Consider the following 71,018-nt stretch of genomic DNA (forward strand, 5'->3'; position numbering starts at 1 on the left):
AAAAGAAACAATAACATTATCCAAAATGTGTACTACTATAATTCCGTTTATTAAAAAAGGGATGACCAAGAATATTTATGACACTAAACAACGTAAGATAATAAACTGCAACAACTATCTTACAATAAATTGTTATTTAGCAACAGCCAACACTCAAATGTTTTGCGAAAGATTGAATGGTTATTCCTCTATATTTCAGAAAAATTATGACAAATCAATATGGATAATATTATAATTTGCTACTAAAATTATCTGTTTCTTCCTTTGGAATAGGCCACTGAAAAAGGCTATCAAGAAAAACCTGGAGGATTTGTCACTTGCAGAATTGGACGAGAAACTGCGACTTTTCTACGCCGAGGTCCGCAGGTAAACAAGAAGATTACTCCAAAAATACACTTCTCAGCATCAGACGTGGAATTGAGAGAAACCTTAACCCTCTCACTCCCAAGAGTGCCAAATGGCACTCTCCCGTGACCGTCACTAAATCCCAAGAGTGCCAAACGGCACTCTCTAAGTATACCTGTTTTAACCAATCAGAACGCATGAAAAACAAAGGCAGAGCAGGGCCTTTGTATTCTAGCCAATCAGAGGGCATATCGAGCTTTAATTTGATGCATAATAAACATATGGTGTCCATACAACTTTTGTCCAATCTTCGAGTTCAAATTTGAGTTTTGATTTAGCGATGGCGGACATTTTTAGCGATACTGATAGTGAAGACAGCAATTTTTTAGGGTTTACTACTGAAGATCTAGCAGCACAAACGTTTCTTTAGCTGAAGAATCAGATATTTCTGAGAACGAAGAAACTAGCAGTGAGGAAAGTTCGAGCGAAGTCCATGTTTCAGATTTTGCGCAACCAACGGGCCCCACTTCTATGATTCCTGCGGATGGATTTGCACTAGATTTCTTCCTACTGATGTTTCCTGAAGATCTGTTCAACCTAATAGTTTTAGAAACGAACAGATATGCATCTCAATGCATAAGAGTTAAGCCTGACCAGTCTTGGTACGACACAACGGTCGAAGAGATGCGAGCATTTATTGCTCTCAATATCTTCTTTGGTATCAAGACCCTTCCCAAAACCCGAATGTACTGGTCAAAAGATCCTCTCATCGGCGTGCCTGAAGTTCAGAAGGTGATGAGTCGAAACCACTTTGAAAAAATTCGGCAATATCTCCATGTTAACGATAGAGAGACAATGTATCCCCGTGGACACGAGCAACATGATAAGCTTCACAAGATCCGACCCGTTCTTGACACACTATTGAAAACCTTCGATGAAGAATACCGTCCTTCACAAAATGCCAGCATTGATGAAGGAATGGTAAAGTATAAAAGAAGACCTGGATTCAAGCAATACATGCCAATGAAGCCAGTGAAAAGAGGGATCAAGATCTGGATATGTGCGGACACAGAAAATGGATTTGTTTGCGAGTTCCAAGTTTATACTGGCAAACAAGATGGCACCACAGAACACAAGCTTGGATACAGAGTTGTTCATGATCTGACTAGAAAACTGGTGGGAAAGAACTATCACATATTTGCTGATAATTTTTTCTCATCAGTTACTCTTGCCGAGGACCTTCTAAAGGACTACCTCTACTGCTGTGGAACGGCAAGATCGAATCGTAAAGACTTTCCCGAAGAGCTGAAGGACAAGAACAAGATCAAGCGCCTTCGCCGAGGAGAGTCTTTATTTTTACACAAAGGCAATGTTGTAGCGACAATATGGAAGGACAAAAAGGCGGTAGCATTTATCACTTCACACTGTAATGCTACTGGAAACGAAACAGTGAGAAGGAAACAGAAAGATTGCACTTTCATCGAAGTACCTTCGCTTCCCGTAGTCAAGAGCTACAACAAGTATATGGGAGGAGTGGACATGGCCGATCAACTACGACAGTACTATAACACTACTTGAAGAGCAACAAAGTGGTGGCGATACCTATTCTGGTTTTTTATCGATGTAAGCGTTACCAATGCTTATATTCTTATGAAGTTGGCCCCAAACTATCCCACCCTTACACAGCTTTCATTCCGGATTGAACTGGTCAAATGTTTGATGAATGGCTTCTCCTCTCGCAAGGTTGGTGTAGTGGGAAGGTGCTGTCCAAGAGGGACATTGGCCAGTAAAAATGTCCAAAGGCCGCTGTAAAATCTGCTTGAAGGGCAAGAGAGTTAAGTTCTGCACGCAAGGATATGAGAAGTGTGGACTGCAAATCTGCAAGGACTGTTTCAAGAACCACAACTTGCACCTATGAGCGCCTTCAAACAAAATGGCGGGAGATTCAAATTGTAGTGAACACTGTTCTTGTTTTTGACTGTTCTCAGTGTATATAGAACATGAATTATTGAATACAAGTACACTGAAATATCTCTTACATTTCTAGATTCTTATTTCTCAATTTTAAGGTCTATATTTAAATGATTTATAGCACTATATTAGCAACATCAGTTTGTATGTTAGTAGTTTCAATTGAAAAATCAAAGGAATGATTTTACCTAATGAATTTTGCTATTTAAAATGTTCATATCATTCTTTAATAGGTATCATTGAAAAGATTATTTTTTGGAAAATAAACTTTTTTACTATTGTATTTCTTAAAATCCTCTGGTTTTCTTGATATGAATGATTTAGTAAGGGTATCCAAAAACACCTCATATTTGTCTGGCACCCCTTGGGCAATTAGAGCAGTTACAACCTGGACCCCTTGGGACTGAGAGGGTTAATGGCCCTCCACACAACAAGGGGATCCTTATCTACCAGAATGCAGCCTTCAAGGATTCCAACATGATGCTTAACGCAAAACTGAAAAGCCTGAAGCAAGAAGGAAAGCACAATGTATAACACAAACCTACCATTGAGATGGAAGATCTCCGGAAGCTCAAAACAAGTGCTATCATGAGTCCAAGTACTCCCAACAGTTTACTAATGAATGTATGGTTTCATTGTACTTTATACTGGTGTAGGAGAGGGCTGAAAGGTCAACGAAACCTGTCTAAAAGCAGCTTCAAGTTCCTCAATGACGAAAACAGGCCGTATGCCACTATGACTCATGACGAGGCCAGCAAGAATCACCCGGGTGGTTTTGGCGACCAAGAAAGCTATGAAAAGCTTGCTTTGATGTACAAAACTGACACTCCACATGACGGCTTCTCATCTCTTCAACTTTACCTTAACTGTGACACATTATTTCAGGTTCCCAAGAGAAACTTAGCACGTTCTTCCGAAGTGGTGTGGTGCAAGAATCAAGTGCTTGGTGTAAACAAACTCGGAAACATGATGAAGGAACTGAGTTTGGCACCCAAACTTTCCAAAGTCTACACCAATCATTGTGTAAGGGCAACTATGATCACCCTCTGGCCAAATGCTGGGCTATCAAACAGGCATATAATGGCTATTTCTGGCCACCGCAATGAGCAGTCTCTACAGAGCAACAACTCGCGGCCTTCGTCAAACCAACTTCAGCAGTGTAGCAACATCCTCTCTCTGGCCATCAATCCAGTTCCAAGCCGCCAGATTCAAGTTGTTCCTGAAAAGCCATTCTGTTTCACAGAATGTACTCACACAACAGGAGAAATTCAATTTTGGAGCCCTATTCAGTGGATGTTCCATCAAGTTGGTCCGCATTTCTTTCATCAACACCGACGGAAATCAAGCTCGAGTTCTGGCTCTTAAAATAGTGTTTTCTTTTCGGTCTAAAATGACTAAAGCCATCGGTTAAGCTTTGGAATTATTATTTTATCTAGATCTGCTTGCAAAAGGCTCTTTCTCAAGGGAGAAAGTCGCTAAAGTTTGGCTTCTTCTCGCTTTGAAATAAAAAATTTTCAACTTGAATTTCGTGTTTGAAGGCATGTATGAAACTCGCAATTTGATTGGTTAAGCATCTTCTTTCACGCAATCTGATTGGTTATTGCAAATGCACAAGTATATAAGGAGAATTGGTATTTAAAACTTTGAATTAAATTCTTCTGTTTTATTCAATTGTGTTTCGTTATTTTTGTTGTTGAAGAAAATAATTTTATAAAACAAATAAAATACATTTACTGTGTTTGCACAGGCTAACCACCTGCAAATCGCCTGTGGCTCGTGTTTGCACTGATCTGCTCTCGAATTTTTCCAACAACATCTCAGTTTGCAGTAGCCTGTGCAAACACAGTAAATGTATTTTATTTGTTAAAAATTAATTTTTTACGAGGAAGACATATTAAAGATAAAGTTGAGACTTACAATATTGTACCATCCTGTTTGAAAGAATTTCTGTATGGTGGCAAACTTATGCCCAATGGAACCAATTTCTCTGAAAATTGCAGGCACAGTTCAACATTTTCAATGCTTGGGGGCTCAGATTTCATGAAGAAGTATACCTATTAAAAGAACAAAGTAAATAAACTTAACTGTAAAACTATAGATATTTTTATAATATTATTGAAGATTCACATTTTCTTTTCAAATACATTAGTTTAATAATCACAATTTGTGAATATTTATTACCTAAATATAAGTATATTTAGTTATTTATATTTATATTTATATTTTATCATTTCTACTATTCAATTTCAAATGGCTGTTTAAAATTATTAATAATAATAGCCATTTCAAACTGAATATTTTTAACCAGTATATTGCAAGATTTTTAGTTCCAGAAATTATCCATACCACACCCAAAGATTTTCGAATTTCCAAGGGGTGGGAGGGTCAAAATAATTAAAATATGAAATTTCCAGGGGTGGGGGTTGGGGGATCTAACAAGAAAATTCCTTCCGTTGGGGGGAGGGGGTATGGATAATTCCTGGAATTACGCAATACTAGAAGAAAAGGATGTGCTTTTTTTGATAAAAGTGTACCATATTTCACGCCTGTTTATTTGATGTCTTTGTTTCAGTGCCAATCACAATGAAGAATATTAAATTAGGAAGAATGGTCAACCAGTGTCTACACCATCAAAAAGGCAAATGCAAAAATAATTATTTCAATAATTATAAATGCCCACTTGTCTCTATATACTATGATATAAACACGCTGGGAGCTGTAGAGCACTTGAGAAGCCCACGACTTCTCTCTTGCTCTACAACTCCCAGCGTGTTTTGTAGTTTCCATAAACTAGGTGATGGGCAATTTCAGACCGTATTTCACTGAGTTGACGAATTTATTTCCTTTACATGCGAATTATCCATACATTTCAACTTCTACTGCATGAATTACACTAAATCCACATGAATCCCAATTCAAAGGCAAGAAATAAAGCTTGTTGTTGCTGCGTAACTTCAGTGAGTCTTCTAAAGAACTCAAACTAATGTGGACTCAAACAATGTTCACAACTGTGTGTTGTGTGCCCTTGAGGTCAGTAAAATTACTGGCACGCGCGGGCACGTGGCAATCACGTGCTCTACCGGAAGTAGGCCGCTACACCCCACCCCATGCGCAACACAGTGCAGCATATACAGATACAAAGGCCTAAGAAAATACAATAATTTTAACATGATGAACGTAACATTATAAGTTCGATCCCCTTTGGGATAAAGTTCAAGAGTTCAATGTTCTTGTCCTGGTTATCAGCCAATGTTGGCAGCTTCCTCCAGAAGGCAGGGTTTCTGAATCGGCCGTACCAACGTCGAGTTCTGGGTCTTCACCTCCACTGTCCTTACCAATCCATCTCTTCCATCATCTGTTCCATTGCAGTAGCCTTGTACTTTCTGCATGACAAACACGATCTCACCACCTTTCGCACCGCTGATCTACCTTTGGGTATCCAATACCTTTCTCTCATTTGGGCCAGGATGTGATCTTGTCCTGCATGAGCTAGTCTTTGATGGAAGTACTCGATGAGTAACCTTGTAACGTAATGACTTGGGGGGACAATCATCGGAAATTTAGAGTCGAAGGAAACGGGAGCTTCTGTGATGCGACCTCCGACTCTGATTACGTCGTTGATCAGTACTGGATGAAGCTTGACTATGCTGCTAGATAGTTTGACCGCCTTGTTCCTAGTTAACTCTCGGATTTCTTCAGAGTACACCTGGCGTTGTACAAGTTTCACTATGGCCTTTGAAGCACATTCTAGGTCCTTGGTTGTCAAGTGTTTCTCGATATCACTGCACGAATCACGATCTGTGCAGCGCTGTCTCAGGTACTCCTTAAACTTCAATAGCCATGCAACCTTTCTCAACATCATGGACCAAGAGGAGTAGCGTGTCAGCAATTCATGCAGCTCATCCGGTGCTGTTACCACAAAGACGGGTCTTTCGTTTTTGATCTCTGCTTCATCATCAGGCAGTTCGCCAATCTCGTTAGTTGGCCAATGTTCTTCTGACCTTGACAAGAAATCAGGACCTTGTAGCCATCTTCCATTTGTCAGGAGCTCCTTTGCTGAGAGTCCGCGGGACGCATCATCCGCTGGGTTTAGGTCGCCGGGGCAGTGTCTCCACATTCTAGGTTGAGACACCTCTCTAATTTCTGCTACACGATTTGCTACATAGGTCTTGAATCTCCGAGATTCATTGTTTATATACTGTAAGGTAATCTTGGAATCCGTCCAAAAGTACGCATCAGAAATCTTCAGATCAATTTCTTTCATGATGAGACTGTGAACTCTTACCGCGACCGTAGCCGCCTGTAGCTCTAACCGTGGGATAGACACATACTGAACAGGAGCTGTGCGAGACTTTGCCATCACAAAGGCACATTCTATGTTGCCATCAATTGATTCTTTCCTTAGATATGAGACCGTCCCATAGCCCACCTCAGACGCATCGCTGAAGTGGTGAAGCTGTAGTGACCGCAACCTGTCACTGCCATTCAGGAAGTAGCATCTGGGAATGCTGACCTGGTTGAGGAGTGCTAGATCTTTCTTCCAGTTATTCCAGCCGTATCGTAAGTCTTCTGGAAGCTCGTCGTCCCATCCGAGTTTTAATTGCCAAGTCCGTTGCACGAGCTTCTTTGCTTGTAGAAGGACTGGTCCTACTATTCCAAGAGGATCAAACGTTGAGCTAAGTACTGACAGACAGTCTCTTCTTGAAAGACCATTGCACTTTCCCGGATTGGACATCGCTTTAACTCCAAAGGTATCAGTTTCAGTGTTCCACTGTACTCCCAGAGCCCTCTCAGTGGGAAGACTATCTAGATCCAGGTCTTTGGTAGTTCTCTCTTCAGCAGGAATTGCAGCAAGCACTTCCTTGTCGTTTGACACAAACTTGGTGAGATGAAAGTTCCCTTTGTTTAGCAACTCGGTCAGACCTCGCACTAGTTCAATCGCTTGATCTGGTCTTGATGCTGATACGAGACAGTCATCGACGTAGAAGTTTTTTTTAACAGCTTCAGAAACTTCCTTATTGAATTCATGGCCATGGTCAGTTGCCGTCTTCTTTAACGCCCATGCTGCTATGCAAGGTGAGTCAGCCTTTCCAAAAAGGTGGACTGTCATCTTGTGATCGCTTGGTGGTTCGTCGATATCTTCACTCCACCACAGGAAACGAAGTGCATCGGTGTCTTTCTCTAAACACTTAACCTGATGAAACATACCTTCAATATCAGAGGCTACTGCGACCCTTTCCTTTCTAAATCTCAGCAGCACTCCGATAAGACTGTTGTTAAGTTGCGGTCCTTGCAACAGTTCCTTGTTTAGAGAGACTCCTTTGTATTCAACTGCCGCATCGTAGACAACTCTCACCTTGGGCTTGTTTGGATTTACAACACCGTGGTGTGGAAGGTACCATGTGATGTCGCTTGTCTTGTCAGCTTCATCCTTTGACAGCTTCTTGGCGTAGCCTTTCTTTATGTAGTCCTCCATGACCATCTTGTACTTCTCCGCGAAGTTCCGATCTCTTTTAAAACGTTTCTTGAGTTGCTCCAACCGCTGTTCTGCTTGTCGTCTGTTGTTGGGTAGGCTCACACCTTTATTTTTCCACAAGAGGCCGACTTCGTATCCTCCTTTATTGGTTTGCTTGGTAGTGCTCTCCAGAATGTCTAGAGCTCTTGTATCCTCAACACTGTTTGCGTCATCATTACTTAAAAGACCTTGATTATCAAGAGTCCAAAACCTTTCAACTTGTTTATGCAGCATCACGTCAGTGTCTCTCGTGTTCGGATCACAATGTTTGAAGATGGACAAAGCAATAGGTTGATTATCTTCATCTGTACACCTTGTTGGCCCTGCCACACACCACGCAAATGGTGTTTTCATACCATATGGCTGATTTGGAGGGTCGTCTCCCCAGCAATATTCATAGACGACATGCGCTTGTGGTACATCTTGACCCAACAGAACTGATACTTTCTCCAAGCCAACACCTACATTCGACAGCTTCAACGTTTCAAGGTGTGGCCAAGTTGACAGATCTATCTGACTTGGGCAGTATCGTTCTGGTACATTCAAGTCGTCGACTACTAGCGCGCGGCGTACTTGAAGGCTTGGGCCCTCTTGGGTGGTTGAAGTAACAGCAAAACTGACATTGGGTAGAACACATTCATGATTGCTTTGGACGACAGTGTTGATGTTCACCCTCTCGGGAGTTCCTTGCAATTGTAGCTCTTGCGCCAGGTGTGAGGTAATCATCGAGCTCACAGCAGCAGTGTCCAGAAGACCATAGGTTGTAACTTCCTTGCCCGTTTCAGCAACTACTCTCAGTGGTACTACCTTCAACATAACAAAGTTCCTTCCTGTAACACTTGAGGTAGCATTCTGACTAATGCCACTTGCCCCTTCCCTTTCCTTGTCATTACTGAGGTCATCAGGCCTTATGTCAACATGAAGGAGAGTGTGATGGGTCAAGGGAAAATTACAGTTCTTTACTCTACAGCCATCTTTCGATGGACATTCACTTTGCTTGTGCAGTCCAGCTAGACATCTATAACACAGTTTGCCGTATCTTGCAAATCGTCTGCGCCATTTTACATTCTTGGACGCAAATACGGGGCAATCTGCTAGTTCATGTTTATCCTTCTTACATACCTTACAGGAATCAGGAGTCTTGCTTGTTCTAGCATGGTTTGCCTTGTTATTCTCTGTCTCTACCTGGGTTGTGAAGGTAGGAATTCTCGATTTCAGATGCGTTTCTGATTTGTTCCACGGGATCTTGGTGTTCCTAATGTGGTGCGATTTCTCCCGGTTAATCACTGTGCCTTCATTACTTCCGTACACGGGGTGATTTTCAATTTGTGACTCTGCTGATATGAATGCACAAAGTTCCTTCAGGGATGGTTCTCTACCCTCCGATCTTTGACGGTAAATGCTTGCCTCCTTACGCCACTTCCTTTGTAATGAATCAGGTAGTCGATCATAGATTAGCTTCAGATTTGTAGTACAGTTTAGTTCGTTCGAGTTCAATTCGAGCATAGACCAATAACAATTTTCTATCTTATCAGAAAAGGCTAGAAGGCTTGCGCTATCATTTGCTCTAAACCTTGGCCCTGCAACTACCGATGACTTTAATGCCTGTATGATCATAGCGTTTTGTCCAAATCTCTGTTGTAGGACATTAAGAGCTAGTTGGTATCCATTAGGCAACCCTTCATAGGTTTCAATTGCTTCTCTAGCCCTCCCGGTTGTGTAGACCATTAAGTAATTCATCTTCTCACTATCAGATAACGTCGATTTACTCTCTACTTGATCTCTGAAATTCGATCTAAATCGCAGATAACGGGCGGGATCACCGTCAAAGGGGGTTGGTTTTGGTGGAGGCTGCGACATTCTTAGCTCCATTTTCTCCCAAAGAGCTGAGGGTGGCTCATTTACTGAGGACGTAGCAAAACGAGTTTGACCTTTAAAATCCTGGGTGCATACATGATTGTTCTTTAAATTAGTTCCCGGACTAGAACGAGTAGAGACAAACTTCTGATCCCACTCTCTATTACTCTGGTAAGTGGTAGACTGCAATGGCGCATTTGCTAACTTAAAATCATCTGCATCTGGATTTAACTTGCTCTCTCTCCCTTTACCCTCACCCAGTCCCTGCTGTTTACTTGACACGACTATTACAGTCTCTTTTTCATGGGGTTTAATCGGGGAAGTGTTTCGTGGTTGTGGCAATTCTGCGTATTTTGGCGCATCGTCTGGGTCGTCTGAACCTAAGTCTTGTTCCTCGTCCTCTTTATTCGCATCCTCATATACCTTGCTAACAGCTGCTGCAACCTCACATTCAGCAATCAGCTTCACTCTCTCGGCTTCCCTACTGGCTCTGCGCGCTGCTTCATTGGCGGCAGTTTCTGCGGCTTCAATTTTATCGAACACAGCCAATTTTGCTTGCAGCTCAACTTGCTTCGCCTTTGCTTCGAGAAACTTAACTCTAGAGGATGTGCTGGATGCTTTAGAGCGTTTAGAATGTTCGGACTTAGCTCTCGACCTTGAAGAACCCTTTTCTGATTTATCGTCTCTCATACGACGATTGACTTCTAGAGTCCAGTTCTTGGTGGACGTTTGAATATTTAATATTTCATTACGTAAACCCTTATGCATTTCTGAGTCTGAAGCGGCTTCGTCTTCATCAAGAAGTTCTAATATTTCTTCATGAATGTCGCCAAAATTCTTAAAGAGACCATTTAAATTTATAACTTCTTTACTCACCAACTTCAAGTTCTCGTCTAGACTCATGAGGGCTTCAATGTTATTGATTTGCATTTCAATTTCTCTCTTAGACTTCTGTCGCTGACGTCTCAATTCAGTCAAACGATAAGTCTTACCTTTCTCGGTCAATTTCCTTTGTCTCCGTTCATTATCTGGCCTTTCTGAGGGATTTTCATGAACTGTCATTCCGATTTCCAAGTCATCCTGTCCATTCCAAAATTTCCCTTCGGGCCTCGTGGTCGACGGCGGAATTTCGTTCAAAACTCCACCTTCTCGCTTCTCAACTTCGGTAGAACTCGCCGAAGGATCTCCAAAATGATCCTCAACATGTCCAACATCGGCTTGAACCACCAGAGTTTCTTGGTCTTGAACATTTCCTTGGATAGACATCATTCAAAGACGATTGAAGTTACTGTAGTTTCCATAAACTAGGTGATGGGCAATTTCAGACCGTATTTCACTGAGTTGACGAATTTATTTCCTTTACATGCGAATTATCCATACATTTCAACTTCTACTGCATGAATTACACTAAATCCACATGAATCCCAATTCAAAGGCAAGAAATAAAGCTTGTTGTTGCTGCGTAACTTCAGTGAGTCTTCTAAAGAACTCAAACTAATGTGGACTCAAACAATGTTCACAACTGTGTGTTGTGTGCCCTTGAGGTCAGTAAAATTACTGGCACGCGCGGGCACGTGGCAATCACGTGCTCTACCGGAAGTAGGCCGCTACATGTTTATATCATAGTATATAGACACACGCGCTGTTTTATATTCCTTAATTAGTTCGCCCTATCATGAGGCTTGAGGAATACCGGTTGTTTCACTACCACGCACTTTCGCTACCGTCCTTTTGCTACCACCCAGAGTCCTTTCACTACCATTATGAAGTCCTTTCGCTACCATTGGAAATTGGTAATTTCCAATGGTAGCGAAAGGACTCTGGGTAGTAGCAAAAGGACTGGTAGCGAAAGTGCGTCGTAGCGAAACAACCGGTTACCAGCTTGAGTTCTTCTACTTTTATATCCTCTTATAAACCTACTACTTTCATCTTTATAACCGAAATGTTTCCTCACTTAATTTTTTATGAAATTAGTTCTCTAGCTTGTAGCACATGAAAACCAGCACAACTTCGTACAAATTCACCAAAACGTAAAAATTTAACGTTACCTTGCGCAATAACTAAGAAAATGTCACCATAAAAACGTCATTGTCAAACAAATATCTTTGTTTTGGTTCCCAATGTTGATAATCTACGTAATAATCTTTCAAAGAAAATTGGACTTTTTCGACACATCAGTCCCTATTTAAAAACCACAGAAAGAAACATATTACAACACGGTCATCAAACCTGCTATCATGTATTGCTCTACACTTTGGTCATCATGTAACAGTAGCTCTATTAATAGGGTTATGCAACAAAAAAGAGCGGCAAGAATTATTTTGAATGTAGATAAATCTTCCCGTTCTATTGACTTGTTCAACGAGCTAAGATGGCTGCCTTTTTGCCAAGAATCTTACATCAACAGATGCACCATTGTGTACGATAAGATTAACGGGACCTGTACTCCTTACATCAGTGATCTCTTTGGAATGAACTCTGAAGTCCATAAAAGATGAACATGCTACTGTAAAATAAATGCCCGATGTCCAACATACAAGAAAGAAACAGAGGGAGGGCACACCATAAGTGTCCGCTGCGCAAGAGTGGAACAAATTAAATAAAAGTATCAAGGAATCTTCATCAAGAAAAGTCTTAAAAAGAACTCTATTTAAAATCTAGCTTGATAATCAGATTACGAATTTATGTTTTAATTCAATTAATTAAGTTTTATTACATTATTGAATAATGAATTTTTTCATTCTTCTTCACTCGCTCCACTCGTTCCTGTTGCATAACCCTTCTTTAAAATTTTTTTTTCAACTTAGAATTTTCTAAGTCTCTATATGATGGCTCCCCTCCACTTCAGCAAGTGCAATGGGTCATTCCACTTGTTCCGGCTGCATAACCCCCCTTTAAAAATTTTTTTCCACTTCAAATTTTCTAGGTTCGTCTATATATACCTGTTCATGTTAGCACTATGAATTAAAAATGTGGGTATCCTGTGGCCATTACTGCCACCGAATAGCGAAATGAAGTGTCCTGTCAGGCCGATCCAGTGGATCCACTGGAATATCAACCCTCGTCCGATTTTTAGAATAAGGGACCGCTCATTATTTATCTAGAGGGAGGGTACAAAATGATCAGAATTTCTGCATATCGTTGAATATATATATATATATATATAATGATTTTGTGCTTTATTAGGCAAGTTTATCTACTATTTATCTTTATAATACATAATGTTATACTCCAGTCCAATGAACCTGAATATTTTTGATACAGTGTATAAAGTTTTCACCTTCCTTGGTATTGTGCATGGAATACTATTATGAATTTAATAATGGGTGTAATATAAATATAGAAGCCTACAGGTGTTGCTAAAGAAGAAAATCAGTAATTAAAGATAGAGACTTTCATTGCCAGCGGCTTACAATTACAATATGATAATCTACTCAAAAATGGAGTCTAAAGCTAAAGCAGTCAAAGAATTAGAACTTCAAGTTAAAGAAAAGAAATTCAGAAAAAAGAAGCAGAGCTTCAAAAGTATGTTTTATTGACATGCACCTAATTTTAAAAACGTTGTCGGGTTCAAAAAAAGGCTATATCATCAAAGCTAAGACCGAAGGGGAGCATGGGAAGACAAACAATTATGCTAATTTCATGCATATTGCAGTTTTCCCTTCCTGTGCACATCTTATGCAACATGGCTTTGGCATGTTGTTAATCTACGTAAACCGAATTTGCTCTACTGTGCATTTTTACATGTCTATATATAATACACATTTCGGAGTACCCAAAATCCTTTTTGGTCTTAGCTTCGATGATATGACCTTTTTGAACCCAACTACATCTTTTCAATTAGGTGTATATAAATTATGATATATGTACATATGATATATATAATTATATATTTTTCAAAAAAGGCTTTTGAAGGTTTTGTTGCCTCTTGCATATCAAGCCTGAAATACTCTATGGTTGTGAATGAATCAGCAATTAGCCACAAGAATTTGAATTTTTCAAACCTTTTTTCCTTGTTTTTCAGGAATATTTTCAGACATATTTTCTTCTGTGCTGACATTATTGGGAAAAAAATTACAAAACATTTTTTTTTTTTTTTTTTAAATTTTTATTTTATTCTATTTTTTATTTTTTATTTTTTTACATGTTGTAATACAATTTTATTTCACATGGAAAAGAATGTGATTTTTTTTTTTTTTTTTTTTTTTTTTTTTTAAAGTGGAGTTCTAACAACATTTGAAAAGGTATGAGTGTATTTGTGGGGGGTTGGGGGTTGTATACAATTTCTTCAAATGGGAGGGGACTTTGAAAAAATCATCTTTCACAAAAAAAAAAATATCTCAACCTCCATCCCCCCCTCCTTTCCCTAGATAAATAGTGACCGGTCCCTAAGTGAACAAGTCTTGTCTGACATCACGCGCTTTGGCACGTTGCAAAGTAGTCTTGGGAATTCTAACTTGGTATTTAGAATTTCATGTTTATTTGTAGTAGTCTTGAGAGCAAAAATGTATTAATATAACTTCAGAATTGGCTTGAAGAAACTGCACAAATATAGTACAAAACTCCTGAACGAAATCAGAATGAGCCTCATTTATGTAACGAACAAAAAGGCATTAATTATTAGCAATGATCTTCGGATACAGAGAATACTGCTTTCAAAAGTTGAAATAAATTAATGTGTAGTTTGTCACAATGAGCCATTACACAACGAGCCATTACAATTAGAATTCTTGAAAATCCTTGCCACCTTTTAATTTACAAGGAATTCCAAATAAATTTGAATTTCTAATTCAGCTCAGTCTTGAATTACAGCAGTCAGCAAAACGGAGCATGCCTAGACATTAATTGTCAGGTGATAAGCTAACTCCGCCCCCTCCTAATAACATAGTAACTTTGATTGACAACTGCCATATGCTTCCTATAGCAGAAGCCCACAAAGGTCTACTGGGTAATGTCCTGTACACCTATCAATCTATGAACACGTCATTTAAATCCATATCTTGGTATTATTGCACAACCTTGAAATTTTGTCGAGCAGAAGACGACAAAAAAAACAAATGTATTTTATGAGCGGTATACCACAGGTAACCAGCTAATAATTTTATTCAGAAGAGTTCAAGCGTGTTACTTGATTACACATGTGCTCTCTTGCATCAAACTTTGGAGAATAAGGCCTCGTCCCAGAGGAGGTTCCACTAGTATCCCAGAATGCATTGTGTTTGATACTATATTATCACTTTTTCATGACGTCATCACTTTGGTTTGATCGGCTTAGAGTGCACAACAAGATGGCGGTGTTCAGACTCGGCAAATGCTTTTCAAGATATTTCATTATTGTATGTTCATTGTGTTTCAAAAGATGATTTTTCTGTTTGTGTACAAGGCCTTGAAGGAGTACAAGTCGTTTTAGACTCGTTCACGTCAGTGTTTTGGAGAAATTGAGAGAGAGACGTGTCGCTCTTGTTCCAACAACAACGAGTGACAACTCTTCGATTGATTACTTGTTCAATAACGTCCGTAGCCCAGCTCTTATTCGCCTTACTTAAACATTTAGTATAGGAGTAAGTAAGGTTTATTAAACATTTTTGTTTTGTATAAAATGGGCTAAAAATATCACACCTTTTACGAGTGGCGTTTGTGATAGATTCTCGTAAATATACTTCAATTGTGACTGTCCAAAAGACTATAAATCATGGGTCACTTTTGGTCATTTCAAGGTTTTGCTTTTCCTAAATATCTGAATTACACATAATTGTTGCTTAAACTTAAAATACTCAAATATATAAAAAGCAGCATTTACTTGATGTACCATATAAAATCCAATATGACATCAGGTATGACACCGCGTGACAAAGTGAACTCGAGCGATATAACTCTTACAATTGGCGTAAATCCAAACAAATACGTATGTAGATTAAGAGTATTATTAATAAACAATACAAGTTCATGAGTTTTTACCTCGTACAGGTCACGTAACAGCTGCTACGGAAAGTGCAAGTCGCACACCGCTACACACGAGTAGAAAGCGACGCCATATTGGAAAACGAAACTCGCAAAGTAACTTGGGATACTAGTGTATCCTCCTCTGGCCTCGTCCACACTATGCCGGATAAATTTGTGTAAAGGTTCTAGATTATCTCGAGGACTATAGTCAAGATGCGTGACGTTCAAGTTCTAGATTATCAGTTTATTCAGAGTTCAGTCAGTCAATGATTTCACAATTCCACGCTGCAGGATTAATTTCACGAGTTCAGGTTTTCACGATTTCAGGTTTTCACGATTTCAGGTTTTCACGATTCGCTAGAATGACAATTGCAAAACCTTATATGAGAATATATTCTGTCCAAGAAAAACGGAATCAATATACTTACACATATGTGCTGTCCTGAAGATAAAATCATTCGAATTCCGGATTCATTTTTTAAGAACAACAACTTGTCTACTCTTCCCTATATCAACTCTGTCCCATTCCCACGAGCTCCTTCTCTCTCTCTCTCTTCCACAGGGAACCCACTTCTATCATGCATAAGCTATAACATTCCGCCCCCTATGAACGGTCTATACTAAAACGTTCATACTATAACAGTTTCGACTAAATTATAAACGCAAAGTCTGAGTCTCTTGGTTCAAACGTCATCTTCATCTTCGGCTTCCAGCAAGCATAACTTGTGGATTGGACGTCGGTAGCTGTTTTCCTTAGTCTTCACTTCTACACTTCGAACCAAACCATCACTTCCTGGAAACACCTTAGTAACTCTGCCTAGCGGCCATTTGTTCCTTGTAGGGTTTTCGTCAGCTACCAGCACCAAATCATCAATCTGTATGTTTCTCTTTGGTTGTCGCCATTTTTGTCTCTCTAGTAGTGAGGGTATATATTCTTTCAGCCATCTCTTCCAGTAATGGTTGGCTAACAACTGTGCTTGTCTCCATCGTTTCTTGCTGTATTTGTCCGATTCGTCTATCATCTCAGAGGGTAGGTTGGTGGTTGGACGGACGTTCAGGAAATGACTCGGAGTTAACGGTTCGTCATCATCAGGATTCGGCGGATTTCGAGTTAGCGGTCTGCCATTGGAAATGCGCTCCGCCTCGGTAAATACGGTATGTAGCACTTCTTCGTTGACTGTCTCTTGTCCCATTATGGCTTTGATGCTTCTCTTGACAGTTTTCACAAGCCGTTCCCATACACCTGACATGTGTGGGGCTCCTGGTGGGTGAAATACCCATTTGCATCCGCGTTCCATCAGCTCCCCCGCAATCTTGCGGGAGTCTATCTCTTTAATGGCTTCCTTGATTTCTCTGTCCGCCCCGACAAAATTTGTTCCATTATCCGATCTTATTTCTTTGACGTGACCTCTTCGGTTCAGGAACCTTACCAAGACCATGATAAAGTCGTCAGTTTCCAGCGATTTTGCGACCTCTAAGTGGACGGCGCGGGAGTTCATGCACACGAAGATGACTCCCCATCTCTTCTCGGTTACTCGTCCTCTTCCTCTCTTGATATGGAAGGGTCCAAAATAATCTACCCCTGTGTAGGTAAATGGTGGTTCATATGGGGTTAAGTGAACTTTTGGTAGCTCACCCATTTCTTGGTTTGTCGTTTGAGGTCTCTGTTTCTTGCAATCGATACATCTTCCGAGGATGCTTTTTATGGCAACTCGTGCTTGGATCACCCCGAATTGTTCTCTCAGGAGGGCTAGCACTTGCTCTTGACCACAGTGTCCGTTCTTCTCATGCAAGTAACGTATCAAGATTGTCGTAACGTGACTCTTCCGAGGCAAAATTATTGGATGCATTGCGTCTTGGGAGATTGGTGCCTTAGCCAATCTTCCACCAACACGAAGTAGACCATCATTATGTAACTTTGGGCTTAGACTTGCTGTGGGGCTGTGTCCTTGAACTTGTTTCTTCTTCTTGAGGCTCTGCATTTCTTCGGAAAAGGCTTCACGTTGCACGATCCTAGCAACCTTCAATTTAGCGTTCTGCAGGTCTTCAGTAGAAATACGTTTCTCTTTCACGTGTCGGGACTTGATCCATTCGGTGAATTTGACAAGCCAGGCAACTCGGCGCAGGAGTACTATCCAGTTGGAATACCTCCTTGTAAGTTCCTCCACAGATGATCTGCGTTCAGGTACGGTCAGATAAGCTTCTTTCTTAACTTCCAGATCTTGTACGCTAACTTCTTCAAACTTGTTCTCGGGCCAGTTCTCTTTCGTCTTCCACAGAAACTCTGGTCCTTTAAGCCAGCGTTGGTTCTTGAGATATTCTTCAGTGTCAAGACCACGGCTTGCATCATCTGCAGGATTGTCCTTGCCTGGACAATGTCTCCACTGTTCGGGCAGTGTTTCCTCTCTGATTTCGGTCACTCTGTTTGCGACGTATGTTTGGAAACGTCGAGTTTCGTTTCTGATATAGTTTAGAACTATCATGGAGTCGGTCCAAAATGTTACTTGTTGGACATCAAGCTCTAGCTCTTTCCTCACTGTCTTGTCAAGACGCGTTGCAAGTACCGCTGACTGCAATTCAAGACGAGGGATGGTGAGGGTCTTGATAGGGGTGTTTCTGGACTTAGCCATCACAAATGAGCATTCGATTCTTCCATCATGATACTCGGCTCTCAAGTACGATACTGCTCCATACCCGACCTCGGATGCATCACAGAAGTGGTGAAGCTCAAGAGAAATTCTTTGTTCACTTGTTTGCGTAAAATAACATCTCGGTACGCATACTCGCTCCAGCAGTGGAAGATTCTCTTTCCAGGTTGACCATTTTTGTAGGATCTCACCTTCAAGTGGTTGGTCCCACTTATACTTCTTCTTCCACAGTTCTTGCATGATTCTTTTTGCAGGCAATATCACTGGTGCTGCAAAGTTTAGAGGGTCGAAAACCGCACTAATAGTTGAAAGAACTCCTCTCATTGTATTCGGTTTCTGCAATTCTGACACTTTAAACCCACAGGTGTCTGACTCGACATCCCAGCGTACACCGAGGGCTCTTTCTGTTGGTAATTCTTGGAGTTTCAGATCGAGGAAGGACGTGGCTCTCTTTTCTTCTGGTATCTCAGCTAGGGCCTCGCGGTCGTTACTGATGAACTTCGTTAACTTGAAGCCTCCTTTCATACACAGCTGTGTCAGTTGGTCAGCCATGCGCGTTGCAGCGTCCGCATTAGGTAACGACTTTAGGACGTCATCGACATAAAAGTTGTTCTTTACAGTGTGAACTGTCGCAGTATCGAAGTCGTCGCTGTTGTCATCCGCTGTTTTCTTCAGGGTTGAGTTTGCTGCACACGGCGAGTCTCTTGCACCAAATATATGAACTGTCATCACATACTCTTCAGGAGGATCATCAGCATTTCCACTCCACCATAAGAATCTTAGAGAGTCTTGATCTTCTTCACGTACTCCGACTTGATGGAACATGCTTTCGATGTCCGCTACAAGTGCAACTTTGTCTTCACGGAATCGCATTAATACGCCAAGCAGACTGTTCGTGCAGTCGGGTCCCTGAAGCAGATTCTTGTTCAATGACGTACCTTCATGTTCAGCAGCGGCGTCGAAAACAATACGCACTTTTCCTGGCTTGTTAACGTTCGTAACTCCGAAGTGAGGTAAGTACCATGTTCGCGGTCCAATCTGCGAAGTTTCTTCAGCGGAGAGTTTGCGCGCGTATCCTTTCTCGATGTAGCCATTCATGGTGTCACGATACACTTCTTCGAACGCTCGATCCTTTTGAAACCTTTTCTTGAGGCTCAACAGTCTCTTTTCAGCTTGCTCGCGATTGTTTGGCAATTTCACATCATCTTTCTTCCACAGCAGTCCGGTCTCGTAATGTCCTTCTTTAAACACTGTTGTCTCTTCAAGCTTCGCTACTGCTCTCAGATCTTCTCTTGAAAGCACCTCTTTTTCTTTGACATCCTGTCTTGTTCCGTAGTCATCTATCTTCCAGAATCTTTCTATCTGTTCACGTAACTTCAGGTTTTCTATGTCAGTAAAGTGCAAGTCAAGTTTCGTTCGTTGTGTTTTTCCTTCAATAGTACCCGTAATGACCCACCCAAGGGGCCCTCTCTGAGCCTGGAGCTTACAGGTAGGTTCATCAGATTTCCGTACTTCAATTATCTCGTGTGCTTCGTCAACATCCTTGCCAATCAACACAGATACCCGTGGGACTTCTACTTCCGGTACTTCAATGTCTATCAGATGAGGGTACGCATTTCTGTTGATATTGGAAGGCAAGAGGTCTTCAAAAATGCTGAATTTTTGTGATATCAACCCTTCCTCTACTGTGATTGGTTGTCCTTCGCCATCGGCAGACTGTATCTGGAACTCAGCCAGTTGGAACTCTTCTTCTTCTTTATTCATCAGCGTATTGACCGATATTCTTTTCTTTCTTCCTTTGAGTCCTATCATCTCTGCCACTTCGGCGTCAACTACGGTGGCGCGGGACCCGTTGTCCAGGAGTCCATACGTCGTTATCGCACTTCCATCCAGCGCGGAGATCTTTATCGGTACCACGTGCAGAAGAATACTTTTGTCTGTATTTCGTACGTTGGTTGCGTACTGGTCGGTTTTCCTCTGTTCAGGAGCAGGCCTCTGGTCGTTACTCGGTGGATCCTTTCTTTGTTCCCTTTCTTCAGCTTTCTTGTCGACTGGGGCTGCTTTCGGTCTGGGAAAGTTGTGTAGTAGCTTGTGGTGGCGTCGCTCACTTCCGCATCCACAGTTCTCGTTCGATTTGCATTGTGTTCTTAAGTGTCCCGCTTTCAAGCAAACATGACACAGTTTATTATTCTTCACGACGTTCCATCTGTCCGTGATGTCTTTCCTTGCAAACTGTGTACAATGTAGAAGGTCGTGGCTTCCAGAGCAGCAGACACAGCGACCCGGCGTACTTGCTTTTTCTGTTTTACTACCGGCTTGATGCGCTTCCTTAGGTCTGACGTCGGTCGTGAAGGTGGCGGTTTTCAGCGGAGGTTGAGCTTTCATTACCTTGTGAGTGAATCTCATTGGTCTAGCAGTGTTCGTTTTCGATTCACTGTTCCGTGATGAAGTTGTAGTGACAAAGGCGGGATCGTTCTTGATTGCTGCTTGTCTTTTCACAAATGCCGCAAGGTCCTTAAACTTCGGTGACATCCCTTTCTCTCTGATGAAGTACAGGGTATCTCCCCACCTTGCTGATAGGTAGTTTGGCAACCTACTTACGATCAGCTTCAGGTTCGACGTCGTGCTTGCTTCAATTTCGTATTCTCCTTCCAGCTTCTTCGATGCTGATTCAAGTTGTTCTGCAAAGTTACGTAGTCCTTTGTTGTCATCATGGGCTAACTTTGGACCAATGGTCAGTTTTTCGATACATGCGGCTGCAACCGCGGATGGGTGTCCGTATCGTTCCTCTAGCAGCTTCACAACATCGTCGTACTTGCATCTAGACGCTCGTTGAACTACTTCATACGCTTCTCCGCAGACAAATTTCGGTAAGAACTCCAGTTTTTGTCCGTCGGTCAATAATCCGTCCTCTAAATTGTCTTTCAGGCGGCTTCTAAGACTGGGGAAGTCGTCAGCATCTCCGGAGAACTTTACAGGCTGCATGGCTTGCAACATGTTCAACTTCAGCATAATTGCATTGTGGGTTGTAGTTTCTTGTAAGATGGATTCTTCTCTTCGAGATCTCTCAGAATGGTATCTTTCGTCGGCCATAACGCTTTGGGCGTGGCTCTTATCAGCGCTTTCTTCTTGCATGTTGTACCTCTTAGGAACATGGGAGTTTCTCCAATATTCATATTCGTATTCTCGTTTTATTCTCTCATCGCGGTCATCCGGTACATGGATGCGTGTGGTTTCGTTCACGACCCAATCAGTGGTCTGGTCTTCCTTTGTCAAGGGGGTGCTTGTGTAAAGGCATGGTCCACGTGGTAATTCTAGATCGGACTCTTCATCCTCTGACATAAATTCGGCTTCCTTTTCTGCTATCTTGGCTTCAAATCTCAGTTTTCTTACTGTTTTTTGCTTCTCTAGTTCAATGTCTATCTTGCGCTTTTCCATTTCCGCTTCCAATTTTGCTATTTCTTCAGCTTGTTCTGCCATCATTTTCTTCAATTCCGCGTTTTTCTGTAGTTCTCGTTTCTTCGAAGAGCTCAGCGATCTAATTTTCGACTTAGTAGACCCCCCTGCGTAGGAATATTGGCTTATTGTCTCATTATCTCTTTGTCGGCGAACTGGCGCCTGCTCGTCTTCTCGACATTGTTGTGCCTGTCTCAAACGCTCGCATGCGGCATAGGCACACTTGTGATAATTATCTTTGGCATGTTCGTGTTGTTGTTTTACTCGTAAAAGTTCTGTTTCACTTACATCTTCCTCGATGTAAACACTGTATTCACTTCTGTACAAATCCCATGCAAGTTCTAATTTCTTTAAATAATCAACAATTTTTTCGGCTTCGAAGCATCGTTCCACGTCTCCAACTTGGTCGACAAGTCTTGACAGGTGGGATAAATATCCCGCCAAGGAATGTCGTCTTTGTGTAATCCGTTCGGCTTTACGGCCTTCGAAATCTTTCATATTTTCTTGAATAATTCTCTTACCTCTTCGGGTTCCAAGATCCAACTCTCGCTCAAGTTGTCTCCCATATTCAGACGGTCCTTTTATCATGTTTTCAAGTTGTTTTTCTAATTCGAGGATTCTTTCATGTTGTTGTTCGATGGTCAAGTTCGGGTTTTCTTCGGCATTCATCTTGTGTTTTCTTTCTCGATCAGTTCGTTCAGATTTGACGATATGTCGAATTTTGTAAAGGTTCTAGATTATCTCGAGGACTATAGTCAAGATGCGTGACGTTCAAGTTCTAGATTATCAGTTTATTCAGAGTTCAGTCAGTCAATGATTTCACAATTCCACGCTGCAGGATTAATTTCACGAGTTCAGGTTTTCACGATTTCAGGTTTTCACGATTTCAGGTTTTCACGATTTCAGGTTTTCACGATTCGCTAGAATGACAATTGCAAAACCTTATATGAGAATATATTCTGTCCAAGAAAAACGGAATCAATATACTTACACATATGTGCTGTCCTGAAGATAAAATCATTCGAATTCCGGATTCATTTTTTAAGAACAACAACTTGTCTACTCTTCCCTATATCAACTCTGTCCCATTCCCACGAGCTCCTTCTCTCTCTCTCTCTCTTCCACAGGGAACCCACTTCTATCATGCATAAGCTATAACAATTTGAATCCGAATTTTCACACTGAAACCGAAAAAAAAATTTCCGTCCACACTAATGCTAGCCGGCGTTTTCAAATTGTTCCACTCTGGAGACCGTATTCGAAAAAATTCGTTTTCGGTGAAGAATTGTTCTGGATTCGCCCGGACTAGTGTGGACGAAATAGAAATTCGGATTTAAATTTATCCGGCATAGTATGGACGTAGCTTAATACTTCAAGGTTTTTCCTAACAATATCATAGATCGCTGAGCTTAAAACAATCATTATTTTGCAGTTTTTACCTTGGATTCCGCTAAATGAAACCTCAATGAAACAGTCTGTTTGATGAGGCCGTAAAATTCAATACATCGTACAAAATATAGACAAATTACCGACAAACATCGCAAAATCTCTAATAAAGCATTAAAGCATAATTCATTTGGGTTATTTAAGTTTTTTCAAGCAATAAATCGTTCAACTTGAAGCTAAATTGTTGAGAATGAATCCCGCCAAAGCATAGCGACAAGCAACCGAACTCTTTACGGTCAATTCAACTCTAAAATATTGCTTTAGATAAATCAATTAAACAATAAATGGCTAAAAAAATAGTTAATTTACCTTTAGGATGCTGTATGAGCCCTTAAAGATCCATATTTGAGAAAGAAAAGAAGGATTTTTAGTCAGAAAATATTCACACGACATCTTTTCACCTAGACTGCTCCTCTGATACCACGTGACTGCCTAGTTTACATGTCAACACAAACCAACACCACAGGGGAGGGGAGGGGATTAATTCATTGCTCAAAGAAACTTCGCGTAACTTTTTAACCCTTTTCCCAGTGAAATTAAAATATTTCAAACAAACGATTCCAGTTATCTTTCACCCATCACAATACAACAATTATACATCTATATTTATTTTATCCTTATGAGAAACTAAGCTATTTTTAAAAAACTAAATAATTTCCTTCAAATTTTCTTCAAAAGGATTATTTTTCCTGGTCATTTTACCGCTTTACCACATTTTCGGAACATTTTTCGCTCACACGAAATACCACATCATTTATTATTTTCTCCACACAACGCCAAGCTCACATATTGATTCTTGCGAAAGGAGGATCACCGGACAACATGCAGAAAACTTCATAGACTTTTTTTTTTCATTTTATTCCCATTCTCTTTTCAATTGCTTTAATTCGCTATATTCGTTTCAAGTTTTACTTTTCTACTCCATTCATTGCTGTTCTTGTTTTCTGTTTGTTTTGTAGTGTTAATATCTTCTGTTCTAGAAAAGATTGTTCGCGCTTATTTCGTCATCCAGCATAACTACATAAAGTACCTAAAGTTTTGAAGTTAATTCTGTCTACGGGCATACCACCAAGAAAAAACCGGTTCTCGTCCGATCACCGAAGTGAAACTCGGTAGGGTCACCCTAGTACTTGGATTAGTGACCAGCTTGGAATAACTGGTGCTGTAGACTTCTTTTCATTTTATTCCTCTTGACTTTTCAATTACTTCATTTCACGATATTCGTTCAAATTTTAATTTTCACTACTCTACTAACTGCTGTTCTGGTTTTCTGTTTGCTTTTTTTAGTGGTATTTTCATCCGTTCTATAAAAGTTTCCAGCCGCTGAAATCGTGATGCAGCATAAAGTAGCATTAGTTGTGAAATCTCTTCTGTCTATGGCCATACCATCGAGAAAAAACCGGTTCTCGTCCGATCACCGAAGTGAAACTCGGTAGGGCCAGCGTAGTACTTGGATGGGTGACCACCTGGGAATAAATGGTGCTACAGACTTCTTTTCATTTTATTCCCCTTGACTTTTCAATTACTTCATTTCACTTTATTCGTTCCACTTTTAATTTTTACTACTGTATTCATTGGTTTTCTTGTTTTCTTTTTCTTTTGATTAGTGGTATTTTTTTCCGTTCTAGAAAAGCTTGTAGTCGCTGAAATCGTGATGCAGCATCAAGTAGCATAAGTTGTGCAATCTCTTCTGTCTACGGCCATACCATCGAGAAAAAACCGGTTCTCGTCCGATCACCGAAGTGAAACTCGGTAGGGCCAGCGTAGTACTTGGATGGGTGACCACCTGGGAATAAATGATGCTGTAGACTTCTTCTTATTTTATTCCCATTGACTTTGTGATGGCATCATTTCAAGTTATTCGTAGAATTTTAATTTTTACTACTCTATTCATGGCTGTTATTGTCTTCTTTTTGTTATTTTTGTCCCCTTGACTTTTCCAATGCTTCATTTCACTTTATTCGTTCCACTTTTAATTTTTACTACTCTAGTCACTGGTTTTCTTGTTTTCTTGTTTTCTTTTTCTTTTTATTAGTGGTATTTTTGTCCGTTCTAGAAAAGCTTGTAGTCGCTGAAATCGTGATGCAGCATCAAGTAGCATAAGTTGTGCAATCTCTTCTGTCTACGGCCATACCATTGAGAAAAAACCGGTTCTCGTCCGATCACCGAAGTGAAACTCGGTAAGGCCAGCGTAGTACTTGGATGGGTGACCACCTTGGAATAAATGGTGCTGTAGACTTCTTTTCATTTTATTCCCATTGACTTTGGGATGGCATCAATTCAAGTTATTCGTTCAATTTTAATTTTTACTACTCTATTGATCGCTGTTGTTGTCTTCTTTTTGTTATTTTTTTCCACTTGACTTTTCCATTGCTTCATTTCACTTTATTCGTTCGACTTTTAATTTTTACTACTCTATTCATTGGTTTTCTTGTTTTCTTTTTCTTTTTCTTAGTGGTATTTTTTTCCGTTCTAGAAAAGCTTGTAGTCGCTGAAATCGTGATGCAGCATCAAGTAGCATAAGTTGTGCAATCTCTTCTGTCTACGGCCATACCATCGAGAAAAAACCGGTTCTCGTCCGATCACCGAAGTGAAACTCGGTAGGGCCAGCGTAGTACTTGGATTGGTGATCACCTGGGAATAAATGGTGCTGTAGACTTCTTTTCATTTTTTTCCCATTGGCTTTTGGATTGCATCAATTCTCGTTATTCGTTCAATTTTAATTTTTACTACTCTATTCATCGCTGTATTTGTCTTCTTTTTGTTGTTTTTGTCCCCTTGACTTTTCCATTGCTTCATTTCACTTTATTCGTTCCACTTTTAATTTTTACTACTCTATTCATCGCTTTTGTTGTTTTCTTTTTTTTTTTTAATTGGTGGTATTTTTTTCCGTTCTAGAAAAGTTTGTAGTCGCTGAAGTCGTGAAGTGGCATCAAGTAGCATAAGTTGTGCAATTTCTTCTGTCTACGGCCATAGCACCGAGAAAAAACCGGTTCTCGTCCGATCACCGAAGTGAAACTCGGTAGGTCCAGCGTAGTACTTGGATGGGTGACCACCTGGGAATAAATGGTGCTGTACACTTCTTATCATTTTATTCCCATTGACTTTTGGATTGCATCATTTGTCGTTATTCGTTCAATTTTAATTTTTACTACTCTATTCATCGCTGTTGTTGTCTTCTTTTTGTTATTTTTGTCCCCTTGACTTTTCCATTGCTTCATTTCACTTTATTCGTTCCACTTTTAAGTTTTACTACTCTATTCATTGGTTTTCTTGTTTTCTTTTTCTTTTTATTAGTGGTTTATTTTTTTCCGTTCTAGAAAAGCTTGTAGTCGCTGAAATCGGGAAGTGGCATCAGGTAGCATAAGTTGTGCAATTTCTTCTGTCTACGGCCATACCATCGAGAAAAAACCGGTTCTCGTCCGATCACCGAAGTAAAACTCGGTAGGGCCAAGGTAGTACTTGGATGGGTGACCACCTGGGAATAAATGGTGCTGTACACTTCTTTTCATTTTATTCCCATTGACTTTGGGATGGCATCATTTCAAGTTATTCGTTCAATTTTAATTTTTACTACTCTATTCATCGCTGTTGTTGTCTTCTTTTTGTTATTTTTGTCCCCTTGAATTTTCCATTGCTTCATTTCACTTTATTCGTTCAACTTTTAATTTTCACTACTTTGATCTTTTGTCTACGGCCATACCAACGAGAAAAAATCGGTTCTCGTCCGATCACCGAAGTGAAACTCCGTAGGGGAAGCGTAGTACTTGGATGGGTGACCACCTAGGAATAACTGGTTCTTTAGACTTCTTTTCATGTTATTCCCCTTTAATTTGGGATGGCATTAATTCACGTTATTCGTTCAACTTTTAATATTCACTGCTGTTCTGAGTAGATATGAAATGACAGTTCTGCATCAGGTGCCACCGGTGCGAACCGGTGCTCTCCCCCAGACCCTAATCCGGGCCCGTAACAACGGTGACGTATTCTATAGTGAGGTTCCAATCCTGCACCCGGTGCCACCAGTGGGAACCGGTGCTTTGCCCCATACCCTACTCCGGACCCGTAATAACGGTGACGTCATGGCTATTCTTACTACCCCGTGTTTCTAGCCATGTCTATTCTTAGTTTGCTGGATTGCACCACATCCTATATTTTACGTCAAAGTTTGATCCTAATAAAATGTTCTAATTATTCATAAAATATAGTTTTTCTGTCACAAAGCCTATTGTTAAAGGATTAGACTCTTTTTACTTTATGCTTTTGTTTCACCCTAATTGAGTTCTGCGAAGTTGACTCATCGAAAAACAAACAATTAAATGACTTGCCCAAGGAAAAAGAGCAAACACGTTTTTCAAAAATCTTTTTTTTAATTAAATTTATTCATAAAACGCTCAATGCATGTGAATACAAAAAAAGTTTAGTTACAGCTCTTTTCATTTTTTAACTAAGTATTATGTTTTGATTGTCAGTATATATTTGTTCAATAGAAACACCCGTCACTTGAAACAATAGAGGACTGTGTTCTGCAAAATTTGCGAGTCAAAAAAAACCTACTAGATATCAAGACCACGTTTGTAAACAATAGAAGACTCAACAAACACAGTGTTTTGATTGCTTTTCATAGTTCAGTCACTACAGCTAAACTCCGAACTACACATTTTGCCAGTCGGGTATCGACTTGGATATCGCTCTCAATCGTTTTTTCTACTTTAAAAAAACGTTTTTACAATCATAGGAGGCCATCAGAGTCTGCGTCAGAAAATAATTGAATCATTCGTCTTGCACTTCAGGATTTTGAGTCATAACAAGAGGTCTTAGCGTATTTGATTTTAAAGAAAGTGTATGCATTAAATTACAGTCTTCGCAACGATAAAACATTTGTTTTGTATTTTTGGCACTGATAACAAAAGGGTGTATGCAAACGTCACACACGACTAATTCGTTTTGAGGACTGTGATACGCTTCGTGCCAACAGCAATTCGGGCATTGTGCCACTGATATCTTTAAAAACGATTTGGGTTCTTGACAAGCGTGACACTCTCTTTCTTCTTCTTCTTCTTCTTCTTCTTCTTCTTCTTCTTCTTCTTCTTCTTCTTCTTCTTCTTCTTCTTCTTCTTCTTCTTCTTCTTCGTCCTCACTCTCCGATTCTGAGTCCTCGCTGTCAAGTTCCTCTTGGGATTCTTCAGCATCATTGTCACTTTCAGTTTCACTATTGCTAACACCCGTGTCATAGTTATCTTCTGGTTGCCTGGCAATCAGATCTGCCAATAGTATTTTGTTGCGAATAAGATTCTTGTCCAAATCAAGCTCTGCCAATCCACTGGTAAAAGTCTTGAGCCCTCTTGGGGCGTTAACTTCTGGGTTGTAAGGTAACAAAGCATACTCGATTAATTCTTTCATGTTGGCTAGTGGAATTCTACGTTGATGATGAGTCATTTCTCCATGGGAATTCCAATACAAAATATCTTTGGATGCTACCATGCTATGAAGTAAATCATGTGCCTTTTGTCGCGGTATGCTTTTAGGGAGCTGTCGTGCCATTCGATTGATTTCATTCTCATCTGATTTCGAAAATTGCTCCTCCTCGCTAGAGGAATCTTCGCTCAGCTCGGGTTCTGTAGATTCTTCTTCTGAAACTCTTCTTCTCTTCATGATGACCTCTACTAGTAAAATGAAGTTCTTGGGATTTGGCTGGGTTTTTTATAGCAGTAAAAGACTCAGAGCGCTCATTAGAGGAGGCAAGACCTCCCCCACCAAGCTCTCGCCTTTTTGAATCAGAATTTTTTTCTTGGCCTTAAATGGTATTGATCCATGAGCTAACTCTCTTATATCATCCTTGTGCGGTCTCAATCTTTCCTTTTGCCCTTCTGATATGGGAATTGTTCCTTGTAATAAATTATGACAGACCTCACACATTACATGAACTTGTTCGGGGGTGGCTGTTGCAAGCAAAACTTTTCTCTGATGCTCTGGGCATTTAGTCAAAAGATGTAAATAGCCAAAGTTATCACGAAGTAAGACAGACATGTTTTCTCTCGGGATGGTTTGTTCAAATGAAATGACAACGGAAAGAACCATCGTATTTGTTATACAACTGGTTGTTTACTATATATACTAGATTCTACACTAGACTCTACACTAGACTCTACACTAGACTCTACACTAGATTCTAAACTAGATTCTAAACTAGATTCTAAACTAGATTCTACACTAGATTCTACACTAGACTCTACACTAGATTCTACACTAGATTCTACACTAGATTCTACACTAGATTCTACACTAGACTCTACACTAGATTCTACACTAGATTCTACACTAGATTCTTCACTAGATTCTTCACTAGATTCTACACTAGACTCTACACTAGAGTCTACACTAGATTCTACACTAGATTCTACACTAGATTCTACACTAGACTCTACACTAGATTCTACACTAGATTCTACACTAGATTCTACACTAGATTCTACACTAGATTCTACACTAGACTCTACACTAGAGTCTACACTAGATTCTACACTAGATTCTACACTAGATTCTACACTAGACTCTACACTAGATTCTACACTAGATTCTACACTAGATTCTACACTAGACTTTACACTAGATTCTACACTAGACTCTACACTAGATTCTACACTAGACTCTACACTAGATTCTACACTAGATTCTACACTAGATTCTTCACTAGATTCTACACTAGACTCTACACTAGATTCTACACTAGATTCTACACTAGATTCTACACTAGATTCTACACTAGATTCTACACTAGATTCTACACTAGATTCTACACTAGATTCTACACTAGATTCTACACTAGATTCTACACTAGACTCTACACTAGATTCTACACTAGATTCCACACTAGATCCCACACTAGATTCTACACTAGATTCTACACTAGATTCTACACTAGACTCTACACTAGATTCTACACTAGATTCTACACTAGATTCTACACTAGATTCTACACTAGATTCTACACTAGATTCTACACTAGATTCTACACTAGATTCTATACTAGATTCTACATTAGATTCTACACTAGATTCTACACTAGACTCTACTAGATTCTTATATCTACACTAGAATCTTATGTAGACTAGAATCCCTGAATTCGTATATATAGCGCTCCCTATAGGAATTGGCCTCATTCTTCGAAAGACGCACGATGACACGGTTCTGTCCTATTTGCGAAAAGCAGCAAAAGAATTTATACACTCATTTAAGTCGAACTCATAAGTTGGACAATTCGCAACGAAAGTATTGGATCGGTCAAGAACAAATGCGAAAAAGCAGTCATCGATTCACTCCGTACCCATTGCCTCAAAATGTTGAGGATCACACGAAATGTGACAGGTTTCAGTTACTCCATCCGTTCACTGCTCTCGTAGCTGGAATGACTGGATCTGGAAAAACGGTCTGGGTTCAGAATTTGCTTGAACATGCAACAAAAGTCATAAATCCATCACCACAGCGTATTGTATGGAGTTACGCACAATGGCAACCTGCTTACGAACACATGTTAGCAACCATTCCCGGGATCGAGTTCGTGAAAGGCATACCCCACGATATTGACGAGGATGGTTATTTCGACCCCAAAATCAATAATGTGATTGTAATTGACGATCAAATGACAGAGACATCCAACGACAAGAGAATCATGAACCTATTTACCAAAGGATCTCATCATCGCAACCTCAGTGTTATTTTCCTGATGCAGAATCTCTACTTTCAAGGAAAAATCATGCGCACCCTGAGTTTGAATGCGGCTTACCCTGTTCTTTTTAAAAACCCAAGAGACAAACTACAAATGATGACATTGGGAAAACAAATGTACCCGGGAAAAACAGAACAGTTTGTGCAAAAGTACGAAGCCGCTGTTCAAAGACCTTATGGGTATCTTTTCGTGGATCTCAAACCAAACACACCAGAAGAATGCAGGCTTCGGACGAATGTTCTTCCCAATGATCTGCCTGCTTTGCAGACGAAGCTGTCAAAAACAGCAATATCGCAACTTGGTGGTGGACAGTCAGGTGTCACGCAATCTATTGCTAACTATTTCGAACGTCAAAGCTATTTACAATTGCCTATATTAAAAACAATGCAGAACTTAGAGGAGCAAATGACTAGCATTCTCAGGGATTCCAATACCCCTGCGGAACTAAAAATCAAAAGATATTCGCAGCTATACGATCGATATCTTAATCTACAACAGCAAATTCGAAGTGGTTCGCCCCACAGCTCAATGCTGGAAATGGTGCAATCACCACAGGTACCACCATTGACAAGTCCCACTCTCCCCACTAGTCTAACATCCCCAGAAAATGTTACTTCAACAAGTCTCACTGATAGCGGCTACACCACACCCAAAACTAAAACGCCTTCATTCCTAGAACGGCTAACCTCAAAAATTAGAACTCCTGCTCTGGAACTCAATCGAGCGAGAGCTTCAGCTTCACCGGAGGTTCCTTCCACTCCATTAAGAACCACGACTAGTCTTGATCAACCCTCTTCAATTGCCTCCTTATTCAGCACCCCCAAAACACAATCCCTGCCACCTCCACCTGATTTCCTACCAACTCCTCCATCAAGCAAAGAAAACTCTGTGAAGTGGATTAGCTATCAAGATTCAGATAAATATCTTGGTAAAATCTTAAAACCACCGCGACGATCAGAACGATTGAGAGCGATAGCCAAGTCGATACCTGACTGGCAAAATGTGTAGTTCGGAGTTTAGCTGTAGTGACTGAACTATGAAAAGCAATCAAAACACAGTGTTTGTTGAGTCTTCTATTGTTTACAAACGTGGTCTTGATATCTAGTAGGTTTTTTTGACTCGCAAATTTTGCAGAACACAGTCCTCTATTGTTTCAAGTGACGGGTGTTTCTATTGAACAAATATATACTGACAATCAAAACATAATACTTAGTTAAAAAAATGAAAAGAGCTGTAACTAAACTTTTTTTGTATTCACATGCATTGAGCGTTTTATGAATAAATTAAAAAAAAAAAAAAAAAAGATTTTTGAAAAACGTGTTTGCTCTTTTTCCTTGGGCAAGTCATTTAATTGTTTGTTTTTCGATGAGTCAACTTCGTAGAACTCAATTAGGGTGAAACAAAAGCATAAAGTAAAAAGAGTCTAATCCTTTAACAATAGGCTTTGTGACAGAAAAACTATATTTTATGAATAATTAGAACATTTTATTAGGATCAAACTTTGACGTAAAATATAGGATGTGGTGCAAACCAGCAAACTAAGAATAGACATGGCTAGAAACACGAGGTAGTAAGAATAGCCATGACGTCACCGTTATTACGGGTCCGGAGTAGGGTATGGAGCAAAGCACCGGTTCGCACCGGTGGCACCGGGTGCAGTGCATCATTTCACGTTATTCGTTCAATTGTAATTTTTACTACTCTATTCATCGCTGTTGTTGTCTTCTTTTTGTTATTTTTGTCGCCTTGACTTTTCCATTGCTTCATTTCACTTTATTCGTTCAACTTAATTTTCACTACTCTAATCTTCTGTCTACGGCCATACCATCGAGAAAAAACCGTTTCTCGTCCGATCACCGAAGTGAAACTCCGTAGGGCCAGAGTAGTACTTGGATGGGTGACCACCTGGGAATAACTGGTGTTGTAGACTTCTTTTCATTTTCTTCCCATTGACTTTTTGATGGCATTACTTCACGTTATTCGTTCAACTTTTAATTTTTACTACTCTATTCACTGCGGTTCCTTTTTTATGTTTGTTTTTTTAGTGGTATTTTCATCCGTTCTAGAAAAGCTTGTAGTCGCTGAAATCGTGATGCAGCATCAAGTAGCATAAGTTGTGCAATCTCTTCTGTCTACGGCCATACCATCGAGAAAAAACCGGTTCTCGTCCGATCACCGAAGTGAAACTCGGTAGGGCCAGCGTAGTATTTGGATGGGTGACCACCTGGGAATAACTGGTGCTGTACACTTCTTTTCATTTTATTCCTCTTGACTTTTCCATTGCATCATTTGACGTTATTCGTTCAACTTTTAATTTTTACTACTCTATTCATTGCTTTTGTTGTTTTCTTTGTCTTTTAATTAGTGGTATTTTTTTCCGTTCTAGAAAAGTTTGTAGTCACTGAAATGGTGAAGCAGCATCAAGTAGCATAAGTTGTGCAATCTCTTCTGTCTACGGCCATACCATCGAGAAAAAACCGGTTCTCGTCCGATCACCGAAGTGAAACTCGGTAGGGACAGCGTAGTACTTGGATGGGTGACCAACTGGGAATAACTGGTGCTGTACACTTCTTTTCATTTTATTCCCCTTGACTTTTCAATTACTTCATTTCACTTTATTCGTTCCACTTTTAATTTTTATTACTCTATTCATTGGCTTTCTTGTTTTCTTTTTCTTTTTATTAGTGGTATTTTTTTCCGTTCTAGAAAAGCTTGTAGTCGCTGAAATCGTGATGCAGCATCAAGTAGCATAAGTTGTGCAATCTCTTCTGTCTACGGCCATACCATCGAGAAAAAACCGGTTCTCGTCCGATCACCGAAGTGAAACTCGGTAGGGACAGCGTAGTACTTGGATGGGTGACCAACTGGGAATAACTGGTGCTGTAGACTTCTTTTCATTTTATTCCTCTTGACTTTTCCATTGCATCATTTCACTTTATTCGTTCCACTTTTAATTTTTACTACTCTATTTATCGCTGTTCTTGTCTGTTGTTTTTTTTTTTAGTGGTATTTACATCCGTTGTGGAAAAGTTTGCAGCCGCCGAAATCGTGATGCAGGATAAAGTAGCATAAGTTGTGCAAGTTCTTCTGTCTATGGCCATACCACCGAGAAAAAATCAGTTGTCGTCCGATCACCGAATTGAAACTCGGTAGGGCCAGCGTAGTACTTGGATGGGTGACCACCTGGGAATAACTGGTGCTGTACACTTCTTTTCATTTTATTCCTCTTGACTTTTCCATGGCATCATTTGACGTTATCCGTTCAACTTTTAATTTTTACCACTCTATTCATTTCTTGTTGTTTTCTTTTTTTTTATTAGTGGTATTTTCTTCCGTTCTAGAAAAGTTTGTAGTCGCTGAAATGGTGAAGCAGCATCATGTAGCATAAGTTGTGCAATCTCTTCTGTCTACGGCCATACCATCGAGAAAAAATCGGTTCTCGTCCGATCACCGAAGTGAAACTCGGTAGGGCCAGCGTAGTACTTGGATGGGTGACCACCTGGGAATAACTGGTGCTGTAGACTTCTTTTCATTTTATTCCTCTTGACTTTTCCATTGCTTCATATCACTTTATTCGTTCAACTTTTAATTTTCACTACTCTATTCTTCTGTCTACGGCTATGCCACGGAAAAAAAACCGGTTCTTGTGCGATCACCGAAGTGAAAGTCGGTAGGGACACCGTATTACTTGGATGGGTGACCACCTGGGAATAACTGGTGCTGTAGACTTCTTTGCAGTTTATTCCCCTTGACTTTTGGAATGTATCTTTTCACGTTATTCGTTCAACTTTTAATTTTTACAATTCTATTCATCGCTGTTGTTGTCTTCTGTTTTTTTTTTTTTGTCCCCTTTACTTTGCCATTGCTTCATTTCACTTTATTCGTTCAACTTTTAATTCACTACTCTATTTATTGCTGTTCTGGTTTTCTGTTTGTTTTTTTAGTGGTATTTTCATCCGTTCTAGAAAAGTTTGCAGGGGATGAAATCGTGATGTAGCATAAATTAGCTTAAGTTGAGCAATTTCTTCTGTCTACGGGCATACCATCGAGAAAAAACCGGTTCTCGTCCGATCACCGAAGTGAAACTCGGTAGGGACAGCGTAGTACTTGGATGGGTGACCAACTGGGAATAACTGGTGCTGTACACTTCTTTTTATTTTATTCCGCTTGACTTTTCAATTACTTCATTTTACTTTATTCGTTCCACTCTTAATTTTTACTACTCTATTCATTGGTTTTCTTGTTTTCTTTTTCTTTTTATTAGTGGTATTTTTTTCCGTTCTAGAAAAGCTTCTAGTCCCTGAAATGGTGAAGCAGCATCAAGTAGCATAAGTTGTGCAATCTCTTCTGTCTACGGCCATACCATCGAGGAAAAACCGGTTCTCGTCCGATCACCGAAGTGAAACTCGGTAGGGCCAGCGTAGTACTTGGATGGGTGACCACCTGGGAATAACTGGTGCTGTACACTTCTTTTTATTTTATTCCGCTTGACTTTTCAAATACTTCATTTCACTTTATTCGTTCAACTTTTAATTTTTACTACTGTATTCATTGCTGTTTTTGTTTTCTTTTTCTTTTTATTAGTGGTATTTTTTTCCGTTCTAGAAAAGTTTGTAACTTCTGAAATGGTGAAGCAGCATCAAGTAGCATAAGTTGTGCAATCTCTTCTGTCTACGGCCATACCACCGAGAAAAAACCGGTTCCCGTTCGATCACCGAAGTGACCAAAGGAAATAGAGAGCCTTCAGTCGCAGTCTAACCATTGATAGGGTGAGTATTAATGAGTATGAGGATTATATTTACATTTACATTTTCATTTAACAAATTACAAGCACGGCCTCTCTTCGAGTGTTAAGTGATCTGGTACAAATATTATACAAATATTATTAAAATACAAATACAGTTAAAAGGCCGTTATCTAAATTCCGCGGGATTTTAAAACATTCAGTGGAATTTTTAAAAAACCTGATAGCGTTTTTCATTCAATCGTTTTCCATATGATATCATATGTACGAACATTTGTTGGGGACGTACTAGTATAGGAATGAGTTGAAAGCAAATCCAAACCGAAAAGTGATTGATATAATATACCTTTATTCGTGGTGTGACAATGTTTTCCTAATTCAGCGTGACGAACCTCAAGGGGATTAATTTTCTTTTGTTTTTACTCTTCGAAAAATTCATGAGTATCCCAAAGGATACGAAAGGAATAACGATGATATCCCGACGAGTTTCAAAACAACAGCTCTTCTTTCCCCTAGAGGTTTGCCACACTGAATTGGGAAAACATTGTCACACCACGAATAAGGTTTATTACGTATTCGTGCACGATATCCATAACTGACCTTGCACGATGTCCAAGCTGATCGTTTACCGCATTACGAATGAAACTCATCTGATCGTGTTGGGTGCGAGATCGTACACGATTTCCCGAGATAAAAACATTGATTCAATGTGTTGTATCATAGCCTGCGAAGAAAATTCCGAAGAAAATTCCGAAGAAAATTCTGGATGTGACGCAGGCTAGTTGTATCACACTCAGAACTTTAAAAATTTAGCGGGAAATTTAGCAAGAATTTATTTTGTTTAAATGATTTACTTTCTCAAGTAAATAAAATAAAAGTGTCTCATAATCGTTGTAGTGCTTTTGGAAAAAGATATTTTTGAGTTGTTTGTCGGAAATATTTTATTTTCACTCCGAAAAATGTTACAAAGTCACTCTGAACCATGAATGAATCCCCTCCCCTCCCCCGTGGCGTTGGTTTGTGTTGACATGTAAACGAGGTAGTCACGTGGTATCAGAGGAGCAGTCGACGAGAAAAGTTGTGGTGTGGATATTTTCTGACTAAAAATCCTTCTTTTTATCCTCAAATATGGATCTTTATGGGCTCATACTGCATCCTAAAGGTAAATAACCTATTATATTAGACATTTATTGTTAAATTTATTTATTTAGAGCGATATTTTAGAGTTGAATTGAGCGTGAAGAGTTCGGTTGCTTGTCGCCATGTTTCTGCGGGATTCATTCTCAACAATTTAGCTTCAAGTTGAACGATTTATTGCTTGAAAAAACTTAAATAACCCAAATAAATGATGCTTTAATGCTTCTTTAGGAATTTAGCAATGTTTTGTGGTAAATTATCTATATTTTGTGCGATTTTGTTTTGATTTTACGGCCTCATCAAACAGACTATTGAAAACAGTTTTCGTTCGGCGTTTGATTTTTGTTTGCGCTTGGAATCTTCAATGAACTTCGAGTCAGACTAAAATACGAAATAAATACAAGTCATTATGAGAATAAGAGATATCATAATTCTCCAAATCCAAAGATCACTGCAAGTCCCTTGAGATCGTAGATTGAGAACTCGCCTAAAGTTCGTCTTGGAAGAATAGATAAACTTTTGTCGATCAAAGTTAGAAAGAGCTGCTGCCCATGACTCTTCAGCTTCACCTTCAGAGTCTTGGGAGTGAAGGGTTAAATAAATCATTTTTGGAGATAAAAACCCATTTTTTGCTGAGGATTTGGGCAAGCAAGCAATGAATCTTTACAAAATCCTGGTATTTTTGGTTTCATTGAGGAGATGGTTTCGAGGAGATATAACAATCTTGTTTTCACACAACAGTTTTCTTCGCTGCTAAAGCTTTTGACTCATTCACAATGGGCAGTTGCATTTTTAGTCCGCACCCCCCCTATTGAGGACATAACTTTTCAGTTCCCCCCTCCCCTGGATTTTCCAGTGCCCTCAAACCCCCCCTCCCCTGGATTTCCACTTAAATTTAATACCCCCTCCCCTGGATTTTCCAGTGCCCTCAAACCCCCCTCCCCTGGATTTCCACTTCCAAATTTAATACCCCCTCCCCTGGATTTTCCAGTGCCCTCAATCCCCCCCTCCACTGGATTTCCACTTCCAAATTTAATACCCCTCACATTTCTACTTAATTTTAACACCCTTTCCCTTATTTGACATAAAATATGTGTTTTGTCTTATTTAAAAATTTACCTTATTGGAAAAGTGTTTCAAATTATTTCCAAACTACATTCTTTTTGTTTTTCGACTGCTTTTACATACACGGCCTAGTTGAAAGAAGCCTCATAGGAAGAAAGAACTTATGTAATTTAGTGAGGAATTTAATAATTAAATTATTAGTGATTGACCCTAACCCTAAGGAATGTCTTGGTTATTAAAAAAAAGAAAGAGATCAGCTCCAGTGATTTATTTTGTCTTTTTAATACATTCCTTTCTCAGTAAATCACTAATTAAAATCCTCACTAAATTACAAAAGTTCTTTCTTCCTATGACAACCTTCTTGCAACTAGGTGTAACTTGAAACAGTTCCTTACGTTTATGTATGAAACTGAATTCTGCTAGATTGCAGCGCTTCTAATCAGATCAGAGATTATTTTTTCAATATGCAATTCAATGACAAGAATGATCTTTGTTATCTACCAATGGTCAGTTTGATTATCATCATCAAGAGAAATCTTACGCCAGCAAAGGACAGCCAGATCATCGTATTGGTTGGACAAGAGAACAGCAACATCATCGTAATGGTTGGACATGAGAACAGCCAGATCATCGTAATGGTTGGAGAAGAGAACAGCAACATCATCTTAATGGTTGGACAAGGGAACAGCCAGATCATCGTCATGTTTGGACAAGAGAACAGCCAGATCATCGTAATGGTTGGACAATAGAACAGCCAGATCATCGTAATGGTTGGACATGAGAACAGCCAGATCATCGTAATGGTTGGACATGAGAACAGCCAGATCATCTTAATGGTTGGACAAGGGAACAGCCAGATCATCGTCATGTTTGGACAAGAGAACAGCAACATCATCGTCATGGTTGGACAATAGAACAGCCAAATTAACGTTACAACGGTCTTCACTTTTGTACGGGCATCAGCTTCCCTTGTGACAAATATTCTGATATGCATATTGTATATACACTTTCCTCCTCAGCAAAATATACAATGTCTATTGTGTCATTTTCAATGGAAAAACCTTGGACTGCTGCAGAGTACCATCCTACTTTCCAACCACTATCTCCAATTTCTTCTCTTGACCACTTGACTTTCACTTTTTTCCCAACCACAAAGAATTGTTCATGGTCGGGAGCTTCAGGTTCTGGCATATCTTGATTAAATAGCGGCTTGGCTTGTAGCGTTTCACATTTATGTCTCCGACTTTCCTTTAAAATACTTAAATAATCATACAGGTGTCTTAACATTTCTAAATGGATATTGTTTATATCGACACTGTCAGGAACTGGAAGGAAGCTTTTATCTTTGATATTTGACGAGTGGGTCCTTTTTTTGAATTTGTCAGTTGGGTTCAATATTGCCATTCTCCTCTCCTCTAAAATAATTTTAGGAATTAGAGAAAGCATTCTTCTTATTTCGTCTTCATGGCTTTTAAAGGCAAGTTGGTATCGGTTTTGTCTCAGTAAGAATATCCTCAGGCACAGTTCTTCTTTGTTACCTTGGGTTGGTAAGCCATGATAGTGAAGAATGTACCTCAGCTTCGCTACAGGTAATTTTCTTAGACGTGGTATGGATGATGGAACTGTCTGAAAATCTCCATTATAGAGCTGTTCTTTTAATGGTGGCTCGTCTCTCTCTGACGTTGCAATTCGTTCCACTAAGTGGTGTTTCTGCCCTTTTGTTGAAAGACCCATCTTTTTACAAACATCCCTTAAGGTTGCAACATTTTTAGAGAACCGTTTATGTCTCCTCCACCGTTCCCTTTCTTGATCTTCCATCACCTCTGTTGATATTCTTTCCCCTTCCTCTTGAAAATATCTAGCAACCTCTTTTTCAGGAAGCCACACCAAAAATGATATTGCAGGAAAGACACTATCAGGAGGGTCACAATTCATCGCACTCATATCCAGAAGTCTCTCAGGTCTGAAGAGCCCTGGAGACTCGTCCCAGGGTCCGCAGATTATTTGATTTCTATCAAATGACAGATAATGAAGTTCTCCACCAGTAGCTAGCCATCTCATATAATCAGGAATTGGTTGCATTTCTTTTCTTGGCAGTGCTTCCCCTCGCCACTGTTCGTTTGGCCTGTAAAAGGTAGCCTCATACTTGTCAACCCAAGCAGTTCTAAATTGAGTATAATTATTATTAATCATCTGGTAGTCATCCAGATAGTTTCCTGAAATATTTTCCTGCTTCAAATTCCAAATTAGCTCAATGTCTTTCCAAATCCAGCTCTCCTCTATTACTTTGTATGACCAATCACACTCTTCTTTATTTTCTTCTGAAAGCGACAGAAAGTTTTTCAAGCGTTCCTCGTCGTTGAAGATATATTCTGATGACCTTATCCCCCTGTAGGCCTCCAACGCCTCCCCCCCATATTTCGCCTGGCTAAGGCAGGAAATAACATCATTTGTCATTGCTTCCATGTTCTCTTTGTGCTTGTTAGACCCAGGGTCTACTTGGCCTTGGTAAACTTTGTGAGCCGAAAATGGCCCGTGGCGAGATAGAGCCTCGTCCTCGATGGTGTGAACACGTTCAACGAAGTTTCTCTTGCTGTGATATTCCGCAAAAGATACTTGTGTAATCTTGTCAAGATTAAGAAGACATAAAAGTCTAACAAGGAGCATTTGAACCAGGGGACTTGCTGGCTGTTCAGCTGGACCGTTGTCGACAATGAAAACAAAAATTGTCTTGAGACTTCCTTTCGAGGGGTCCCAGAAAACACAATCCAAAGATGGTTTTGACATCAGAAGAAAGAGCTCATTAAATAATTTTATAGTTGTATTGGGCTCCAACAAAGATGGATTTAAAAGCGTCACTGCTTTTCCAGTACGAGTAACATGAAGAAGAGTGTTAGAACTATGCAGATTCAAATGGAGGTCATTAACAGTAAGAGAGGACGGAATGCTTTCACGTTTTGTTATCAACGTCTTCATGAACAGGTGGGTCATAGGTGTCACTGCACCTGTTCTGCTTTGGTTCCAATCGTGCTCTGGGCACTCGATGGTCTTCCAAGCTTTTCCAGGCTTTTGAACAGGAGTTATTTCACCACATACAATTTTTTTGGCATCTTTAGAATCGATAAGTACGTTGTCTTTTCTTTTGTCACTTAAATCGCAAATATAATTTACATTGGCAGTGCTGTAGTGGAGATTTACTACAAGTTTATTTACAAGAGTTTTGGATTGGTGGTGCAAGGAAATTTTAGCGTTGACTTCCTTTCCATGATGATGTATTAAGGTGCTTGCAGAATTTTTTTAATATGTCATTGTGTAGTTGAAACAAGTACTGAGAGAAATGTGAAAAGAGGGAGGTGAAACGGCGTTAATTACTTCTAAAGCTTGCCTCATGAAAGTGTTGTTATCTTTACTTCTAAACAACACATCATTCTTTAGTCGGGGGTGTGCCTCTAATCCTCCTCCTGAATTTTCTCTTTGATCCGCTTCACCAAAAACGTACTCTAAAACACTGGCTAGCTCAGGCCATTCCTCGCACTTCATCATTCTTCCTCTACTTTCTATATTGAGTTTCATTTCCTTATCCTTTCTAGCTTTGATTATTCTTTTCTGGAGACGGCTTTGCTGACTGTTTGTCATGTCGTTACGGACACATTGGGACGTAATCTTGATGTCAAGAAACTTTGAAATATTACCTTTAAGCTCGTCTCTGCAATTCATTACTGCGGTCTTATTTTTTACGCCTTGGAGTTTTGAAACGAAGTTAACACTTGTAGCATGTGTGAAAATTCCTTTAAGAATGTCTCGATCCCTTTTGGTATCCATCATCTCCAGAGACTTGTTGAAAATTCCTCAAATTTTCTGATCTATGTCATTGTTCATGGAATATTGGGAATCGATAATTTTTGCAACTGTTCTATTACTACCTCGAACGTTTGGTTTCTGTTTTCCATAATTTACGATTTTCCATTAAGATAAAATTGTACAATGTTAAAGTATCGTCCGAAATAAGAAAATAGGTATGACGAAGGCATGGCACGGGGTTTCTCTGAGAAGATTCCTTCACTTTCTTGTTTGGCTGCGACGTATACTTTTCCTGCCTCCTGAACCGCAATGACTGCAGAAGATTTGATAAAGTTTCCCACAGCCAGCAATCCCGATAACTCAGCTGTTCTTTTTCTTCCAGTTTTAATAGACATCTCTGTAACTATATCATTAATGTTTTTTTCCATCGTTCCTTTCGCAATGCCAAATTGAAACCTGTTCCCTCCATTTCTTGAATGTTTATTCGTTTCCGTCGTTTGACTCCAATTCTTTGCAGCCAACCTACCTCGCTTTCCCAACCAGTTCTTTGTGACTGCATTCATAGCTATCTGCATGTCTTCGGGTTTGTCATGATATCTTAAATTTTCTTCTTTGTGTTTTTTATTAATTGCTATTCCTCTTCCATCATCTTTATTTGGAACATTAGTTGCAGGCCTCGCAGTCTTGTTTCCCCTCGCGTGATACCATTTTCGCGAAACTAATGGAAGAGATAGCAAAGATTTAAGATTTCCGTTTTCGTCATTGGTATTACGAAGCTCCAATTGGTTACCTCTAGTATTATACCAAGACCGTGACAAACTTTGCATTGAAACGTAAAAGAAGTCATCTTTGTCTTTGCTGTTCTCGTCACTATCAATATTCACGGGAGGTACAGAGGCACAGGAGGGGGAGGCAAGAGAAGAATTATCTACACCATCGTCATCTTTGTCTTTGCAGTTCTCGTCACTATCAATATTCACAGGAGGTACAGAGGCACAGGAGGGGGAGGCAAGAGAAGAATTATCTACACCATCGTCATCTTTGTCTTTGCTGTTCTCGTCACAATCAATATTCACAAGAGGTACAGAGGCACAGGAAGGGGAGGCAAGAGAAGAATTATCTACACCATTGTCATCTTTGTCTTTGCTGTTCTCGTGACTATCAATATTCACAGGAGGTACGGAGGCACAGGAGGGAGAGGCAAGAGAAGAATTATCTACACCATTGTCATCTTTGTCTTTGCTGTTCTCGTCACTATCAATATTCACAAGAGGTACAGAGGCACAGGAGGGGGAGGCAAGAGAAGAATTATCTACACCATCGTCATCTTTGTCTTTGCTGTTCTCGTCACTATCAATATTCACAGGAGGTACAGAGGCACAGGAGGGGGAGGCAAGAGAAGAATTATCTACACCATCGTCATCTTTGTCTTTGCTGTTCTCGTCACTATCAATATTCACAGGAGGTACAGAGGCACAGGAGGGGGAGGCAAGCGAAGAATTATCTACACCATCGTCATCTTTGTCTTTGCTGTTCTCATCACTATCAAGATCTATATACACAGAGGCACGCGGAATTGAGCACTTCTTTTTCATCTCTTGTTTCCTTTTTTTCTGTGGTAAAGGTTTTCTTTTTTGTTTCTTGCCAGTGCTAGAAGGTACTAGTGGTGGAAAATCAAACTCTGTAAAAATAGTATCGTTTTGAAATGGAAAAATAGGGCAGAAATGGTTCGGCTGGAATGCTTTCCTTTATTGTTATCAAGATTGCCGTCTCTAGTAAACATTATGTGAAGTACTCCGTTGCCCCTTTTTTTACCATGAGGATTAATAAGGCCATGGAAAAGTGGTCTGATGGCTAGATTTAACTCTGGATATACGGAAAAGATTGGCATACCAACGATAGATGAAAGCACCATCATATGTATTAAACCAGACCAATTTCTTTGTATACATGTTTGTGTTGCTTGTTGTTTTAAGCAATGAAGTCTTTTATGTCCATCCATTACGTCGACCAACAGAGACATCACGAAGCGATGTTGTGCTGTAGTTTGTAGTTGCGTCTGTAAACCTTTGTTGGTAAAGTTACATGTTTCATGTTAAAATCGTACAAAATCCTGAGATTAATTAATTTATATATATAACATGTAATATTAATTTTCTTTGCATAATTTAAATTTTCTAATATTCCTTTCACCAGGAAACCAAAACATAGAGCTACATATTTAAATTCGCTTAAAGAATTAAGCAGCAAGGCACTTTTTAGCCAGAAACAAAGGTTCAACGAGAAATGTTGACCAGATCTTCATATAGATCTAACCGAAGGAATTATCGCTTTTCGCGGGAATCTATTTTAGAGCACTTAGCTTCATTAAAGTAATAAATTCTTGAAACCATTTCAAATCTAATAAATATCGATTTTCGAAATTTGAAATTTGAATTTTTTTTTTTTTTTACTGTTCGCGCCCGGAGTCACGAGTCCAAATTTCTAGTGCAAACGTAGATTTAAACGTCCATCAAATCTTTGCCAACTGACTGAAATGTCAAAGGCGAAGTCGGCCAGGGTAGAAACTGGACTTTTCGGTTCCCTGGAAATAGCCTTACAAGTTATGAAGTTACAAAATTACGAAGTTAAAAAATTACGAAGTTACAGACTAAGTCAGTATCTGTCATATTTCTGTCAACATATCGTGATTGGCCCGGGTCGCACTAGGTTTGGTAGAATTTGGTGTCTTAATCCGACTGAATCTGTCATCGCAAGACGATTTCTAGTGCGACCGTAAATTTGCCCGTCCACGAAAAATTTGCCAAGCGACCAAATTATCAAAGGAGCTGTCGAACATGTTCGAAGCTGGAACTTTTGGTCAAAGTTTCTCTAAACAATAGAAATCACAGCGAGAACTGTCATCGCTTGTCAGTATGGCTGTTAGAATAAAACCAGAGAGCGATTATTATGCCCCTAAAATGTGTTCTGAAAGGATACAATCCTACAAAAACTTTAAAAAAAGATTATTTTCTATCAATTACGAGTTGATTAGTGACTGCGGGCTGATACATTTCGATTCAAGACATTCAGATATCGCATCGTGTAAAACCAAATCAACTTGTTTAAAAGTTATAGAGTCAAAACTACAAGAAGGACAACAAATGAGCACAGTTTTAGGTACGCATTGATTACGCGCCCGTTACTACTTCTGTTGAACGTTGACATTCAAAAATCGGTATAGATCTCTAGTGCGACCCTGTTCAAAATACCAGACATTTGTTGTTTCCGGTGTCAGGGTAAAAACTTTGTGGGGACTTTGGCGTGCAAAGTTTTAAATTTGGCTTCACTTGTCATATATTTACAGAAAACCAGAAGCCTTTATATGTCTGATCAACTGGAGTGGAATTATTATTTCTGTCATTTAATATGAATATCTGCTTTTTCGGCATGTACTGTTGTCTTTGCTTACCTTGGATGATTTGCGTAGAAGTCGGCATTTAAGAATAACTCTGCAGCGGTCAGGAGACGAAGCACAGCATTTAAAATTTCTTCTCCACATAGTAGTAAAGAAACAGAATTAAAGAGACAGTTTCCGTTGCCAGTTGACTTGATTGGTGTGGAATCGGGGGGAATATCTCTTGGCATTATGCACCTAGATAATTCATCAATTTTCCACGTGCTGTCCCATGTGCTTGTCTGATCACTCTTCGGGAGATACTTTTCATATACCTCTACAAGGTAAAGAGCAACATCTCTATTTCCAGCTTCAATTGCTCGCTTCAAAGTAAACAAATCTGCGCTGACGGTTTTTTTCACTTGGAATATTCATTTTTAAATTGAGTAACTCCGTAATCCGATGCAAGCACTCACTTCTACTACTACCGAAGTAATAAGTGATAAATACAAAACAATGCCGACTTTTATCTATGTGCGACGATTCGCCTTACCGTGATAATTGTGCCAATCATTTACTGAGTCGGTCATTGTGCGAACCCCGATTTGGCAGCTGTACATTAAGAAATTTTGGCCGTATAATAAAAGAAATCAAATAGTATGTGCCCAAAAAATGATGTTTATTCCTATGATAGAATCATTCCATAAATGCGAGAAAATAGAAACTTTCAAGAAAAACTAATTACAATTTCTTAACTATTTACATAAGATCTTATAAAACATCAATATCATGTTCTTCTTTGATATTTTTTGCCAGCCCCTCAGTTTCATCAGGCGTGAGCTCTTCTATTTTTCCGTCATTTGTCCCCGTGTCTTCATATTTAGCTTTGCCCCGGCCTACCCAATTTAAGCTTTTCACTAGATCAGCCTGAGCAAGTTTCAGCTTAGAAAATAAGTCATGAAGTACGTTTTCTTCAGCTTCAATGATTTCCTTTTTTTTTACAGTGACTTGGTTTAGCTCTACAATTCTTTGATATGCAGCATTTCGATCAAAATCTGCCTTCGAAAGTTTTTCATTATTTTTCAGTAGGTTTTGTTTCCTCTGCTCGCCTATTTCATCATTTATTAAGTGTTTATCAGCTTCTACTTTTAGTAGTTCTGTGTATCTTAGAGTCCATTCAGTGTCAATTATTCCATGTTGCTCCTGAATGGACCACGAACCATAAATGGGATGCCTGCTAATCTTTTTTCCAAAATCGTTCCAAAATTCCCTTCTTTGCCGCTCAAACCAGGTGATGCTTGGCGTATCAATCTCTACCTTGCTGTAGGTCTTCATTCGCTTCCGTGGATCCAAATTGGATTCGGAAGGATCAAAACATCTTTTTTGAGGTGGAGCACAACAATTACCCGATGTTGAAGGCCTCTCAGTAAATCGCATGTGAACTTGGGACACTGGTGGCTGGGAATTTTCAATATTGGTCATCACTTGTCGCAGCCGCAGGATGCTCTCTTGTTTCGTGGACAACGATACCATTCTATGGGTGAACTTGAAGATTGCTTTCATGCACGGTTTTTCTTTAGAAATTAATTCTCTTAATTTCTCAAGCGTCATCTAGAGCGATACTCGGAAACTCTATAACTAAATCTTGGTTTTCGTCGATCACATGCACTGTTGCATACATTTTCTGTGTCATACTAACGGTATAAAAATTATAAATGAATATTGGGTCAAGAGAGGGTGTTAATAAATACTGGAGAAGAAACCGGAAATCACAGCTTGCATAAGATTTCACGGAACACACAGACTTTTCTGTGTTAATCCTTATAGATTACAAAATACCGGAAATAGAGCTTTGTCGGACCCCTCTGACAGAAATATGATTAAAAGTTGCTTTCGATCTTTATATGCATAATTACTTTGACAATGAATCCGAAATTGAGCTCGCGGTAAATTATTAGCCTTCCCGCCAACTTATCCCGCTATTTGAGCGTTGTTTACACGAAGGAAAAAGGTCTTAATCGGGCAGGAAAATCACATGAAATCATGACGTCAGCGTATTCGAAAAGTTCCGGTTACGAAATGTTAAGTTCCGTTTTTGGTGGAAAATTGTTCCGGATTCGTCCGGACTAGTGTGGACGGAAGGCCTAACCGGATAAATAAAGTTGTGGATTCAAATTTATCCGGCATAGTGTGGACGGGGCCCAGTGACCAGCAAAAACAGAACCAGCAATTAAAAAAATTATTCTTCATTTTTTCTTACATTTCGTTTCTTTGAAATTATACCAAAAATGTTCGTAGCACCATAATTTTTTTTTCTGGGATTGATCCTAAAAATAGTCATGGAATTGAATTATGCTACATAAAAGATTACTAAAATTCGTAATTTCAAATCAAACTAAACAAAGGAATGAACAATAACAAGGATATCATTTAAAAAAGGTAAATTCAGTTTAAACCAAGTATTTAGCTTGATTTTTTAATGTTTTTTCTTAAAGCGTCTTGGGCTTTTCTTAGGGTACTTCGAGCTATATCGAAATTCGATTGGAGTTCTCTTAGTTCAATCATTTGTTGCTCGGTCTTGGCAGACTTAGTCTTCATTAGCTCCTTTATCTTGTCACTTAGAGTTTCACACTCTCTCTTAGCTAATTGAAATCTTTCTTTATTTTTTTCTAATGTTCCTTTCTTCATACTCGTGGATGCCATACGGACACCACTGCTTTCTCCTAAAAGGATTTCAGTTTTCTTTAATCGCCAAGCCTTGTGTATTTCCTCATAAATTTGAGTTTTTTTCAAGTCAGACTTGGCAAGAATTTTGGCCTTTGCATTCCAGAAGATTCGCCTTTCTTTTTCTTTGCCACGTGCATCTTCAATCTCCTTTTCCTTGTATATTTTGATCCCTTTAAGTAGCCATGCTTCGGGTGATTTAAGGCCCATTACAGTAGCCTGCTCAGGGATAGGTTCCTTGTTTGGTTCTTTTTCACAGACTTGCTTCACAGAAGAGGTTGATGTGGGTGGGCACACTGATTCACCAAGGTCGAAGACGGTTTGTTCTTTCTTTTCCGGAGGATATGTAGGATCTCTTTTTTCCTCAACAAAACGCATGTAGTGGCCTTCTCCCTCAGTGTATGAGACCGCTTTAACTGCGACGTGTGCCTCTTGTCGTAGGGAAATACGAACGCCAGATGAAGGAAAAAGGAATCGAAAATCGTGGGGCAGCAAATCCGGAACTTCTTCCATTATTCTAGTTCTCAAATCCGAAAGAAAACATTCTGGATTAACTTCAAAAAGAGAACTGGAAGGCACATCGTTTTCATCATTTTTCAAAGTCAAAACATCCATAATTACTTGGTGATGAGTATAGTTTAAACTTGCGCTTTTATGCTTCCCTACGGATGAAATCCAATTAGCGAAAACAGCCCACCCATTATACTCGGCGTATTAGTCATATCCGCAGGAAATAGGGAGGATCAAACCAATCAGTGTTAGCCATACACATCCCACTACGAGTGTGCATCAACGAAATTATTGATATATAAGGCAAATCTAAAATATGTCCGCTCTTTTTGTTGGTGTGAACAGTGTTTTAAAAGGGTTTCATGCCACTCAAGCTGTGCTTGAAGTGGGCAAAGAATATATTCTGACGAAAATGAATTCCGTGCATGATGAGAATGCATTTTTTGTTTTAAGTAAGGATGGGACTATCCAAGCATCTATGCCAAGAGAGCTGGCGAGACTTATTGTTCCATTTAAAGTTCGGGGGCAAGTGTTGTGCATCGTGTGGTAAGTAAAAATTCATATTAAAAAATAATAAAATAAAAATAAAAATGCAAAAGCTTGACGATTTTTTTTTTACTATTTTCAGTTCCCCCACAGCCGGCCTCAGAGAATCAAACAAAGGTTTATTTGAAGTGGGAGGTGGCATTGTCATGCCTTGCATTTACTGCATACAATGCAAAAGCGAAAACGTTGCCCGGACTCTTGCAGGAATTATCCCGAATAGTCATCTGCGCAAACTAAAGGTTAGTAGGAATCAATATATTAGTCCGAGGTTGGCAAACATTCACGTCTTCATTACGACAAGTAATTATATACCCATCAATCATATGCGACTTTATAAGACACACAGTGACAGCGGCTTTTCAGAGTGGCGTGGAGATAAGTGTCATTTCAGTCTATTATGTTGTCACGTTTGGGAACCTGATTCAAAATTTTGTAAATACTATTGACCCAAGACTCGGTACCCACAACAAACTCTTTTTGGACAATGTAAAGCATTCGGCTTGCCATTGCTACTTTTAATACGAAATGATTGAATTTGAACTGATTTTGAAAATATGTTTAGGAAGTTTGTTTGTCGCTAGATAACTATGAAAACTATTTTACCTTGGTTGTTTTTTTCAAGCCGATTTTTTATCCGTCTATTTGGAAGTGTTTTCAAATGCCGTTGTTGCTGCCGTTGTACGTGTTGAAGTATCATCTAAATATTACTAAAACAAGTAAATTTATACGCGTCTTTTTATAAATTTAGGAACAAAATGATAATATAAAGGATCAAGAAATAAATGTCGGTAGCAGAAGCTCCTGTAGTGCACAGGATTCGGAAGACTGCAAGGACAATGAAAACCACGATGACAGTGAAGAAAGCGATAGCTATCGATATCGGGAGCAAGACGACCCTGGACAAGAAACGTTCTATGCAGAATACCAACAAGCCCAAGAACCAATTGACTTTGACGAGGAAGACGACTACGATTACGATCTGGTTCCATCTTCAGTATCCCCCCCAGGCATAACAGATGATTGGGATGTTTATTTTCAAGGATTACCCCAACTGAACCAGCTGTAATATGTGTATTTGGTTTTAAATTATGAAATATGAAAAGACATGAACAAATTCAAACTTACATGTAATAAATCAATACTATTAGTTTTTACTATGTTTGTGTCTTAGAATTTACCTCATAATTTTGAATTTTGCAAACTATTAAACATCGTATACTGTTTTAATACTGTTTGCAGTTGCATTTTGCCGTATACGAGGTCTACATGTTACAATTAAAACCAAAAATTTTGAATCTAAATCAGTTATATACCCATGTGGGCCACGATCGATAATGAGATTTGCCACTTTTTCCGATATATTTGCTTTGCATTGAGTAAAAGCAGATATTTCAAAAAATTTTGAAATTTTACTGAAAACCTGACACTTTCTCATCTTCCTGTAATTCCAGTAAATTAATTAGTTTATTAATTTTAGTTGATTAATTAATCTTCCCAAGGATAATTGACGATTTTAATTGACCCCTTTCATTTCTATCATTGAGTTATCCATCTTTTAACAACATTGCCAGGATTCCAATCAACCATACAATAAACCATAACTTGGATTTTCATTTCAGACCACCCCTCCCTTGGATTTTCCAAAGAACTCAAGATACCCCTCCCTTGGAAATCCAACGTTTTCAGACCACCCCTCCCTTGGATTTTCCAAAGAACTCAAGATACCCCTCCCTTGGAAATCCAACGGTTTTAGACCAACCCCTACCTTGGATTTTCCAAAGAACTCAAGATACCCCTCCCTTGGAAATCCAACGGTTTTAGACCAACCACTCCCTTGGATTTTCCAAAGAACTCAAGATACCCCTCCCTTGGAAATCCAACTTTTACAGACCACCCCTCCCTTGGATTTTCCAAATGTCCTCAATAGGGGGCGTGCGGACTAAAAATGCAACTGCCCAATGTTTCTCTTACTAATCTTGTAATCTTAAATTTGATCTTATATTTAATTTATCTTCATTTGCATTTGCTATGAGATTAAAATTTCCTTGAAGGTAAAAAATATGTTTGGTGAAATACATCAATTTTATTTGAATGCAAACAGACTTCATATTTGATAAGTGAAAACACCCTGTACTTTAAAGTGCATATAAGGGTTGGCTGGTTTCACTTTCCTATTAATCGTTAAAATTAGTTGATTAATATTGATTAGTTATCGGTAGTAGATGGTTAATCGATAGTTACACGAACATAATATTATCGACTATCATCAATTAGTGTATCATCTGGGCTGCCATATTTGTCCGATCGATTGAAGAAATTATACATTTGCATTTTTTTTGAATGAATCGTAAATCTCACTCGTCTCAAAAGCATACGCGGCTCGCTTTAAAATAAAAATGCTTCATTTAAAACGTAAATACAGGCCAATATTTGCTCAAAACTTCTCTCATAATTGCTTTACATTTTATAATTTATAGACTTTTTTTAATGAATCGCTTTTTCTTCAAACTGCAAAGATCAAGCCCTGGAATGTGTGTAGCAAATTATTTATTTTGCTTTTCAAATCGAATAGAATCTTAAAATAAATGATGCTTTGTACTTCATGTTCCTTTGTGAGTAGACTTTGAAGCCAAAACAGTGCATATAAATACAGACTTTGAAGCCAAAACAGTTCATATAAATGCATAAATATAGGCTATAAGACTATATTGTTAAGTTCAAGAGAATAATGAGTGATGATGAATGAATTTACGATCACTTATATCATTTGAAACCCTGTTCTCCTAATCGATCTTCGCTTGTTCATGCAAAATACTGTTCAAGTAGATGAATCACAAATAGATAAACCAAAACAAGCTTTGCCCATGAAGTTCAATGAAAATTCTTAGAAATAATCGCTTCAAAATCATGGGCTATGTTCTTGGTTTAAAATCCTTGTTTATGAAATTGATTTCCAGTTCCGCTGTCTTGAATTATGGCGGTAAACGAAATAGAGCATGCGTAGACATAAACTTTACACGTGATCTGCTAGCTCTGCCCTCTCTTAATCACTTGACAGACATTGATTGACATCTGGTATATAATAATTGATTGGAATATAGATGGGAACCCTATAGGAGATACTGTGTCAAACCTGCAAAGGCCTCTTGGGTAAGTTCCTGAAGACCCCTGGGTAACTATTGTGCAACTTTGCCATTTTGTTGCTAAAGTCATTTTATAGCTGGTATACCACAGGTATCCCAGCAAATATATCTGGTAAATGTCGCAAAGACAAACAATGCTTGCCTTGCATCGTGTGTTAGCAGCATCTTTAAAAAACGCCACAGTAAATGGATAAAATGATTAAGACTGTGAAACCTCGTTATCTCATACTACTCAAATTTTTTTTGCTTCTAGTACTTAAGAAGACGTTGCTGTTCTTGAACATTATTGGTGAGTAAAATACCTGAACCTCCACCTTTATCTGAACTTTGTTGCTATTGCGGCAAACGAAACTTTGATATTCAGATTCTATCGCTGTAGTTTACTAAACTGTTGTAACCGCTATGTGCATCCTGAATGTGTCTTAGAGTTTTTGCATTTTCAAAATTCTAACGAATGCACCTATTGTTATGAAACACTAGTCATGAGAATTAGAGATTTTGATCATACCGCTATGGATTACTCCACCTTTGAAAATCCTCTTGAATTCCGTAGACCTCAAACCGTTTGAAACTTTTCTTGAAAAACGTTATCATACTCATTGTCAGAAAGTATGCTCTGAGAAATTATCGTACATAAAACTTCTTAATTGCCTTTGTGATTATGGATCTAACCCTATGCAAAAGTATGTCTGCAATTTTCCCGATTACGAATCCTTCACACAGCGCAGTACTCTTCATAAAACTCAATGTTGTACTGTAGATATTAAAACACCCAAAATACACTGGGGAGTTTAGATCTCTTTTTTTCATTAGGACATTGCAAGCATATCCGAAATACCTCTATGCTCAAACTCTGTTAATATTTTCACATTTTTGATTTTATTTAAGATCACTGCCATATTATTTTATGAATTGCTTACATTTATACTTCAATTAATAATAATCACATATGAATAATGGCAAAAAGGTATTAAACCGGCAAATCTAAGTTAAACGAACGCTTAACTGGATGCCTCATATATTTGTCTAATGCTTTCCTACATAAAGTCCATATGTCTCTTCTTTATGTGGTTAGTACTGGCTGTTAAAAACATATTGCTGAATAAGAGCGATTCGTTCAGGATCTAGTTGCGTTTTCCTGCCCCCCCCCCCCCCCCCCAAATGTTTCTACCGACTAACTCAGTAGGATGGAACATTATTCTTAAACACTGCACGGCAAAGTTTCGAATAGATTTCGAAATGTATTCCCAGATGGTCATCAATTCCAACAAGATACGAATAACGACCCGAAACACAAAAGTAAACTAGCCATGGCATTCCTTGAAAATGATATCAACTACTGGCCCATGCCCGGGGAATCTCCAGATCTCAACACCATCGAGAATCTTTGGCACATGCTGAAACGCCGTGCTTCATCAAAATCGAAATAGTCAGTATTTGCATCTATTTTAGAAGCATTTAGTGTGTTAAAAGAGTTGAAATTGAAATTTGGCTTGTCCATTTTTCACTTTTCTAGTTCAGCCTCTTCAAGGAGCTTGAGTGTATGTGTCATTTTTTTTATCTGTCTGTCCTATTATTGATGATAAATTTGTAAGTTATTGTAAAAACATTTCTTTTTTTGCAGCCATAAACTTACATGGTGAGTGGTTCTTGTTGGTTTTCTGTGTGTTGGATGGAGATGCTGCTGCTGCTAATAAACAATAACAATAATCATATATATAAATCATAACTGCATTCATACACTAGAATTTAAATGCATCATTGTCATCTTTAGTTATCAACCCAGATTTCAACGCAAGCCGTAGAACAGCTTCTTGAAACAGCTAGAGGCATGGCTCATGGTAGACAAATGATCTGTAATCTGCTCATCAAGCTTCTTTTTTCTTTTGCGTTCCCAATGGATTGTTCCATAAAGAAAATAAGACTTCTGCTGCTCCTTCATCCCACTCGTGTAAAGGTTTTGGAAATGTGATGTTTTATTTTTGATTGAAGAAAGCATGGCTAGAAAACCAAAATCCAATAAAGAATTGTATTTTTGGAACAAATCGTCAATGTTTAGAGAGGACATCTTGGCTTGACTTCTTCTTAAATTGCAATCGTACATTTCCCCTCTCACGATAGAAGCAAATTTTGAAATCATGCAGACTCAATAAAGACAATTTTGATAGATTTTAAGATGGTACATCTATGTGACTTTTATCCCTTACTTCTGGGGATAATTTTAGCATCTGACCACCTAATACACATTTTACAAACATTGAGACATCCTTTTCCTCTCCAGATACTTTATGCATTCCACCAGGTAGAACCTCCTCCACCACACCGATTTCATTTAACATTTTGAAAGAATCTTTTCTTTTTAAAGTGCTTTTCCACATCTTGTACTTGGTATACCACTTTGTCACCAACATTGAATGAAGAGGCACATCTTGATCTTTCTATGTTCTTCTGGATGGTACATTCGGTTGATTCCAGGACATTAACAGTGCTGTTATACCCAAGAAACTGGCTGATGTCACTGGTTTCAAAACACTCCAAATTTTCATCTTTGTATTTTGAGAACAACATTAGGGATGGTGCCAAAGGATGAAGCCAAAATGATGTCAGAAGTGATGTCAGCTACTTCAGATAATACATCCTGTAAAAGACTGTCATCAGGACAAAAAGAATCAATTTCTGGTAGGTCTTCCTCAGCTCTTTTTGAAGCCATTGTAATCATAAAAGTAATGTCCTAGTCATGCCGATTTATCGTAAATACTCTTCTAAATGATACTGTCTTTACAAATAAATATGCATTTAAACCAAAAGAGCATAAAGAGAGGGAAACTTCTTATCGCTCGCGACATGTGAATTCCCATTTAGGTTATCTTTAGTAACTGGCTGCAGTATAGTTTTGGCCACACCCCACTCCTACGAGTCAAAACATTGTATTGATAGGCAAAGTAGCATGGCCAAAAGATGTGTGGAAAATGTAATTTTACTCGCCGAAAGCTCTTCATTTCTATACTTTTTGGTTTTTAAAATTCGCTAGTGACTCATCAGAAAAGACAGCATAAGCAATCCTGATCTTTTTGCTCTTTCATAATAAACCATAAAAAAAATTTTATTTCGAATATTTAGAGATATGCTAAAGATGTACAGCATAGTTTTTTTTTTGAAAAAATGACATTTATTGCACCGAAACCGGACATTTCTGCTTTATTTTAACCCGCTAGGACGACAAAAAGCTACAGTTTTCTTCAAGATTTACTTTGTTTTTTCCTCAAAAAAAAGTGTTTGGTTTAATTCCTGATACAAACGAAACGTCTTTCCTCAAAATTTGAAATATTTTTGGCGGAATCATTTTTTCTTTTCATGACTTGATGTCTTGTCTTGCAGCTCATGATGGTTTTTTTACTCGCAGGATTGTACGGGGACCCCCTATTTTTTTGTGCTCATTTTATTTGTTTTACGCTACTTTATCATCTGGCACTGAAGTTTCAGAAAATTGACATTTACTTTGCATTTGCCCGTGAACGTCATTAATATAACATGAACATAAATTGTTTATACTAATTGCAATATCTTTTAGTGTTGACGAAAAACTGTTAAAACCATGACAAGAATCAGTGTATCTATCACATGTTGGGAATAAAACAATAACTCACCCCAAAGAAAAAAATTGCTGGCCTCCAGGTGAACTTCCCAGTATTCCTGACACTGAACAGTGATGTCTCTTACCCTTGACGTAGGTGGTAACGAGGACCTATTGAATATGCATTCCATTGTTGTTCAAAGGCCCCTTTCAAAGGAATGTGTTTATAGTCTGGGAGGGGAGCCAGGCTACACATCGCCGGCTTTGGTTATGACGAAATATTTGTAAGAGTAAATATATAAATGTATTTTCAATGTAAAGAGATTTTATTAATCTGGAACTCTTGATTCCTCATTATTTAATTCTATAATTTTCCATGTTTTTTTTCAGTCCAGTCCAGTCAATGTTTTACAACATGCCTTAGTTAAAAGCAAAACCTTCAATCCCATTGGGACTAAGGGTGCCTAAAATGTGAATAAGCCGCATTTGTTTGGTCTTGTGACAGTCATTGTTGTCAATGATTAAAGAAAGAATGAAAACAATTCAGAGAGAGAATGTCAGAAAGAGAATGGTTATCTTGATTAAAATGACGGAAAACAGGTTTGGTCAGATCGTTATTGAGGAAATCATAAAGATGATTGCAAATGTGATCACTGTGATGGTGGTTAGTCTCACCCACATACAAAAGATTACAGCGATTGCATTTTATACAGTATACTATATTTTATAGACACTTTGGGAGAAGGGTTTACGTTTATGAGTGCTGCAATTGTCACAGTTGCTGTTCGCACATTTGTGCCGTTGCTTGTCATCCTCCGAAGGGCATAAAGTATCAGAAGTAACATCTGAAAGGTGTGAGTAAACTTTCACTGCGTTGACAGGATCATGTTTTCTTTGATAGTCCATACATTGCTTGTATAACATATTGATCTCAACATGAGAACGACAGCAGCAGGAGTTTCTATCCTTGGTTCTAGCAGATATAACAAAAAATATTTAACACGATTCAAATTACATCTTGCCCATCTTTAAATCTGGATAAACTTCTTTAAAATCACGATAAACTTTTGAGTCTTTTCTAAGATTTGTTTCTCATGCTCCAGGTAATCTTTGGGATCCAAAAGTTTTCTTGCCACGTCTCTTTTATTGCCTGTTGGGCGAGATATTCCTTGGTCTTCCAAAATGCATACGCTAACTTTCGGTGTTCTTCTAGTGTTGCATTGTTTCTGGTTTTCTTTCATTTAAGGTCCATGGTGTAGCAGTTTGAGGTGCTCTTTAAACGTTTCTTCGATGTTGTAAACATGATGCCATTCGGTGTCTGTTTATTCCAAGCTGTGCTCCCAGTTGTGTTTGCAGACCATTTTTCACCAACGTTTCCCCACAGACCATTGAAATGCCAACTTTGATTGCTGTTTGTGCATCCTTGCTTCTTTTATTCTTGCTGACCTTAACTGCTTCTTTGAGATCTTCGAAAACAGCTTCGGCGACTGGATTTTTAGAATTTGCCATCGGTAGTAAGAACACAGCTACTAACATGATTCACTTATAAATTGAGTAAAGTAATATTCAGCTGTTTGACTTACCTTGGTTTCCAACGCATGTACGTAATTTGTAGTCAGAGAGTTAATTCCATACTTTATCAACCATTTTACAAGTTTCAAGAGACAGTTATAAAGAGATCAATGCATGAAGAATGCTTCTAAAACAGAGTTGAAATTTTAAAGGGCCACTTGGACGAAAATCGTTCCAAAATTAAAACTCTTCCATTCGAGCTGGAACTTTGCTGAAATAATCTTGAACACATTAAGAACCTCTCACTGAAATATCTTTCTAATATTCGAAAGGGAAGGGCCAAAATTTTACGATTTATTTTCGTCCGCCATTAATTTCTTTGTGTCACGGCCAACGAGTCATTATGTACAGCAGTTTTACACTGTGACGTCATTTACTCAACACCGTCATGTTAGCGTCGTTTTGACTATACATTTCTTGTTAGATTACCTGAAGTTTATTTGATGTTTTAAACGCGTTGTCGTGAAAAGAATCTCTAAACAGACTTTTTTTAAACCTTTGATACCTCTTCAAATATGATGGAAACTCCTTTGGACGCTCGCTTTGTCAATCCTGAAGAGTTAGAACCATAAGTTATAATGTATGAAGATGAAGCCGAACTAGAAGAAGAAGCAATGCTTGGGAAGAGGTTTTCATAAAAATTCCTTATGTTCATTTCATTATTTGTATTTGCTACGTACTGTCCATGATATAAAGATCTTAAATTTGAAGTTTCAATGTAATCTAATAGTGATTGATGTTATGAAAACAACCGATTGACTTTTGAATTCTGCGTTGTGATATAAAGATTTGTGACAATATACTTAGATCTACGTGCCGAATAATTTAGAATGTGAGCTCGTAATTCTCCTAGCTGATTTACTACAGAACGGTTATTATTTGCTTCAAAATGTTTATTATGCATTGAATAGGTACAAACATACGATTATCTAATATCATCTTTGTAATAGAACATGTCAAAGGTTTCTTATTTATTACTCGCGCGACAGCGGCGTCTGTCACTCAGCTCGTAGATTTTTCTTTCATTGTGTCGGATGTCTCACGGACACAAATTGTGGGGTTGCTCTTTGCCCTCGTATGTAAATATGCCTTGAAAAATTGTTATCCTTAAAATGATTCGAATAAATCCCGAATATCTCAGTCACTTCGCGCGATGGAACCGCTAGAATCTCGTCCATGCGTCCTACTTTGTTGTGATTCTTGGCGTGCCGAGATGTATTGAAATTTTCGAACTATGATCGTCAGTATTATTGAAACTGAAAAATTTCAGCGCCTAGACATTATTTGGTCATATAGTAGTTAGGAAACCGAATGAAACATTATATATTTTCTGAATAAACCAAATAAACCGAGTTTTACGAACATGACACATACATTACCCACCAATGTTTTGGTTTGGGTTGAGTAAATGACGTCATAAGTACTCGTGCCAGTCTTCTTGAGTCGAATTCTGTGATTCAAAGAAATTAATGGCGGACGAAAATAAATCGTAAAATTTTGGCCCTTTCCTTTCGAATATCAAAAAGACATTCCAGTGGGTGGTTCTTAATGTATTCTAGATTATTTCAGCAAAGTTCCAGCTCGAATGAAAGAGTTTTAATTTTGGAGCGATTTTCGTCCAAGTGGCCCTTTAAGGTTTTTCCTTTTATTTTCTGCTCTGTGATTGGCTTCGTTAAGACAATGGACTGTGCGAAAAATTCCACTACGTATCCAGCCAAAGGCTTTTTTGTCGTGCCAAAACAAACCCAAGTCTCTGAATGTAAAGTAATGTAAAATGTTCTTCATCCAGTGTCTCCAAGCTTGTGCCACCAAAACGTTTAGTGGTGATCTGAAATATCTTGACTGCATAGCTGTACCTTCAAACTTCAACATGGTTAAGGACATCCTTTACACTAAATAATTGGTGACAGTTTTCCAATATTTCAAGGTTTTTATTATTTCCCAGAATGAGAATTTTATACTTTACATATCACTGTCAATACATTTAACTGGGAGGAGCAGAAAAAATGACCCAAAAGGGTTAAGAGAATAAATCTGCACTTTGGAACAATATAAATCTTCAAATAAGAACTTATAAGGGGGGAAAGTAGCAAACTAAAATAGATTCAATACACATAAAAAGTTAATAAAGTGAAGTTTGAACTAAATTAAAGTAGGAAATAAAGTTACGTCAAAGCAAAACCTAAATAGAATCAAAATTCCAAAGCAACAGATATTTTTAAAGCTTATTTATTTGTAAAAACTTTATGTGAGATACTGGTTTTTATTTGTAGTGGTATACCATTCAAGCTTGTGACTGCTGCATATTTAACACCAAACTTCCCATAATTCTAAAGATCTTAAATTTAAGATTTTGAAACGTTGTGAAGACAAATTCAACTGCCTCAATTATAAAATGTTTATATTGCAGCAACAACCTTCAATTAATATTCAAAGCTACTCGCTAAAAGCGAATGTTTTTGTATAAAAGAACAATGCCTTTTATATTCTATTCTATTCTAATCTATTGTATGCATAACTAAATATATATCCACTGATATTTATATTTTGTTTTCAGAACCTGAGGATGATGCAAGCTGCATCGAAATGTTCGTTCCTCATACTTAATTTTATAATTTGTAGTACATCAAGCTCATTATTGATTAGCCTTTTTTGTGTTTGTAAAATGGCACATTACTTCTGAATTTTAGATATACCTATTTCGAAAAATGTTCTCAGTAAGAATTTCAATAGCTAGCTTGACAAAGAGAAACTGATGTTTAATATGACTGAATTAAATTAGCAAGTCGATGATGCAAGCTGTATAAAAAGTCCATCAGTGAGAGATGTTGAAGCGTATGTTTATGTTTTTCATAAAGACCGTTAATCTTTATTGCCATTATAATATACCTCATCTCCTATTTTTCTCCAACGACGTTTCTTGAAATATACATTTATGTGTATAAATACATTAAATTTCGAAAGTAAAACTATGACACCCAGTCTTTTAATGCATTCACAGATCATGTACTAGACAAAATTACTTTCATAACAACAAAATATCAAGACGATTTGAGTTACGAAGTTGATTCAGCATTATATTGATCTGCAAGAACTATTGCTTATTAAATTATGTTGTTTTTACCATATTGAATTTTTTCCACGAGTTCTTTCTTTGGAACGTCCTTGGGTATTCTGTAACCCTTGCACTTCTTGTGGTAGCTGGGGTTTTTTTCTTGGTTTGTCATGATGTTAAATACGTTTGCCCAGTTGAATCAATGACTTTTGATACCTCCCTCTTAAGTGCCTTGATAAAACAATCAAACATAAAATAATAAATTTATAATTTCATGTTAAAAAAATTGAAAAATGTTGTGTATGTAAAAAAAAATTAACTCCACATTTAACTGCAAAGATTTCAATGATTTAGCAAGAACAGTCTCCACTGGTGGACTGATCCATGAAGATAATATCCTAGAAATAAAAGGAAACTTTTTGGCGTTTGGATGTGCATAAATAGATTTTCCACACAGGTTTTCCAATAACAATTACTTTGGATTCGTGGGAACGACACCCCTGGCAAACAAGTAATAAACAATGTAAACAAATTCCCTTAGAAGGAGGTTTTGCCCATCTCTTTAAACACATGTTTAGACTCTTTTGGGACTTCCTCCGCTTTGATTTTTTTGTCTAAAACTTTTATCAGTTTTGTAACTTCTTTGCTTCTCCATGGGAGAGGTTTCAAAAGGAAGAAATCCCTTTTCTTTCTTTTGTTGCCCTCTTCTTCCAAATCGGACTTGTCTGATCATCTGCATCTACCTCGGACACCAACTCTTCCGAGGACATAAAAATCTACTACCATCACGTTGGAGTATTTTTTTTGTTGTCATCCTCAGCTCAATGATTGAATATTAACCTTGGAAATTCAGTAAATATTTCTTTTGCTTATTAATTGTCTTATTTACCAGATGTCTTATTTAGTAGCCCGTGTGCTAAAAATTATCAGAAGCAATAATAAACATCCTATTGCTATTAAAATTTCTTTGTTTCTTAAATTGTGAGCGAGTTTTATTAAAGTCCAAGAAAACTTTCAAGATTTCTTTACTGGCGATTTCAACTTCAAATTGTTTGTTTTTAAAATGGGGACGAATTGGAAGCTGAGACCATTGTTTTACTCTTTTACATGAGAAAAAGGTTAAACTCTAGAGCTGTCCACAAAAGAGTGTGTATCGTTGAATCTTTCTTTGAATGCTGCCAGCTTGCATTCCTTCGCCACCTCCAACATTTGGAAAAACATGGCCAGTACGCCAAGCACCTCTGGATTTCCTCTCACTTTATCGTTTGATTTCAAACCCGAAATACAAGAAAACGAAAATATGGCCAAGTCCATCTATTCGACGCCACCGGAAGGGATTTTTTCAGGTTTTTTGCATAGTGTTTCTACCTTTACCTTTACCTGCCATGTTTGAACTTGTTCCCAATGCAGCGCATGTGCGACCTTTTCAGAGAGTTGGGTCAGGGGTTGTCAGGGGACTGAACACCACTGGACACTTAGCTTGTGTTCTAGTCTGAATTTTCTTAATATCAGGAGTACTATAAAGCTGGTGACATATGATATATGCCGTGCATGAGGTGGTGGCAAATAAAGCTTTTAAAGTTTCAACCGTTTGAATATGACAAAAAGAAAGACAATTTTGCTTCGTTTCAGATTTTGCAAAGCAAGATTTCGCAAGAGCCACCTTTTTCATATTTGATTAACATAGAAAACGAGACACGAGACAAGTTGTGAGCAGCGCCGGTGGCGCATATCTTGAAAATAGGTGTAAAGGATTTCAAATCAAGCCTAACTAGATTTATTGTTAATTCTATGAAGCTCAAATGAACTTACTTTACGCTACTCTTGATTAGCATGTCCGTTTTGGTGTTCCTTTTCCAAAATTGATATTTTGATTACGACTTGAAGGTTAGTCATCACTTAGAAATCATTGTAGTCATCAGCATTCTTTTTTCTGCTGATCGAACAATATATATCAATATATATCAATATGTTGAACAGAATGTCATGTTGCATAATCATTTTGGAAAATAATCTTACCTTCTTGTCTTTCTATCATGGGTGGAAAATCGCAATCATTGTTCTCATCTAATTACTCCAGGCTTAAAAACCTTAGGCAATACTCACTTCATTGCCTTACTAATTTCAGATAAAACATCCAATAACACTGGTTTACTACATTTCTTAACTGCTGTGTCTATCAATCCAATCTTAGCTGGTACGATTGAATCTCTATTTGCTCCATTGATTTCTTTTGCTGCCTGAAACATCTCACTTCTTTTTGTTACCACTAACTTGCTTCCTTCTATCTTATTTAGCTGAAAAAAACGTGATCAAAAACAAAATTATTAAGAGGCTTCATAGTCGATATGTTACTGCTTAACAATATTCATTCATGTCACATCTAAATTATCTACTTTACATTTTTCAACATTTATTTAATACAGTACCGCCTGAAATCATTGCAGCATGGGAACGTGTTTGTTTCGCATCTTTACCGTGTCCGGTGAACGCAAACTGTACGCGGAATGGATGCGAATGGAGGCGGTCAATACGCTCTTTCGTTCTTACTGTGGTTTATAAAACGTACAGTAACATTTACAGCACATGTGCAATGTGAGTACATTTACAGTGAAAGTGCCCCAAAAACGAGACATCACTTTTTAATAAAATGAGCAGCATTTTCTGAAAAACGTAGCATAATCATCGACCGATTGTACGTATATAGTCAGATAGTCTATTAATAATGGAAGTTTGAAACTTTCGAATATTTTCGAAATTAAAATGTCGGAAATATTTGGAAGTAAAGTCAAATCTACAAAAACCGTCGAACTCTTCTTTTAAAGTTTATTTAAAAGTATCACAATATGTCACTGAGTTTTAAGTTAGTTGTTGGCTCCTAAAAGAGCCGTTGTGTTTTTTCTTGCCACTAGTTTAGTAGCCTGATGCTCAGACTTCCCGCTAGATAACTTTTGGCACAACTTTGTTTAGGTGACCAATGTGCCGTTGGCATTTTTCTGGCATCACTGTCTTCCAAAACTGTTGGATGTCTGACAGAATCTCTTCCTTGTTCTTAGGCTTGACATACTTTCGAAGAAAGTGCTTCATTTCATGCCATAGCATTTGTATTGGGTTCGGCCTTCCTGCTCAATAACTTTTGGCATGATTTTGTTTAGGTGACCAATGTACTGTTGGCATTTTTCTGGCATCATTGTTTTCCAAAACTGTTGGATGCCTGACAATCTATTGGGTTTAGACATTTTCTTACTTTTATTTTTGGGATCATTATCCTGTTGAAATCGATGACCATCAGGAAATCTCTCTTTAATAAGTGGCAGTAGGCTGTTACGGAGAATGTTCTCTGTAAAGAACACCTTTTCCATTATGCAGGTGAAAATTAGGATGGGTGAAGCTCCCCGCTTAGAAATAGCTGCCCAAAATTCATCGACATGTTTCCTTTGTTCAACTAAAAGCTTGACAAATTTGACATGTTTTCCTTCATGACTGAACAGGAATGAAGATGTCCTAGACAAAATATTCGTATCAAATCTCTCGCGGGTCAAGTAATGAAAGGCCCTTTGTTCAAAAATCACTTAATAACGGTTACTTAATCAGTTGAGGTTTTTGGGAATGGAAATTTTGTAGGTGTCATAAATTTGACTAGGAAAACCATTGCCAATAACGACTACCACTTGTTTCACGATAAGGTCTGGACATTATCGGGATGCAATGTTAGGTGGCGACATTAAACAGTTATATAGGTGTACAAATAATCAAAGAGCACAAGCAATACTATATAATAGAGCACAAAGACAATTGGTAGTAATACAGAAGCTTAAGGAAAGGAAGTAAACATAAGTAAATAGACAAACAAACAAACAGAAATATAACTAAATATAAGAATGAATGAATAAATGATTAGTCGAGTAATGATATTAGTAAATTTGTTTGTAAAGTGCATGCATAATTATGAGGGTCTAAGCCAATCCAATTTCAGAAATCAGGTCTCAAGAATGACATGTAAGCCCGATACAAACATTACAATGAAAATGCTAATTAGATGCAGCCTTTAGTGGATATATATACTGTCCTGATTTTATGGTACACGTTTTACCTGCAGTTAAGACCCACACAAAAGGGGCATTACTTGAAGAAAGCTTTCTGTTCAATGGATTAGACCATAAGGAGAGTGTCACACCTACAATTAAATTACAGTCGAACCTCTATTAAGCGGCACTCTATTAAGCGGTCAGCCTCTATTCAACGGTCACTTACTAAAGTCCCAAATTTTCTCTCTCATTTATACTGTAAACTTGACCCCTATTAAGCGGTCACCTCTATTAAGCGGACGCGATCACCATATCAACGTACCAATTTGTAAACTTGCATTGTATTTCACCTTTATCAAGCGGTCACCTACTGATTACACATTGATGTATTATGACACCAAATACATAAAACATGTCAACATTCTTTTAACAGTTGTTTAGATAGCATAACTTCAATAACATATGTTCGTATTTTACGTCACTGTATATAAAGCAAATCCGCAGCACTAGCCAGTTTGTTTCGGCAAATTTCCACTTCGCGCAATTCCATGGTCACGAAGAGCTGTCGCTAGTGCTTAGCAAAGTGAACGACATGTTTCATGAACTTAAGTTGTCTGCCCCTAAATCACAAACAACCATAACTGAGTTTTTTTCATAATACTGTACTGTACCTTAAACAAATCATGTTTACACCAGCGATGTGAATTGTACATGTACAGGGCTTGCCTGATTGGTATGGTGGGAGATGTGATGCCACAATTGTAATGAGGCATAAGATAAAATTTTGGTTGCAAATCTTGAATCTAAAAGACCATTTGCAGTATTTTAGCTTTAGAGATTATATCATGACTTTAGGCTCAAAGTAAAGCATGTGGATAAACTGTGGAATGAGCGCATCCACTATAAGCCAAGAATATAGTCACGGTTCTGACCTATATGTAGAGTGAACACCTCTGCACCTCTTTTAACAGTTGTCTCTCAACTCTAGCCTCAACAAACAACTGAACTATAGCCTGTTACTAATTAATCTATTACTTCAAGTGTTTTCAATTCAAAGATGGAGTTGAGTGACCAGGTAGACTGTGAAGTTGACTGTTATCATCCAAAGGTGATAAGTAAATGGTATGTTAAACATCGTATAGTTGTTCAACACCCAGACAATTATTCTTAATAAACTTGTTTATTATAACTGTTCCGTGTAACACTCCACAAAGAGCTTTTCAATTTAGTTGGCGTGAATTGGACATGTGAAATTTGCCTGATTTTTGAATTTTCATTTTTTATGATCATGTCAAAACTCGAAAATTATCTCATCAATGTCAATCTTCAATTTTCGAATTCAAAAATTAAAATAAATATTTGAAATGACTTTTCGAAATTTTGATTTTGTACTCTGAAAACGAACTTTGGAAAAATATGCTGTAGACAGGGGGAGGTGAAGATTAGGCGGACTGAGGGTAGGTGGGTCCACTAACAACAACAATAATAATAAAAAGTATAGAGGGAGCGGAGGCACCAAGAACCCACTCCTGATTGGACTTTTAAGGAACGAGGTTTCTTGGTGATCGTATCATCCCGGCTTCCACTTTAAAGGAATCATGGGTAACCTAATTTGGGATTCCTGTGTAGCTAGGGAAAACTCGCTAGCGAGATTGAGCTTGAAAAATTTCGCTAGCGAGAATAAGTGTGAAGAAAACTCGCTAGCGAGAATTGAGCGTGAAAAAAAACTCGCTAGCGAGAATTGAGCGTGAAAAAAACAACAAAAAAAATCGCTAGCGAGAATTAAAAGCACAAAAACTCGCTAGCGAGATTTTTGTCGTAAAGGAAACTCGCTAGCGAGAGTATACAAAGAGCTGGCTAGCAATTTTTGAGCCTAAAATATAAAAAATTGGACAGCTTATTTTTACATCTAGACCATATAAAAGTTAATGTGTGCCAACAAAAAAATTTCAACCCCAAAAAAATATTCGATCCCTTTGGCAGTAACGGCATTCCATACCATTGATCCAATGTGTTGTCCCAAAAACTCAGAACTTTAAAACTTTAGCAAGAATTTATTTTGCCCAAATGATTTACTTTTTCATGAAAATAAAATAAAAGTGTCTTATAATCGTAGTAGTGCGTTTGGAAAAAGATATTTTTGAGTTGCTTGTCGGAAATATTTTATTTTCACTCCGAAAAATGTTACAAAGTCACTCTGAACCATGAATCAATCGCCTCCCCTCTCCCGTGGTGTTGTTTGTGGTGACATGTAAACGAGGCAGTCACGTGGTATCAGAGGAGCAGTCGACGAGAAAAGTGGTGTGAATATTTTCTGACTAAAAATCCTTCTTTTAATGCTCAAATAAGGATCTTTACTGGCTCATACTGCATCCTAAAGGTAAATTACCTATTATATTAGCCATTTATTGTTTAATTGATTTATCTAAAGCGATATTTTAGAGTTGAATTGACCGTAAAGAGTTCGGTTGCTTGACGCCATGTTTTGGCGGGATTCATTCTCAACAATTTAGCTTCAAGTTGAACGATTTATTGCTTGAAAAAACTTAAATATCCCAAATAAATTATGCTTTAATGGTTATTTGGAAATTTAGCAGTGATTTATGGTAAATTATCTATATTTTGTGCGATTTTGTTGGATTTTACGGCCTCATCAAACAGACTATTGAAGTCAGTTTTCGTTCGGCGTTTGATTTTCGTTTGCGCTTGGAATCTTCAATGAACTTCGAGTCAGAATACGAAATAAATACAAGTCATTATGAGAATAAGAGATATTAGATTTCTCCAAATCCAAAGATTACTGCAAGTCCCTTGAGATCGTAGGGTGATGTTGTGTTATGCTTTATTGGGTACTAGTGTTGGATCCTATACTGGTGATTACACACGGCCATATACTACAAGATCAGTTCTGAAATCAAAACTAAGCAATTCTATATAGGGTGTGACGTAATGTCACGCCATGAACAGTAACATAATATAACAGGTGAGAACTCGCCTAAAGTTCGTTTTGGAAGAATAGATAACACTCTTAAACTTGGTTTTTTAAAAATCCTTACTTTAAGTAAAGAATTCTCGTTTTAAGCGAAAAAATACTTGTTTTAAGTTTGGGATTTCTAATATTCAGATAGTATTCTTGTTTTTCATTTTTCTTAAAAATGAAGTTAGGAGTTGGCTTAAATTAAGACAAAGATAGTTGTATAATAAGAATATAGGCTGCTTAAAATGAGAAAATAATTTAAAACTAGTACCAAAACTTAAAACAAACAACAATTAGTCGTTAGTCAAAAAAATATTCATCTTAACTAACATAACTTTTATTAATGGTTCAAAAGGCAAATTAATCTATAATTGTTATTTTACATGTGCATCATGCAATAACGATAAATTTTTGAAAATGCTTAGTAAAAAATGTAAAACTTAGGTTTCACCTATACAGTTCATGCCATGTATATCACATATGACATATAGGTTTCCAACATTATTTGACATTATGATATTATATTTAACTGAAACGTAACAAATTTGTAAAGAAATTGAAATTATTTCCCATTTTTGCCAGAGCACTAGAACGACTATATGAAGATGTACTTATTATGAGATCCAGGGTTCGTGCTAAACTAGGTTCAAAAAACAAAATTCAAGGAGTTTTCAAGGACCAAAAAGTTATTCTTTAAGGAGTTCAGTTGTCTTGTCTTGTCGAACGTTCAGTTCGTCAGGCCCTTTGGATTTGTTGTTTTAGTGAAAGTTGAATTTCTAAAATTCAAGGGCTTTTCAAGTGCCCTTGGAAACGCAACACAAATTTCAGGAGTTTTTAAGGAGTTTGATTAGGAGTTAGCTAAGAACCCTGAAGATCATCCTATACGTCATGTTTAAGGGGTATGAGAAGGCCTAGGGGCAAGTTTTTGCATTTGCAGGAATGAAAAACTTGATATGACTCGAGACTTGAAGTGCTAATAGCTAATTCACATTCTGCAATAGGCTCACTTACTTCCATGGCATTCAAATTGTTATGAAAGCAAATGGTTGATACTGGATTGACAAAAAAGAAATTTCCTACACTGTTTATAACACTTATTTTGGCTAAACAGCCAAATTTTGGAAGCCCATTTTGTTGATATCCAATATGGAGAAAGTTTTTCTTGCCAGGAGTATAAAGAGTCCCATTTAAGGTAATGGAGTTGCAGGAAAAATATTTATTATCCTTTGATGCCTGGACTAGCTCATGATCATTTCCAAACAAGGTGTGCAGACTTCTCTCTATGGTGTTCCTTTCAACTTGTCCAAGTTCTTTAGCCTTTCCAAACTGTTCTTCAGCCTTTCCAAACTGTTCTTCATTTCCAAAAAGTGGAGAACTGTCATTGTTTTTATCAATTACAATGAAATCAGCACAATTCAGGTTTTGATTTTTTAGTGCTAGTGTGTAAGGTAAATTCGTAAAGTTCTTGACTCTGCTGGCTAGATCTTTGAAGTATGCATGTTTTCCTTCATAGCGCATACACCAAGAATGGATTAAGGGGCCAAACTGAAAGATCTGGCTTGGTAGATGAACCAGGAAATGTTGTTTGGGGATGATGGGTGCTTCATACAAGGATTTAAATTGAGCAAGATGTTATTTTATTGCACCTCTTACGTATATCACCATCTCTGTCTCAAGCTTTGGGGAAAATGAAATCCTCATTATCTCTATCAGAGATAATAAACATTCCCAATGGTCATCATTATCATAATCAACATAGTTCGACAAGATGAGAGGCAGTACAGATGCTAATAACCACATCCTCGATGCAGTTTGTCCAAGATTTGCTGAACTTTCCCTCTCAAGATCTGTTTCTTTTATGGGATAAGGGCAGTCTTTTAACTGAGAGTAGCCAAATGAAAAATTCTTGATCTCCTTGTTTAAGTCTTGTAACGAGAAAGTTTTTTTTCTCTTATGTAATATGGTAAGGCATATTTTATTTCATATGCAAGTACTCCTTCAAGGAACACATGCATGATATCATGTGGCAACTGTAAACAAACATCAAAATACTTTGATTCCAGAAGCTCACTTCTGCAGTAGATGCCAAAGTGCTTTGAATAAACTTGGTTCAAAAATTCAGAAGATGCACTTTCCATTTTATCTAAATATTCCTCATGAACCTCTTTACTCCTTAATGTAAATTCCTCTTCACAGAAGTGTTCTTGCATTTCATCATAATTTGCCATACAGTTCCTACATTTTCTGTAGGCACCCCCAACACTTTCCTTTTAGCCTCCTGCCACTTGACTAGCTGGTGTGTCTGCCAAAAACAGAAACACAGATCCTCTTAGATGAACAACTCCTCCAAATACATGAAATGGGTAGCCATGATTTTGTTCTAGTAGCTTGAGTTCCTTTACAAGTGGTTTAGACATTTCATTTATACCATACTTCTTTAGTAATGTTGTCTTACCAATTGCTAACAACTGTATTGACTTCAGCTTAGATCTGTACAAGGGAGAAATGTTTCCAATCTGGTAATAGAAAAAGCTCAGTTTGTGTGTCTTGTTTGTCAATGGATTGTTGAGGTTGACATCATAAAAATAAAGTATTATCTTTAAGGCTGTGCCATCAATGGAGAAAAGTTCATGTGTCTTCACAAAGTTGCCATCACAGAAGTCTTGGTAGTGATTTGAGTTAGATTCTTTTGGGTTCAAGATCATATCTAATATTTTGGCAGAAGAAAGTTGAACTTGCAGTGTCTTTAGCAAAGGGATATGGTAAAATACATCTTCAGTGCTGATTATTCTCTTCTTCTTGTTGACTTGCTTTATGCTCTTGTAAGTACCCAACAGTATTTCCTTAGGTTCCTACCAGAAATAAGTGCACATCAATGCACTACATAAAATTCAAAATCTGCAGTTTTTATGAAAGCAGCTGTAATAACATAAAATATCAGTTTACTTACAGATTGCAATTTGATCATCATGCTATATGTTAGGATATACTTACAACGAAAGGCAGATCCATGTCTTCTTTTCGTATGCATTCTTGTAAGTCTAATGACAAGACCTGATCAAGGGTCTGCACAGCATCTTGGAAAATGTCTTCATAGCCATATATCTTACTGGTATCACAGCCGGCATGGTCTAGACAATCATCAAGTTTTCGTTTAAGATTTTTGATTGAGCTTTGAATAAACTGTTGTGTTACTGCTGCTATCTGTTGAGTGCACTTCTTAGGCAATCGGTTTTGCTCTTGTAGCTTCAAAAGATATTTCTTGCTCTCATATATAATGTCCTCATCAAGCTCTCCAAATTGTTCCTTATTTCTTGTTGCTATGCTATCAGATATATGGCAGCCACTTGTACTATCATCTCCATCATCATCATCATCTTCATCATCATCATGATTACCATAACAGCCAAGAGAGTCCTCAGAAAATGTAGCATCTGAAATGTTGTCATGGTTATCAGTTTAACAGTTGGTACCTTGTTCAGCTAGAATAAAAAGCATAAAATATTATAATTGTGTTTACTATAAATAACTATAATTCAATAATAATAACTTCAAAATGTGTCTGTTAAGGTGGGGTCATGTCTTTTAATTTTTTTCCCACAGTTATTCATCATTAAAAATAATGCAATATTGGCAAAAGATAAAAAATCATAACCAAGAATAGTGTAATTAATGGCCTTTCCTCAGAGTCTCGACTTTCTTTACTGAATGTAATCATGATCGCAGAAGCAACCAGGAAAAATTGGGCCAGAGACAAGACTGAAGAGTTTCCGGAAACAGCTTATAAGCTTGACATCATTTCTGGTCTAAACTCAGTACGTCTCAATGCGGGGAGACGTTTGGCCGACTTATCAAA

The 71,018-nt window shown here is 38.2% G+C and overlaps 3 protein-coding genes, 1 long non-coding RNA gene, 5 other non-coding genes and 12 pseudogenes across 9 annotated transcripts; 18 read left to right on the top strand and 3 right to left on the bottom strand.

The window, feature by feature from the left end:
- Positions 1-2,796: 2,796 nt before the first annotated feature.
- Positions 2,797-3,681, top strand: LOC148908619 (uncharacterized; annotated as a pseudogene).
- Positions 3,682-5,647: 1,966 nt separating this feature from the next.
- On the bottom strand, positions 5,648-10,954 carry LOC148908620 (uncharacterized). Its single transcript, XM_089035930.1, has one exon. It carries the CDS (start codon positions 10,952-10,954, stop codon positions 5,648-5,650), a length of 5,307 nt encoding a protein of 1,768 aa, XP_088892056.1.
- Positions 10,955-15,860: 4,906 nt separating this feature from the next.
- On the bottom strand, positions 15,861-17,282 carry LOC148908621 (uncharacterized). The gene is made up of 2 exons (XM_089036058.1): positions 16,060-17,282; positions 15,861-15,988 (listed from the first exon to the last, which is right to left on the bottom strand). The coding sequence occupies exon 1, from the start codon at positions 17,269-17,271 to the stop codon at positions 16,315-16,317; it is 957 nt and encodes a 318-aa protein (XP_088892184.1). The 5' UTR covers positions 17,272-17,282; the 3' UTR covers positions 15,861-15,988; positions 16,060-16,314.
- A 5,229-nt stretch (positions 17,283-22,511) lies between these two features.
- Positions 22,512-22,838, bottom strand: LOC148908622 (uncharacterized). Its single transcript, XR_016120865.1, has 2 exons — positions 22,727-22,838; positions 22,512-22,655 (listed from the first exon to the last, which is right to left on the bottom strand). It is a non-coding gene; the product is annotated as an uncharacterized LOC148908622 (long non-coding RNA).
- Positions 22,839-24,233: 1,395 nt separating this feature from the next.
- LOC148908623 (5S ribosomal RNA) lies at positions 24,234-24,352 on the top strand (annotated as a pseudogene).
- A 201-nt stretch (positions 24,353-24,553) lies between these two features.
- Positions 24,554-24,672, top strand: LOC148908624 (5S ribosomal RNA; annotated as a pseudogene).
- A 201-nt stretch (positions 24,673-24,873) lies between these two features.
- LOC148908625 (5S ribosomal RNA) lies at positions 24,874-24,992 on the top strand. Its single transcript, XR_016120988.1, has one exon. It is a non-coding gene; the product is annotated as a 5S ribosomal RNA (ribosomal RNA).
- A 309-nt stretch (positions 24,993-25,301) lies between these two features.
- Positions 25,302-25,420, top strand: LOC148908626 (5S ribosomal RNA; annotated as a pseudogene).
- Positions 25,421-25,721: 301 nt separating this feature from the next.
- LOC148908627 (5S ribosomal RNA) lies at positions 25,722-25,840 on the top strand (annotated as a pseudogene).
- A 303-nt stretch (positions 25,841-26,143) lies between these two features.
- Positions 26,144-26,262, top strand: LOC148908628 (5S ribosomal RNA; annotated as a pseudogene).
- A 303-nt stretch (positions 26,263-26,565) lies between these two features.
- Positions 26,566-26,684, top strand: LOC148908629 (5S ribosomal RNA; annotated as a pseudogene).
- A 6,037-nt stretch (positions 26,685-32,721) lies between these two features.
- LOC148908630 (5S ribosomal RNA) lies at positions 32,722-32,840 on the top strand (annotated as a pseudogene).
- Positions 32,841-33,040: 200 nt separating this feature from the next.
- Positions 33,041-33,159, top strand: LOC148908631 (5S ribosomal RNA). Its single transcript, XR_016120958.1, has one exon. It is a non-coding gene; the product is annotated as a 5S ribosomal RNA (ribosomal RNA).
- A 201-nt stretch (positions 33,160-33,360) lies between these two features.
- Positions 33,361-33,479, top strand: LOC148908632 (5S ribosomal RNA; annotated as a pseudogene).
- Positions 33,480-33,680: 201 nt separating this feature from the next.
- On the top strand, positions 33,681-33,799 carry LOC148908633 (5S ribosomal RNA). The gene has a single exon (XR_016120960.1). It is a non-coding gene; the product is annotated as a 5S ribosomal RNA (ribosomal RNA).
- A 200-nt stretch (positions 33,800-33,999) lies between these two features.
- On the top strand, positions 34,000-34,118 carry LOC148908634 (5S ribosomal RNA; annotated as a pseudogene).
- A 197-nt stretch (positions 34,119-34,315) lies between these two features.
- Positions 34,316-34,434, top strand: LOC148908635 (5S ribosomal RNA). Its single transcript, XR_016121032.1, has one exon. It is a non-coding gene; the product is annotated as a 5S ribosomal RNA (ribosomal RNA).
- Positions 34,435-34,520: 86 nt separating this feature from the next.
- On the top strand, positions 34,521-34,639 carry LOC148908636 (5S ribosomal RNA; annotated as a pseudogene).
- A 300-nt stretch (positions 34,640-34,939) lies between these two features.
- LOC148908637 (5S ribosomal RNA) lies at positions 34,940-35,058 on the top strand (annotated as a pseudogene).
- Positions 35,059-35,259: 201 nt separating this feature from the next.
- On the top strand, positions 35,260-35,378 carry LOC148908638 (5S ribosomal RNA). Its single transcript, XR_016121038.1, has one exon. It is a non-coding gene; the product is annotated as a 5S ribosomal RNA (ribosomal RNA).
- A 13,250-nt stretch (positions 35,379-48,628) lies between these two features.
- LOC148908639 (uncharacterized) lies at positions 48,629-49,934 on the top strand. The gene is made up of 3 exons (XM_089036063.1): positions 48,629-48,813; positions 48,896-49,052; positions 49,562-49,934. Exons 1-3 carry the CDS (start codon positions 48,680-48,682, stop codon positions 49,877-49,879), a joined length of 609 nt encoding a protein of 202 aa, XP_088892189.1. The 5' UTR covers positions 48,629-48,679; the 3' UTR covers positions 49,880-49,934.
- Positions 49,935-71,018: the final 21,084 nt, after the last annotated feature.

This window comes from Actinia tenebrosa, unplaced genomic scaffold (assembly GCF_029948245.1).
Source record: "Actinia tenebrosa isolate PJP-AT-01 unplaced genomic scaffold, QUT_ActTen_1.0 PGA_scaffold3__52_contigs__length_22856419, whole genome shotgun sequence".
Lineage (NCBI taxonomy): Eukaryota > Metazoa > Cnidaria > Anthozoa > Actiniaria > Actiniidae > Actinia > Actinia tenebrosa.

What these genes read in the sequence shown, in the direction of transcription:
- LOC148908639 (XM_089036063.1), top strand. Translation starts at nt 48,680, where the DNA reads ATGAATTCCGTGCATGATGAGAATGCATTTTTTGTTTTAAGTAAGGAT. An exon ending in CAAGTGTTGTGCATCGTGTG is followed by an intron (nt 48,814 to 48,895) that starts GTAAGTAAAAAT and finishes TACTATTTTCAG; the next exon opens with TTCCCCCACAGCCGGCCTCA. An exon ending in GTCATCTGCGCAAACTAAAG is followed by an intron (nt 49,053 to 49,561) that starts GTTAGTAGGAAT and finishes TTATAAATTTAG; the next exon opens with GAACAAAATGATAATATAAA.
- LOC148908621 (XM_089036058.1), bottom strand. Translation starts at nt 17,271, where the DNA reads ATGGGTGAGCTACCAAAAGTTCACTTAACCCCATATGAACCACCATTT.
- LOC148908620 (XM_089035930.1), bottom strand. Translation starts at nt 10,954, where the DNA reads ATGTCTATCCAAGGAAATGTTCAAGACCAAGAAACTCTGGTGGTTCAA.